Below are 72,089 nucleotides of genomic sequence, written 5' to 3'. Positions count from 1 at the left end.
CCAATAGATGAAATGTCATGAAATTTTTACTGGAAGTCAATAAAGGATAGCAGATTCTAACGCACTAGTCGACATATAGATGGCTCCACTAGAGTTTACTTTGTTACTTGTTTACTGTTTACTTTCGAACGCACCTTGTATATATTAATCAGTTTTGTGTTTGCTTACTTGTATTAACAATGGAGTGGCGAGCTACAGAAAAAGCGAAGTGAAATTTATGAGCTTCTAAAAAAACTTAATATTTCGAGAATATTTGTTTACCGCACTATTGATCGGTTTTCACAAAGGTCTACTATTAATGGCAGAAAGAGAAGTTGTCGTTCTCGCGTGACTTCAATCATCGCAGAATTATCTTAAGAAAACAAAAATTATGTCAAGGGAAATCAATATATCGACCAGACTCTAGTTTTAGAGGCTTTTTCAAGATCTGAAGGTGATCTGAAGATATACTTATGGATATAATTTCAGATGAATGGGAAAGCTTTCAGGTCTGTAAGATTCAACCAGTTTGTGATGTTAAACAATAATCTTTCTAACAATAAAAATCTCCTTAATTTGTGCGTGAATTGAGTTCAGGGGAATTCTCCTCGTGATCGGTCCTTAGATCATATAATATTTTGTATAGTTTTTGATTTGTGTTCGAATTTTTTTCATAATAAGGTATTGTAATGTCAAATTCATCGCCTTCGATTTGTAGTTCTGGATTATTTTGTTTGTCATATGCTCCGGTTATATTTTTCTACAGCTTGAGAAAAAGTTATCACCACAATTAAGAATATCTGAATGTCAAGCGTGGTTTTGATACCTGCTGTAAGTCCCCTCCTCTTTTGAGTTTATTTTCAGAAATTCTATCAGTTTAGCTACCTTTCGCTTAGTTTCTCCTTCTATACAATGTTTAGTTTAAGGTCTTTCCATTTTTTTTTTTTTTACGTAATATTTTACAATAATTGAGGGTAGTTTATTATATTATTCTGGCTCAATTGTTTGTTACTTGGCTATATTAAAGAGGGAGATTGATCGTTTATCTGATCACAAATTCGATCCGCGCTGTGAAAAAAACAATATTTTTGTATTTTCGCCCATTCGCTAAATTGTTGATCAGTTTCGACGTCATAATCATAAACCCGTAATGATGCGTTTAATGACTGTTGGGGCCTCAGCTATGTTGTCAAGCATCTTTTTTGCGACCTCTACTAACTAAAAGATTCAATCCCTTTGGTACAAGTCTAGCATTGACACGTTTCATATCTAAAAAATTAACCAAAATGTGCTGAGTCGATCTGCAAGAGAGGTGAGATCCTTTGCTATATCTCTGTTGCCAAAAACATTGATTTTCAAGCACTGTCTCCTTAACTTTTTCGGTATATTCCGTCATTAAAAGAGTTGGTTGGACGACTCGCATGAGACCCGTTTTTGATGACTTCATGACCTTCACATGCTTTGTGCCACTCAAATACTTATGTTTGTGATAAAGTAGGCTACTCGAACAGTTCGGCAAAATTTTCAGCGATACCGTTGCCATAAGTCGTCAAGCAAACTTGATACGTTTTTTCCATGTCACTTCCCCAGACAAACTTCTCGCTTCATAAACAAACAGCTTACAAGCACACTATTACATGAAATATTAATTTAACAATATCGAGTCAGATTTGATCAAATGCTCAAATTTGTAAGATGTATGCCATTGGCAATGTTTTAATTCGATCGTCTGCAGTAAAATACCTCACTACTCTCCATTTCCGGAATTCTATTAATGTTCTTAAAATATATCTAACCCCTTGTGTGGCAAGAGAAATGGAAAATTATCGTGAGATCTTAAAATTAAATTAAAAAGTCATACAAGCTCTTATTGCCGTATCCTGAAAGCACGAGTGAATAACTTGGGAGGTTAAAGATACACTTTATTTGCACATAGAAATTGAATTCTAACAATATTTCTAAGGAGTCTTCAAAATTGGAAGCTCGACAAACTTGCAATTAGAAACCATATTTTTAAAACTCTACAACAACATTTTGACACGAAGAAGGTCCAAAAAAGGTTTCGTGATGAACCGATTACAATATGCCGTATTCTACTACAGCTGAAACTCATCTCTCAGTAGGCGAAAAGCTTTTTTTGTTGTAGTTTTTAAAAGAAAAAAATTGTTATTTTAAAACCACAGTCTGAAAAGAGTTGCAAACTCCTCCTCTGGGAGTAATTTTAAAAACAAGGTGCAGCAGGAACATGAACAAATCGTGTTTATGTGCATATCTTTTGCTCACTTTTTGCACACAAAATCTTTCAATATATAATATTTTGAAGATAATATGTAAGAACATCTCATTAGCCACATTCACTTGAAATTCCGACGTTAATTAAATATATATGTATGTACATACATATGAATATGTATATTTGTAACTGAATAACAATTATCCACACTTTCCAAACAAATACTCTCAAAGTGTTGGAGCCACACCCACAGCCACAAATAAACACACACTTTAATAAATTATTGTGTTGTAATTTATTTGTTTGCAGAGTCTTTTCTTTGGTGTAAATGTCAGTCTGAAAATTTGTCAAGTGATATGAGTATGTATTGTCGTTCGTGCAACAAACGGTAAATTAAATTGTTGTTTAATTGACAGGACGCGCGTGTATTAAATTACCGGCACTTTGACCAAGCATGCGTTGACATTGTCAAAATTCATAAAGAACATAAAGTTATGTTACATTAACACACACATACAAATTCATATGCATGTATGTGTATAGTCGTGCTGGTGCTGTACTGGAGTTGCATGCGTGTGGCTTGAATGTAATTTTGATTTGACAAATTAATTGATTTTGAATGAAGTTTTTGATTAACCCGAGGTTGTTGGAGTTAATTAAAATTTCATTGCAACGGACGCACCTTGATTTTACTCATCGCTACAAAAGTATGCATATGTAGGTGTATACGACATTTTTCTTACATTTTAAATATAGAAGATCTTTTAGGAAGAAAACCTTGCTGTCGCAAAATGTTGAGGATAATTTGAAAGTTAAGAAAAACTAAACTGATATGTGGTATATATAATATATATATATATGTGTGATTTTGCGGAAATTAAGTTTAATATTCTATGATGCAAGAATTTTTATGTTTACTAAATGATGAGTGAGCAGTTATGAGCTGCTGTCAGACAATTGATTCTTAAAATCTTGCATTTTGAGTACTTCAAGTGGATTGATGAGTATAATACTAGTTCTGCATCTAACGAATGAACGGTTTGTAATTGGAAATTGAAAACGATGTACACAGTAGATGTCCACTACAACTGTACCGAAGCTTTAATACCCTTCACGGGTGCATTTCTGATGGCAATTATATGCATAACTAAATCTGTAAATATAAACGCTGTGCGATTTAGGATATTTAGTTTTTTAAACCTTAAAATAATATAGTTTCAAGTTAGGTTACCAATCATATTGTAGTTATTGAAAATGTGAAATAAGAAGATGCCATGCGATAAAACTGCCAAGATGTTATAGCAATATATGCTTCTCCAAAACACTCCAAAAAAAGTAAAGTAGTGAAAGTGTCGTAATTGCCAATTTAAACGTTATTAATATTTCGAAATTTCAATTGGCTATTTGATCCGTTTATCATCGATTCAAATTCCGCACGAAGAAAAATATTTTTTTAATTCAACTTGCGGTCATACTACATCACATAATATCATACCTTGTATATCTGACAACAATCTGCATTTTGTAAAATCGATTTGAAACTTTAAGCATATTTTATCTGCCGCAAAAACTAAGATGTATACAACAAAAAGCAGAAGTAGCATGACAAAATATTAAAGATGGTATACCCACAAATAGATTCACTAATGAAAATCTTCGTCTCACCTCTCCGCGTTTCTACTTCATTTCGCAGCTACCTTAATTAGCGCTGCCGCCGCTCCACTGTCGTTAATAATTTAATTATTTTATTAAAATGCTTTTGCACAAATTTTATTAAAAATTAATTAACAAATGCAAATTGCACGACTCAAGCCTGAACCCCCAGAATATTAGATACAAATCAATGTCCGCATAAAACGCTCAAATACACAAACAACAATGGAACATATCCACGCGGTCCGAATAAAAATATTGGTAAACACATCATTTTCGCATTATTAATGTAAATTTCTCAGCCGATAAATCAATTTAAAACATAAAATATGCTAAAAACATAAATATGAAGTTAAGTGTTTCGCGCGAGTGTGGCGAAAGTGTGAGCAGGCTAATTTGCATATAAAACAGTTGAGTTCTTCAAAATTCATAAATTCACGCACACACACATGCGCACATACACATTGACACAGTAGCACATTGACGCGTATTTACGCATAACAACTCAATATTGTGGAAATATTGAAATTTAGTCACAACAAAATAATCCCCTGTAAAATCTGACACGGCGCCAGGGTCAGGGTCTGATTGACACCGAAGCCGAAAAAACACCACCAGCATTAACAATAATGTTGCTGATTCGTACTTGAACAGTGGGTTGGTGGTGGAATATAATCAGTTTTGTTTCAATGTACAATTTTTTTGTTTACTTTACTAATATACAAGTCAGGTTTGGTAAAAAGAAATGTCTTAGGTATTTTGTATCTTATGTTGTATAATTGCGATTGCGAGATCTAGATTAGAAAGATTAGATCTAGCACTGAAAAAACTTCTCAGACAGTTTTGTGATACCTTGACTCAATACTGTTTGAGCGCGCTTCAAAGGTAGACGAAACACGGGTGAACTGTAATTGTGATATCGATAAAGTAACGGAAGCCGCCGAGTCTGGCCGTCATGTAAGCGCCGTTTCGATTGCTCAGGAGCTAAACATTGCATAAAAAATATTTTGGAGCTGTTTAAATAGGGCTGGATACAAAAAGTAGCCCGATTAGTGGGTGCCACATGAGTTAGCGTAAAGTGAACAGGGTCATGGTCGACTTGCGATGAGCCGCGTAAACGGGATAATCGGTCAGGAAGGTCTTTGTATGTTTTTGATGGAATTGGCAAAGAATCGTCTTCTATGAGCTGCTCCCCTATGGCCAAATTCTAAGTTCAGACCTAGTGTGTTAACGATTGAACCGTCTGATGGAGGTAATCGCTCCGAAACAGTCAGCTTTGATCAATAGGAGAGGAATTGTGTTTCGTCAGGACACCGCTAGTTCACACACATTGACAATGGCTTGTCAGAACCTCGTCCTCAATAGCTATATTCATAACTTAATAAAGCTCAAATAAATATTTCTATGGGACAACGTGAGTGTCCTAAAATTTAATCTTGTGCACGTATTTCGATCTAACAATGTCAGTGAACTTAATATTTCTGGAATTCGTATGATTTATTTTTCTAAATACTTATTTTCAAAAGTTAGTAAGTAATTACTACTTGAAGACCGCAAATTTTTCTTCTATGGCTTTTTGCAATCAGAAGTCTATTCAATTATGACGAAGAGGAAGATTGCCTTACTCGAACACAGATTTTAATGAGTCCATTTAGATGACTGAACTTAAAGTGCAGTTCTTAGCCTCATTTTGGTGAACCTTAAGGAGAACTGAATTTTTCCTAAATTGTTCATTAAATCAAATGTAAATTCAACTTTTCATGGCATATTTTGTCTGAATAAAATAAAATTATGATCTTTAATAACCACTGTACATCATATAAGAAACACACATACATCCTCTCCATATACTTGGTATATCCGCCACTTGTTGTTGCAACTGTTTCTTTAGCTCGCTGTTTAGCTGAAAAAGTCAAGTGGCAGAAGAAATTCTATAAAACTTGTTATAAATTGCTTCTGCATATAAATTGGCGTTAATGTTGTTGGAATCTACTCTAAGTAAGTAGGCAGTGATCGTTTTCTAAATAGCCATGTAAATGTAAAAATAAACAGTGTATACTTTCATATCTACACATACATATATCTACTTAGGGAAACACAAGGTACACTTAGCTGAGCTTAGCATTTTAACTATGCAAACAGCCTAAATATATGCAATGAGTTTTAACTTTCGCTTTAAACTGAAGAACTAAATTAAGGAATATCCTTGTATATAATACACACACATAAAATATAACGTAATAAATTCCGATTTCAACCAGCAATAACTGTAATTACATAGTTTTGGAGCGATAAAGTTCAAAAGATAACCTTGATCGAGTGCTAATCACTGAACAGTATATATTAAGATTTCCACGAAATTGTTTAGATCGTATCACGATCGGAATTAAGTGCTTGTATGAAAAACTCTTTCAGTTGACGAGGAATCTTCACGAGATTTGGCATGTATTATTATTTAAGGCTATAGTGCTATCTCCAAGAAATTATTCAGATCGGATGACTATAGCATATAGCTGCCATACAAACTGAACGATCGGAATGAAGTGTTTGTATGGAAGACTTTTTTATTTGACGAGGCATCTTCACGAAATTAGATCGGAATCAAGTTATTGCAAGGAACCTTTGTGTCTGTGAAGGGTATTATAGCTTGGGTGTAACCGAATTTAACGTTTTTTTTTTGTTTTTTTTTTGATAAAGTAAACTATTATGTTTTGGCGATCCAACTGATTATCAAGCAGATTAAAGAACAAAGCATCATTAGAATGTGCTGGCGTGTGCTTTGACTCACTCGGAGATTACTCTGGTACATACATACTATATATACTTAAATTATACCTCGAAATATTAAATTGCCAGCACAGCATAACTGCTAAATGCTTAGCTTTAAGTTTAGCATCTAGAATTTAAGTCCTAGGATAATTGGTTTTCTTAAAATCAATACTCAAAAAATTTTAACACTCTTTTCAACCGCCTGCAACAAGGATTTTAATATGTAGTTAGTAGGCTGGTTAAAAGGAAAATATTAATCAAATGCGTGATCGCAAGCGATCGGCTTGTTGGGCCATTTAGAAATCCAAAAAAACACTACATATTTATTACTTTGTTTCTTAATTTTTCTTAATTTGGTCTTGAACAACTTTTAGTTTTAGATACGTCAATACTCATACTCAATCATCATCAATAATTAAGATATTATGCTGAAGATGAAACTAAACGCTATACGGCATATACGTTGATTTTTCCATGTCCGTCGAACGAGTCCCTCAATTTTGGGAATATCGATCTGAATTTTATACACGTTCTTTCCTCCCCAATAAGCTGCTCATTCATCGGCATATGGCTGATGTACAAGCTGATCGATCAAAATCAAGTCCTTGTATGGAAAAGTTTTTTATTTGTATTATCTCAGTACAAATTGTTTAGATAGAATCACTATTGGATATATCTGCCATTCAAATTGACCGCTTAAAATCAAAATAAAAACCTTTATAAAAGATTTTTCATCCTTATTAAGTAATCTTAATTCAACTTAAACGTTATTTATATCAAACATAGTGGCTAGAAAGAACTAAAAAAACGTTTTTCATTGGAAATCAATGAGCCGTTTGCGTTTTTAGATTTATATTTATATAATTTTGCTATAAAAATGTACCTGTGAAGGATATAATAATTATCTAATATATATGTATATATATAAAACAAAGTCGGGTTTGTTACAATACTTATAACTCGAGATCGGCTAGACCAATTTTCATGGTTTTTGGTTCGTTGGGTTCGAAATTTTCATCAAATTTGGAATGTGTTTGAAATGTGGAAAAAATTAAAAAATATAGGGATTTGTATTTATTTTGTATAACCTGTTTACAAGAAAAAACTCGAACAATTTCGAAGTCAGTTCGTGTAAGAAAATGAGAAGATCTTTTATAATAGAGAATAACCGTTACATAGTTTTTTAAATGCAATTTCTTTTTAATTTATTGAATAATAATAAAAATACATATCACAGGTCATGACTATTACCAAAGCCGGCCAAGAAAATATCGAAAGTTATTGTAAAGGTTCCTTTTAAAAACGGTGTAATCTCGGCAGCAAGTGTAAAATATATTTTTGCATAAAACCTAACGGCACTCGGTTAAGCTGATGTTGATCAACCAATGTCTAAAATTACTCACTAAGTTTTTACCATATATATATATTTTTTTTTTGGTCTCAACTCTTCCCCAAATACTCAAATTCCGTTGGACAGAAGAGACTTTCGATCAAGTGTTACTGTCTGGACTGAAAGTCCATGCCACCATTACTTCTTTTTCAACTAAAACGAAGTAGACGATGCAATTAATTCGTAATCGAAAGATGTTGGCTTATTTGTCAAGCCGTAAATGTTATAATAAGGCCGGGATAGTAACAGTTTTCAACAAGTTGACTCCACCCGCGATGCTAGCAAAATTTTAAAATAGAGAAATATGGAGGGAGAATACATTTTTTATGCAAGGAGGTATTTATTGTATGAAAGTTACAAAAATGGGTTTATGACTCATATCAGCAGTACTTTGAATATTGGAAAAAGCGCTGACCAAATTCCATACAATTTTGTGAGAGACATTTAAATTTATTTCGATGGATAAATGAACAAACTTATGGAGGACAGAAAGTCGTTGTCTCTTTTGAAGCAACTAATAGTTTCTATTGATCCACAATAAATTATATTTAAGAAATTTATAAACATCTAAAGTATATACACTTCATTGATTTGTATTCTATTCCATTTATTATCTCTTATTTAATCGGCTCAACAGAAATTAATTCTCAGTAATCCGAACAAATATACTAAGTCAAATTATAAACAAAGAAAAATATTGCATCAAATAAATAATAAATCAACAAACAACTAGAAATACTGTGCTATGGGATATATACTGTGTATATATGTTATTTGGCTACAAGTTGCTTAATTAAATGAGAGAAATAGGCAAACTTGTATGGGGAAAGCAAAGTCATACACAACTTAAGATGCATTTACCTGCTAATTTGACATTTGTCTGACAGACAGCTTTCAAATAACCGTTAGGCTAACGTATATGTATGTGTATTGAACTGCAAATAACATCCCTCTTAACAGTTGTAGTGAAAGTGTAGCAGGTGTGTTCACGGGCCGCTGTAACAGCTTAATTAAATGATGCAGAAAATTACCTTCAGCGCCGATAGGTGAAGGGGTCCGTAAGGATAAGAAAGCGCTTAAACGCAACGAAAAGTGTAGCTAATTAGGCTAAGCGCTCGTATAAATACAATTACGAATAAATATTACATAAAAAAATGCTGTGCAAAGAGTATGCGGATATTTTTGAGTTCTTATGTGCAAGAAGCACACTTCTGTTTAAATTGGCACAAAGGTACTCAAGTATTTTGATATATCACTTGGTAGCTTGCGTAAAAGTTTATCCGAAAATTCTAAAACTTACGAATCAGGTTTCAGATGAACTTTTATAATCGTATTGGAGAGAAAGCTTCGTGTTTGTTTTCGATTTGGTGATTTTTCCAGGGATTTTTAAATATACAATAATTAAATTGAAGATATCAGTACACTTGTATATCTTTCCAAAATAAGTAAGCTAAACTAAGACTTTCATATGTTTTCTGACAATTTGCTCCTTTTCTTATTGAACTTATTATATATATAATATACTTGTTTGTATGTATATTTTTCAATGCAATCTCAAATTTACACCTGTATGCGTGTATAGTGTTTATTAAGGAAAGTTTTGCTCTTAATCGTATCGTCCATTTTCTTATTTTTCACACCTTTTAAGTCGTAAAATTCACACCTTTTCGCAAGTAAATTATTTGTAATTGTAGTTTTAAACGAACTGAATTTCCTTTAGTGGCGAAATTTTTAAGTGGACACATACAGCGTGTTATTTATTTGATGACCACTAATGATAGGGTTGACAAGCTTTCTGAATGACTTTAAAAATATTGGACCTCAGGGTATAATGGGAAGCTCTATTAAAACTAACGTCGACATATTTTTATATATTGAAAATAATGGTTACTGCAAATGGGTGAATAAATTTGTGCTTTAAGGCCATGTTGTTTTAAAAATGTATTATTATTACTAAATCAATTCAATTCAAGGTATTATACTTAAAATTGACAAAGTCTTACATCCGCCGTGATTTAGTGGTTAAAAGTATAAATTACCACGCCGTAAGCTCAACGTATTTTATTGGTTTCTTTTTCCATATAAATACAATAATTTTCCGTTCTCTAATAAACAAAGAAATACTTCTGTTTGCAAGGAAGATTTTCTTTCATTTCTTTATTCCAAAAATTTGCGTTCAACTAACTTCACAGGTATCCTCTAAACGTGTATGGATACAAGAGGAAAAAGCCATAGAAATGTAGAAAAAAGTTGAAGTATGGAGCTTCTAAAGCAACTGAGACGACAACTATATCTTAGAAATATATATTAAAAGAGTATTCCAGTATACATTTGGAATATGTAAAACACTCAAATAAATTATACACTATATTAAATAAGATAAATCAATAATAAATTTGCTCTTAAATGACCTTAAGTGAATTATATTCTGTCTCATTGGGTCTGCTGTAAAAATGGTTACAACCGGAAATGTTATCTAATAGAGAAAAAATATATTTTTAACTTTCTATATACCATGCGTTTTTAGCTATAGCACCCCTTAAACAATCAATTCGTTTTGACGGGTTTGGATACAGTAAAGGATGTGCGATTATGGGATTGGAAGCTCCTGTAAAATTTGGAAAAACCGGAGTTTATTTCGCCACAATGTGCATTAAAATTTTCACAAATATCAATTGAACTAAGTTTACATGTATTTCTTTTTTTCTTGAGTTAATAAATTTTCGGCTTCTATGAGCTCGGAATTACATCTTACCAGAATGGAACCGGAGCTGGTTATGTCTACATGCCTCTAACTAAATTCGATATAACGACCCGATTGCGTCGAATTTTCTGTGTAATGTTTATATGCACTATGTATATACAATATATTATATATATACATACTTGTATATATGTACATGTAGGTAGGTCACCAAATTGTTTTCATTCTACTAAACTCTTAACAATTCTCACCACTTGAAAACTAACGAGGACACTAATTATAGAAACCGCAACAAATATTGCGTCTTAAGAGCTTTCTTTCGCAACAACCAAATGCGAGCTAAACTAACGTTATTCGTTCGTGTGTTCTCTTTACATCGGTATTGCATAAAAAAGGAAAGAAAAATGCAATTTGGGATTATTGACTAATATTTGCACACATATACACACACACATACATGAAAGTATAGGGTGATCAAATTAATTTCCATGCATATGCATGTTTTGCGCTCGTGTGTGTACTTAAGTAAATGCAGGTTAATGCAAACTATGACCTGCATATGGCTTCGGCCATGTGCCTCACAGACCACACCCACTTACATAAGTATATCTGAAAATTAGCGATGTTCCTCTGGGGAAATGCATTTTAATGAAACTGTTGTTTTCCTTATTTTGACTGTTGTTGTTTTTGTATTTGGCATTTGTGGCTAATAAAGCGGCAACTTAAGTTAAAAACACGAAGATAATCACTATAATCGGACAGTGGCCTCACGGCGAGGCAGCATAACGCAGTCTTCCGAACACACCCACACACATCCCTTGCTACAAAAGTAAATCACCTTTCGATAATATGCGATACATGCAACTTGTTGATGAAAGACAATCCGCTTAGGTACACAGTGACACACCGACGCCATGCTGAGTACTCAGCACTCAGTACTCGATACTTCCAGTGCAGTCTTTCTTTATTTATGCTCGCATGTAATATTTGTGGAAATGAGTGGCAATACAATTTGGGAGTTTCCAAATGCGGGACGAGCAGACGCACACCCCCTTTTTCCTCCCCTTTGTCTGAAGTCGTTAAGGATCCTGCAGGGTTTCGTGTTGGCTATTGTCATATGCGAGTCTGATTGTGCTCTAATTGAGGTTATGTGAATTTATTTATTTTTGTATGGTTGCATGCAACATGCCATTTTTATTTTGGTTTCGCTGATTTATTTATTAAATTATTAAACATTCTGTTTGGATGTATTAAAAAGTTAACTATTTTTTATACTCTTGCAACATGTTGCTCCAGAGCATAATAGTTTTGTTCCCCTTACGGTTGTTTGTATCACCTAGAAATAATCCATATAGATATAGAGTAATATATGTATATAAATGATCAGGATAACAAGACAAGTTGAATTCCGAGTGACCGTCTGTCCGTCCTGTATGTAAACGATGTAACTTTAGTGAAAATTGAGATATCGTATACTTTGTACACACCCACAAAATACTTGTATAATATCTATAATCAAAAACCTATTAAATGCTATAACTAAGCACTAAATTAAGATATAAACCTGTTATTTGGTACAGGGGCTTGCCCTCTTTTCAATAGTCGTCTTTTTTGACAGATCACGCCTACCGAGCGTACTATTCGAAAGGTGAAAGGCCAAGTCCAGCACGCAGTGAAGAAAATATAGCCGTCGTAGCTGAGAGTGTAAGCGACATGGCTTCGCTCTATGGCTCTTGAAAAGTTCCAAGAAGATCCGATGTTTTCGACGTACGTTTTTTTAACGATGAGGTCCATTTCTGGCTCAATGAGTATGTAAACAAGAAAATTGTCGCATTTGGAACGAAGAGCAGTCTCCTCTAGGAAAAGCAACGGATTGGTGTGGTATGTGGGCTTACAGCCGCCCATCGGTCTTTATTCATGATGCCGGTGAGAACGTAACCGTCAATGGCAACCGTTATCGTGCCATGATAACCGATTATTTCCCACTTCCCACATATCGCATCAATCAATGAATTTATTGAGAGCACACTTCAGTGAGCAGATACTTTCACGTTTTGGGCCGGTCGATTGCCTACCAAGATTTTGTGATATCCCAACGTTAGACTTTTTTCTGTGGCGATATGTAAAGTCTAAAGACTATGCGGACAATCGTGCTTCGATTCAGACCTTGGAGCAAAGCGTGTCATTCGCCAATTACCAAGCTAAACGGTCGAACGAGTCATCTGAAATTGGACTCAACGGGTGGATCATCTGAGACGTAACCGCCGCCAACATTTGAAAAAATAATCTTCAAAAGATAAATGAAAAAGAATGTTCTTTCGAATGATAATAAATATTCCCCACTAAATTTGAACGTTATGTGAACCTCGAAATGGATCATCCTTTATAATAATCAAATTCGCTTAGGACAAATCCTAAGACCAACAGAGTGAAAATGGATAAAGCTGGATTAGAACCACGCCCTCTCCTCATATATAGGTTTTGTTAAAAACTACTTCAAGCGCGATAAATCAATAACCAAATGCGCCAGAGACATTACATTTTACACCCAGGATGATACAAAAACGCTTTATAGGAGTCGGGGTCAAAATTGGACGATGGGCGTGGCACCGCTCACATTTAGGCGAAATCACACATTTCCGGACCTACTGGACCAATTTCAACCAAATCCGGTACACATATATGGTTTAAAAAAGTCAGATCGGATCACTACAGCAAATAGCTGCCATACAAGCGGCCGATCGAAATTAATATAAAGAGGATTTTTTAATATTTTATGCCATAGGAAATGCACCTGTGAAAACGTTTAACTAAAAAATATTTTAATTGAAAACGATAGTTCAATATTATTGTATTAAGTTCAATACGTATACATTTTTTATGAGCATAGCTATATGTATATATGCATGTATATACACAAATTTAAACATATTGACTATAGTTTCTCTTGCAAATGAGGAATTAAAGCACTGTATTTATTAACCTAAGTTACATCACGTTACCGCTAATGAAATGCGTCGACGACACCACAAATTGATAGGCCACTGAAAGTGCTCAGAAACACACACGAATATGTATCGGCGTGGAGCCTCGGCGCACGAGTGTTTCGCATAATTTACGTCTGATTGAATCGCTGCAGGCTGAACAAATGACCTTTAATAAGTGCCTACACAGCTCAACAATTAAGCAATGCAGCGCCGTTAGTCTCGTAGTGCTCACCTCCATGAACGCACGCACACATACACACACACACCCATATATATATATATATATAATCTATAGTTACTGTGTGAATGCTGTCGCCTGTAAGTATGCCTTGCAGCGCAGTGCGTGTAATTAAGGCAAAATGCAGCTCTGACATATGAAAGTAGTGATTTCTATGCAAATCTTGCTTAATTACAAAACTGCGAAAATGCAAGCGTCAACTTGTATAACGGCCTAATGGCTAAATAATATTGAAAAAAGCGGCTTACTCTTTATGCTTTTTAATTGTTTTATTCCGGAGGTTGGTTGTACCGATCCGAGCAGTCACTCTCATGGTTGCTAGTAAAAAATAAAAGGCGCTTGAAGGTAAAATTTAATTATAGTTGAAATACTGGCATGACACAAATAATATTTAATACTTTTATGCGAGCTCAAATAGTTTTGTAGGAAAAATGCGTAAAATAATTTTGCAAACGGGAGCACTAAGAATGTTGTTTGGTTTAGAAATTTAAACAAAAGAAATAATGGTTTGAACTAATACACGACATTTGATAGTCCGTGTTAAATAGTGTGAAGAAAAGGAAATTTCAAATCAAGGAGTCAGTTTTAAGTTTTTATTATTCGTATTTTTTGGCTTTTTTTTTGAAAAAGTAGTTTATTGGTTTTTAGGGTTATATGTTGTTGTTGGATTGTATAGTTAACATTTGTATGAAGTCGATAATACCTTAAAGCTTTATCTTATAAGCAACCAAGGATCGAAATTCTGAAATAGTTTGTTTACTTAGTGGAACTGGTCGCCCCTATTCATTGTACTTCCAGAATAATTTTTACGTCACAAAATTAATCGGAATACTGCTTCTTTATATTCGCGACATGGGGGCAGCATTGAAAAATATAGTAAAAAATAAGAAAAAATTTTAACTTTACTTACAAAAACTAAATGTTCCATACAAAAACTTGATTTTGATCGTCAAATAAAAAAGCTTTTCCTACAAAATATTGGTTTGATGGTTCAGTCTGCTTGGCTGTTATATGATATAGTGGTCCGATCTGAATCAATTCGTTTGAAGAATGCGCCGTTGCTTTGAAAAATATTTCATTAAAGCAGCAAAGCGTCAGTAAGAAAAAAACTTTGTACGACGCACAAAGATCTACATAAACTTTTGACAATTTCTCTCATGCTTAATTTCTCTCATGCTTAATTTGTCTCAAGCAGAAATTTGTCCTTATTCATAGCTAGAGAGCTACTTATCATGACCCATTTCCTCTTTTTAATACTCAAAATTTAAATACAAAAGCTTTCTGTATCGAAACTAACGACGTGCGCACTGATCAATAGCTTTTTAAATACTGATTATCATTTTGTCGCAAATTGTGCTCTTATTTAAATAAACTCGACTTTTTGGTAAATCTAACGGTATCTTCCCAAAGCGGGTTTTTTCACTCTCATGACCTCATTATTTTGTCGCGCACCTTATGCTAAAACAAGTAAGGAAGGGCTAAGTTCGGGTGTAGCGGAATTTTATACTCTTGTAACGTGCAAGAATCAAAGACCGGAAAAATCTTTCAGATGTTGGTAAAACTTTGTATTAAACAAGAAAAAATGTTAACTTCGGTTGAACCGAAGCTTTAATACCCTTCACAAATACAAAGGTTCCTTACAAGAATTTGATTCCAATCGTTCAATTGGTATGGAAGCCATATGATGTAGTGATCTGATCTAAACAATTTCTCCGAATATTACATTGTTGTCTAATACGGACAAACAGAGAAACAGAGGGATATGGCTAAATCAAGTCAGCTCATCATGCTGATCATTTATGTACTTATATTTTAAAGGGTCTCCGACGTTTCCTTTTGGGTGTTACAAACTTCGTGGCAAACTTAATATACCCTGTTCAGGGAATAAAAATGTTGCCAAAGGATATAGTATCCATTATTCGATGAAATCGTGAGTAAATTATACTGCTGTTAAATTTAATATATTGAGAAGACAGAGACAGAGAATCGGAATTCATTATATTACGGTTATGAAGTTTAGACCAAGGTATAGATCAATTCCTTTCTAGTTCAGCGCTAAACCACATAATTTTTAAGAAAACGTATCCATTTAACTTCATTTAAATATCAGTTGACTAACCTGAATGGTTTAAATACAGCTGGAAAGACGGAAATGATTGTATGGGGTATATTCAGAATAGGAGGAGGGACGGGCTGATTGCATTAATTTTGACATTGCTTAGGTTTACTCAAGAACATGTTTTGAAGCAATTTTATATATGTATAAATAATACTCACTTATTAGAATAACGAAAGCCATTGTAAGTAGTATATGGTAGTTGGGGATAGTATTGACTCCATTTTATCAAATTTTTGCCAATATCACATACTACAATACTAACATGCCACAAAATAATAAAATGATCCAACGATTTTATGAACGTACCTCACATACACCAATACTCCATATGATAGCTGGTTGTTCAAAAACCCTGATATTAGTTATATGAGGACTATGTCAAGTTTTCACTCAATTTTATCAATTTTAAGCACAAAGATACATTGTTATGAGCAAAATATGCTCTCTCATTTTCATTAGCCGATATAAAGTCATGCGGAAGTTCAAAAGTCTTTATATTAGGTATATGGGGGCAGGCGAAGTACCCGATTCAACCAATTTTTGACATACAGAAATACTATTATCAGGAAATGATCCTCTCTAAATTTTGATTGTATAACTTACACATTGACCGATATTTTCGGTAAAAATACAACTATATGATTTGGAGAATTTTCGCTCATAGGTGGTACACTTTAATTTTATTTGCATACTAACATAGAAAGTGAGAGAATCAGATGGAGTTTAAAATTGTGGTAAATGAGAAGTAGGCGTGGTTGTTGTCCGATTTTGCCCATTTTCATAATGTAACTTAAAAATTTCAATATAATGTTACCTGCCGAGTTTGGTTAAAATCGGTCGAGCAGGTCCCAAGATATGGGTTTTCCCATAAAGGTGGGTGGTGTCACGTTCATTGTCCAATTTTTGATTTAGCTCCGAAAGCTTAATTGTATGAATTCAACTTCTCTGACTTGTTTATTTAATGAGTTAGCGCTCTTTTAGTAATTTCAATTAAAACCGTTATATAAGGAGTGGGCGGGGTTGTTACTCGATTTTACCCATTTTTATACTGCCAAAAATATTTGTCCTGAGTGAATTTGGTTATTACAGCTTTAGCAGCTTAGGAGATATGCACATTAAACCTATTAGAGGACGAGACCACGCCCACTTTTCAAAACAGTCTTAAACTGCAGATGCCCCAACCTAATGTGATTCGTTAAACCAAATAATCTTATTGTGGAGTTTAGTTATGGCATTTTTTTTTGTTTTTGTTTTTAAAATTCTCACGACCTAGGAAAAGCTTACGTAATTCACTATTTATGGCAACCTTGTTTTAATACGTTTTTTCTATGTAAATCCAAAAGTATTTGATTTTAAAGAATCTGTCTGTTAATAAATAATAATGTTTACTAAATACTTGTATCAATGTTTCTTTCTTCATATTCTTCAACTTCCCACTACTACTACTACTACTACTACTACTAAAAAAGCTCGCAGTGTGTGAACGAAATTGAATTTGTCGACTTTATGTGCGCTGCGACTTTCGAAATCGATTTTGATTGATTCAATTTTGCATGTGATAATATGCTGTACAACGAATGCCAGAAATTGAGTGAGAAGACGGCATCAAAGAAGGTAATGTAGATGCACCACATATACACAAGCAGGCGCTTTGATGGTGATGTGTTGTTGTTGCTGTTGTTAACTACGCACACCCAAGTCGTACCCGAAGATGGTAAGTGGATAAAGTGCCAGCACTACTTATGCCCGAGTGCAAATGAAAAGCGAAGTGGCAGAAATTGAAAAGAAATACTCCTGTGGATATAAATAGAAAGAAGCAAGAAATTTTATAGCAAAGAAAGTAAAGCAGTTATTGGCGCTAATAGAAATTTTTGCAGATAAAAAGGCGACAAATTGAATTTGCAAAGGTCACACATAAGTGACACTTGATACACTTGACGCTCGGCGTAAATTAACATCCACATACACACACACTTGCATTGGGGAAATGCAATTCCATAAGATTTGCGTGAAAAAAAATTGTGGAGCTGTAGATCCTTCGACAGGAGACACGTCAATTGGACCTCAGTGATTGAGCTTGGCATTTGGTTTACTTTCAAATTATTTCCACAAAGCTCCTTGAAACCTAAATGACCCTTCTGTGGGAATCGTGAGCTTTCTCCTCACTTCATCTTTTCCTGGATTTATTATTTCAAAATCCAATTTGCGAAAATTTTATTGTGCGTGTAAAAATGAATATTCAATGTGTTGGTGAATTTGTGCGAGTGTGTGTGTATGTGCTGAAATGCGGTTGCAGCAACTTGTCAGGTGGTAGGCTTTTGTGCTCGGAGTCACCCTTCCGCCTCATTTCAAATTTTATAACAACAAATGTATTTTGTACCGTAATTAGTTGGAAAGAGGTTAATATCCATTATAGTATCGAATTTCAAATGTTAAAACACCGTAAAATGCAAAATCACAGTAACAAATGTTTATTTATGTTATGTAAGATACTAATGGACAACTTTTGGCTCTTCCAGGTGTTTTTGCAAATGAGAGTCGAGAGTAGTGTTGGAGTGAGATTACAATGAAGTATATTGCTGATGACGTCCAAATATTTTAAAAATTGTTCTCAAAATAAAACTGACCTCCTAAACTAAAAAAGAGATTTCATCTACTATAAAGCGGAACTTATTGCTCTCATATAGATATATATACGATTTCATAAGAATACATTGTATTTCAGTTATAATTTTAAGAAAGAATATCAAAAAAAAAACGTTAACCTCGACTTCGCCGAAGCTATAATATCCTTCACTGGTGCATTTTTTATAGCAAAAATTATATAAAAATATCTGTATCTTGATTTTTATCGGCCAGTTTGTATGGCAGCTATATGCTATAGTGGCTCGATATGGGCGGTTACATCAAATCAGTAGCATGGCAAAATGGACTCACCTCATCATGCTGATCATTTATATACTTATATAAACCTTATAGGATCTCCAATGTTGTTGAAAACTTCGTGGTAAATTGAATATTCTCTGCTCACTCTATAAAGATGCAATGAGATGTTGAAACATTGCGAACAGGCGAACTAAAATCATAGTTCATAAGCTCATCTCCTCTAGTGCTTGTGTATGAAGCAGAAACCCAAATAGTTTACGAAAACAAAAAAAAAAGAAAGAAATAATAGAATATGAAGACAATAATGACTTCGAAACAACAAAGCAACGATAAACAGCAGCGAAGATGTTAAACATAAGGGAGAGTTCTACAAGTATGCAGAAGATAGCACTTGGCTGAATTTACATAAGCGTCTGATCCGGTCATAAAGTTTTGATTGTGGCAGATATGAGCCCTCAATATATACACCAACAGCTTCGTATATGAATAGGATAAGTCTTTGTTAGAGGACACGCAAGTAGTTGTCGAATACATAGCATACCTTATGGGATTCAGTGTTTAGCGATGGCTTCATGGTAATTTTTTTAACGTCACATAAATAGTAAAGTTAGATTTTTTGATTTAGTCTGAGAAGTATATTAGTAAAATAACTCGAAGCCGGATATTCCACATGAAGTATTCCGGCCACTTGAATATAAATGTCCAATTTAAGCACTCCTAAGATCGTTAAATGATTGAAATAAACCTTGGTTTCTATTACGGCTAGAGACTACCAGCAATTAGTTTGAAAACAAGTTTCGCAATCTAGATTCGTCAGATATTAGATCCAAATAATGACGAGTTTCCTATTAATTGTTAAAATCGTGTAGTCACATGATGGCGTTATGTGCATAAAGCCTTTTCCCATAAGTGAATATATGACTCAGTACTGAAGGCATAGGATCAAAATAATATATTTTATTCAAGAGTGATGCTATTTCACGGAAATATCTTTGCTGGCATTCTCCCATTCTTTTACCGATTTTAACCGAGAGTAAAATAAACCTATGAAATTCACGCTTTGACTGTAAAGGTTTGTTGTTCTGAGCCAACAAACGTATTCGTCATTTGGTTGGTTAGTCGGTGAAAAAGGCAGTCGTACCCGAAGATGGTAAGTGGCAGTGCAAGATAACCAGATTGCAGGCGGCCGCACGTAGGCCCATTGTGATCCCGAGTGGTAACCAAATTAAGTTTTATCCAGAGGATTTGGTAAAGCACATACTTCTTTTCCACCCACAGAAAGATGCGCATTCGTTTATATACATTAGGGTGCTTATTTTTAATTTTTAATATTTTTTTCTTCGGTCCTATCATGCAATTTTGTAGGAAATACCCCAAAAAAAAGTCCCTTAAAATTTTGATTTCTTAATATTAATTTTAATTAGTTAGGAGTTCGAGATTTGGCTCTAAAGACTATTTTTATTTCAATTACATTTTTTCATAACTTTTGTCATTCACAAAATAAATGCAAAAAAAACCAAAATTTTATGGAAAAATCAGGTTTAGTGGCCGTACTACCTCGCCCGTTAGAGTTATAACTTGGCCTCAATGGGCACTTTTGTAGAGCGTTCAATTCTGAAAAAATCCAAATTGGCCAAAATGATGCCTTGCAATGCCGCTAAGCTATAAAGATATAATTATAAAAAAATCTGAGTTTTCGTGTATTTTCAATGGGAAATCTTAAAAGGGCTCAAACTTTCTACGATTTTATTTTGGGGTATTTCCATTAAAACTTCATGATGGGACTGAAAAAAAAAAGTTAAAAAAACACCATACTATGTACATACATACATGATGTGTATTGCACAGATAATGTTCCAGCGTCTGACCATCCTCTACGTATGCTCTGAATTCCGCCGAATCCACTTTTCCAACTTTTTGAAAGTGGGATCTTAAGGTTAGGTGCCCTACACCTTTACAATATTACCCTTTTGAGACAATGAGACTTAGTATTGGCGCTACGGATGGCCCTAATTACCGCTTGGCTATCCACTAGAAAGTTTATGGACTTGCTGATTAGAGCAGAAGCTCACTTGTCACCACTTATTATGCTAACAATTTCGGTCTGAACACTGAATTGTAGTCATTTAGTTTGAAGCTACCTTCTGCGTATGGATTACTAAAGAAGAACTTCGGTCCTGTTCCGATTTGATTCTTTGATCTGTCAGTGAATATATAGATTCCACCGTTGGAATTGTCGTTCACTTAACCATTGGTCCTTTCTTCTCAACTAGGGAGTGAAAACATTTTGTTTAATTTTTCAGGGATCTTATTTTGTCGGTCACATTGCTAATTTAGCCCGAGTTCGTTAACAAGACCGAGTATAATACCATGCCCGCAGTGGCACCGCGTCTGGTTTCAATGGCCTAAAACCATGAGCCGGCTAGCCGTAAGCATTGTATCATACGTCATTTATAAATTTTACAGATGTTGGACGATAAGTTCGGGAGATACATGAGCCAAATACCGCACAGGTTAAGTGAGCACCGAAGACGATAAACAGTTATATTGAATAAACCCTTTAAAGATATTAAAGTTACGCGTTGGATATAATATATTTTGGTATGCGAAAACTCTGAGCAAAGTGGGTACCAACACAATTCGTATATGATAAGCTTGCTTCCGCATCCACTATACTCTCCGGACCCGTTCCCAAGTGTTCGATAATTTCCGAGCCTATGCCAATATTTCGAAACAAAATGCAAAACTTCCAAAAATGGTATTGAGAAGTTGGAAAATTCTTTCTATCGGTATATCGTCCTCGGTGGTAACTGAAAATGTCAAATTTTCCAAAAAATTTTATTTTTTGAGGTAATAAGTACGTTTCAAACTGACTGGTATGCATTACATTTTACATAAATTTATTATTTGCTACATAATTTTTAAAATTTAGTTAGTGAAGTTATTTAAACATTTAAACTTGAAAACAATAATAACTCAAGCATTGTTAATTAAATTTGCAAAGAAATGCATATATATATATATGTGTATATATACATATAATATAAATATACAACTCAACTGCACTCTAGAGTATCGCGGAAGACCGAACAGACGCACCAATCTCGCAACTATGCACACTTGCACACTCGTTCCCACACACGTTCCCACACACATATTTACCAACCGAGAGTTATTGCCAGCATTCGCTGCTCTGCGTTGATTGGCGCTGCAATACAATCATGGCTAATAAACGGGAATGTAATTATGAACTTTTGTGCAACATAACTAAATTAAGTGGTGAATGTTGGTTGCATGCAACAACACGCGGCGGACAGCAAGAGTCAGCCGAGAATGATGCATAGGAGTAATTCAGCAGTTCGCATACACAATGAGGCTGGAGTAAAGAGTAGCTGCCATATTTATATTGCATACTTATGAGCGAATGTTCAACGCCTTAAAGTATGCTATAATATTGTGTATGAACTATATTTTCTTAGCTGCTGGCTTGCAGTTTTATCTTAAAGTTTCATAAGTAGAAACATTTTTCTGCAGCACTTGTATATATTTAAAAATTTCTGCTGATATTTTTTTTTAATTTTTGCTCGGCATTCCTGCCTTTACGCGCGACATTAACGCATTTTTTGCACCATAAACTTCATTAAACGGTGCATACCTGCTGTGTTTGGAGCTGCAATTCAGCTTATTCATCCGCACCTGTAATTTGTTGCGTTTTCATATTCTTTTTCTTTTTTCAAAGCGCGTTCAACAAAGACGCTACAAAGTCTTTGTTGAACGCGCAGCCGTGCTATGTCGAAGCTCGTGACACCGTGGACGTTAGCTTGTTACAAACAGGTCAAAGGTGAAAAATGTTGCTAATTGGCGTTGCTACGCTGCAAACTTTTAATATTCGTCAATTTCCAAGCCCACCCACATACGCCCCATATTTCATATCCGTTACAGTTTGGGCGCTTTGCAAGGGAGTGCAGTTTTGAAGTCGCTCCCGGTTGTCTGTTGGTATCCGTTGCGGTTAACTCACGCCGTCAATACTTCAGCACACTTTATGTTATGTTGTACTGACTGCGTGTTGTTGCTGTTATTGTCACCTGCTGTTAATAGGCAGGCAATCAGCATACCGTCAGCGTGTTGTTAATTAAACAGAAAACAGGTATTTTCATTTCACTGATATTTTAAAAAAGTAATTTAATACTCGTAGTGTTTATGACACTTGTCAGATTCGAAAATATTTTGAAATAGTATTTAGTAAAGCATAATAAAATATAGCATAGCATAACCTAACATAGCACAGCACAGCGGAACATATTAGTTATAAATAGCACGGTATAGCATAATAAAACATGAACACAACATAACATAGCATAACAAAAAATAGAATAGTAAATCATAGCACATAACATAGTTAAACATAACATAGAAAAGCATATCACCACATAGCATAGCACATCAAAACAAAACATACATTAAAATAAAAATATAAAAAAATTAAAATATTAAAACATAGCATGACATAGCATAGAAAAAATACCACAACCTAACATGGCATTACACAGCAAAACAAAGAGTGGTAAAACATAGCACGGCATAGCATAGTAAAATATAACATAGAAAAGCACAACACAACAGAGCATAGCATATCACAAAAAACATTGAATAGTAAAACATACCACAAGTTAAACATAACATAGAAAATTATATTAAAACATAGCATATCATAGCACAGTAAAACATAGATTATTAAAACAAAGCACGATATAGCACAGGAAAAATTTACACAACCTAACATGGCATTGCACAGCAAAACATGAGTGGTAAAACATAGCATAGTAAAATATAACATAGAAAAGCATAACGCAATATAGAACAGCAAAAGATATAATAGTAAAACATAGCACATCATAACATAGTAAAAGATAGTACTGTACAGCAGAAATAGCATTATAAAACATAGCATAGTAATTCATAACATAGCACAGCAAAACAGTTAAACAGAGAGCAACAGATCGAGGCATTGCATCGAAAAGCATGACATATTATTCTAAAGTGTAACATAACATATCACAACGTACATAGCATATAACATTTATACATACTATATATGTATATCCAAAACAGAAGCCTGTTGGCTCAAGTGTCAAATTACTTAACTTCTATTTGATTTCCGTATCATTTAAAAATCCATCAACGCATCATTTCACAATACACGAGGCACTCGTATCGTGCGCGAAACCGTGTCACCCCTCTATTTTATTTACGGTAGCACACGCTTGCTTGCGGTTCGCCAGCCACAGGCATTATCGTGGTGAGATTTGACGTTCCACTCTCTTGAGGGTAGACAATGTGAAATCGCTACTTTATCCATAATTAGACTGATATTTGGATGAGTACTAATATAACGGTAAGCGCTAATGTAAGCTTACTAATTTGACTCGAGGGTGATATTTTGCGGTTAGTGCAGTGTACATGTGATCACATATGTTGCGTAATTGAATACTGATATTGGTTTTACGATAAAATGTTTAAGATGAATTAGTAAGATAATGTTTGCAGTTGTGTGGTGGAAAAATAGGATATTGAACCCACAACATGAAACAATGCTGTTGCACTTGTGATTTCCCGAGTATTTAGAGGGCTTGCAATGCAGAAAAAGATTTTGATGTATTTGGAGTTATTGTGAGATAATGGATATTACATAATGATATCGGCGATCTCTGATGTTTTATAGGTTTTTTCATATTTGCCTAGGGAAAAAGTAAATTATATCCTTTGTGGATTAGAATAAAACTTTAGATTATTATATTATATGGATTCGCTATATTTCAAATAAATTTCTCGGGCTTTCTAAATAAAAGCGCTAAGCCTGAGTAAGATATCGTTTTCCAGCAGGACGATGTCAACCGCAAATAACACTAGTTTACAAAATTAAATAAAGTCAGATCCTTTCAAACAATTCCATATCGTTTTATTTCGTAGTAATAAGTAAACGCAAATATATGTTTGTTTCATTTCTATCACGTTTTGGAGTTAAGTTATTATCACATCTTACTGTCAAACTACCTTCCCTTCTTCCTTGGTTTTGATGTAGTGTATAGTTCAGTTAAATAAATATCTGTAAAATGTCAAAAAGGTTTTGTAAAAGACATCCTATAACAAAATCAATGAGATGCGTATAATATGATTATTTCAAAATTCCGGTATTTTAACAGGACAAAATGTTTTGATCTTATTCACATTTTGTTTTTGTGAAAGATGTAAAAAAATTCAAAGTTCATGGACTGTAGGAAGCAAAGGATTTTTTAATTTTAATATGTCAGTGTTATGAGGAACCATTTTACTACGAAAATTATCGTTACTACAATAATATCTTGGAAACATTACGTGTTCGATTTTTTATAATTATTCTGAAACTCAATACACCTCACTCGTTATAAAACAAAAATGTATTTAAAGGACAAAACTTTGTAAAATAGTGTAGTCGACAAATCTTTTGGTTCAGATCCATAAATAGCATCAATACCTTTATCAATTTAATTGTTAGTAGATTCAATAAATTGGTTTATAATGTTGGTAGAAAAAGGTTACTCACTTTATTTAAGTATTCATTTATTTTAAAACCAGAATAATTAACCACTCATACATACATATTCGGTTGGTTGAAATTTATTTTACTCAACAAAAAATCTACATCTCAGTGCTTCAGAATAGGAGAATTACTGGCATATGTTAACGGGCGTAAACGGAACGTAAAACGAACAAAGTTCTAATTGCGCTTAATACGGATTTTATGGCATTCATAGTAAGACTTCCAGAAAAAATCTTCATATTAAGCTAAGGTCAATAACTTTCATATCAGATATCTTATAAATAATGTTTAATCGAGAAGTCCATATATAATATAATGCAGAAATTGATAATTGAGATTTGGGAAAAGAAATCTGAAAACACTTCTTAATTTTTAATACTAGAAGCGTTTAAGATTTCAAGAAACATTGCCGTAGGACTGAGTAATAAAAGAATTAAGAGCAAAACCACTTTTCTGAAGTTTCGGCAGGCGATTCTGTCGCATCGTTTTAATACAAGGGAACTTTTTTGTATTACCAATAGAGAAAATGGAGGTTTTTCACCTTTACGGAGGCATAAATATATATAAGCAATCTAACAGAATCCCTTTACGATTCAGCACCAATTAAATGTAAAATTTGTTAATTTTTTCCAGAAAACCTCTTACAAAGTGACACCATATGCGGTAGCTTCTTCGAGCTAAGTTTGGGCTTAACCTTAGACATCTAAAATTTTAAGCCAAGATCGACAATTTAATGGCGTCTTTTATGCCATTTAAGCATTTTTGATTAAACTACAAAGTTTTTTTTGCGTCAGCTAAATATACTATTAAAACCCTCATGACACCACCTTCACACACGAAGCGCCAGTACAGACGTATTCAAGAGAAAACTAATCGCGCAGGTATTCGTTCTTAATGCACTTAGATCATTTTTCTTTCTTCACTGTGATTTCCACCATTTTGAATTTCACTCCATCTCAGTGCCAGCAACGGGAACACCCTCTTTTTTTTTGGACTAATGCCACACACTCAAAAACCACAAATAACGCTGCAACTTCCACTATCAGCCTCAGATCACAACAACATAACACTGAAAGTTACAACGTGGGCAGAGACCAATAACAATGCATCCTTTGAAAGAACGTATCCAGAATATTTTGTAACGAGAGCTACCTCACCAAAGCCGGACTGCATGAAAATGTAATTCAATTTGAATACTTTTCTTTTTTTTCACTTTGAACACGAGCAACAATAACGTTGTCAGTCGGCCACGAGCCAACACTAAGCCCACTACGGCTCCCCTTCAGTAAACTGACTTGCGCCACAAAGTGAAACTATGCACAGCAAAAGCAAGCAAAACCGGAGCGAGCAAATCGAAAGGGGCGTGCCAGCACTCCCTCCAACCGAGCCGTCACTACAAGGCTGCATTCCAACGCCGACTTGTTGCTTTTATGTTTTAATCCCGAATTCAATGGATTTCGGGGCCGTCTGCAAGTCCAGTCGGAATGTCTGGTGGAGAGCTTACCTCTGTTGAGGGCGGTGCCGGGCATGCGCAAAGCGAACGACTCAAGGCGCTGCAATGTGTGGGTGACCAGCATCGCTGATGAGGGGGTGGTTGAGTGATTTATGCTCACAATGCGGCGGGGGATGATGTACAGGAATGCTTTGACGGCAGGCGATTGCTTGCTTGGTAAATCAACGCTCCAATCATCCCTTTCGTATGAGAAGGGGTGTTACGGATTGCTCGGCATGCCTTCACTGACGCATCGAAAGCGTGCGAGCGAGATGGCGCGTTTGAGTGCCGATACGCGCATATCACGCTCGTATGTTTGGGTGTAAGTCGATTGGTTTTATGCGTGTCCTTGGAGTTTGTAGCTTGTAGTGGGAGCGTCTGTTGGTTGGCTATTTGGCTCGCTCGCTGGCTGGCTGCCTTTCTATGTTGGCCTTTGTTGTTCTCAAACTCAATTTGACATATTGCGACAGGTGACCCAAGCGTACGCAATATTGGTGGCAATCAGTTTACTTTGACGGGCGCTCGCATGCGGTACAACTACTCTAACGACGCGATAAAGCAGTGTAAAAGTTTCTTCTGTAGTAAAATGTGAAAAGTTTTTTGTATCTGAAACTAAATACTGATTTATATTGTAATTGTTTGCTGAGTAAATTTTGAAAATCACCAAGAATTCGTGGAGTAATGACGTTCATTGTGATTTCCGTGTGAAAATATCCTGCATTTAAAAAAGTATGTTAATAAAATATGTTGAGATGAAAAGTGCTTCTGTTTATGAGAAATATGGTGAAGTTATAAAATTAAAGATGAAAATATAGTTTACAAAAAAAAACTGAAACCAATTAGTTGTTGAGTTTGGTTGTACCTCATGACAGAGAATTAAAATGATTTTATAGCAGTGCATAGACTTGCTCTTACTCTTAATTAAAGAGTTGAGAAAAAAAAATTAAGGATAAATGACAAAAATATTTGTTTGAAAATTTTTATTGATTAAGTCAGGATTCATAAGTCTATCTTTATATTATATAGCTATATATTAACCCGAGAAGAGAGAAATTATATCAAAATTGTTACAGTTCCATAATCAGTGTTACGCGAGGATGATTTTTGAAACTGAAATCAGTCGTTAAAGAAAAAATATGTATAAAATACAATGACTTCCTCATTTTTATGAAAGAAGTACTGACACATTATTACTTTCATTATGTGTCTATCATTTTTCACATATGAAAACTTCTCTTGGGTAAAATTGCACCCCAATTAATTATAAGAATCACTTTTTATCACATTTGTATGTCTTTTTTGCTAATAATCTATTAATCTGGTGCACAAATTTCGAAGTAATTCGTACAATTTCACTTATCTACTATGCTGTGGTTTAAATTATTACTGCTCTAGATTCTAACGACAGGAATATATGGGTGTCTTCACTATAACTCGAGATATTTTAACGAAAATCATTACTTATGTTCCAAAAGTTTGTATGACAGCAATTTCTTTGGATATTGCACCATTGCCTTAAACAATAATCCACACAAAATTTCGAAAATATATATCTTCAAAAGAAAGAGCTTTCCATACAAGCACTTGATTCCGATCGTTCAGTTTTTATAGCAGCTATAGTGATCCAGAGTTTTAGAGAGTCTTCGATGCTTCCTTCTGGGTGTTACAAACTTCGTGGAAAACTTAGTGTATCCTGTTAGGTCGAGTGGAGCGAAAAAAAATTTTTTTTTTGCTTAGCCTGAGGGTAAAATTTGTAGATTATAAAAAAAAAATTCTAACTCAGTTTTAAAGGCAATTTTCGAGTTAAAAAAAATTTTCGTTAAAAATGTTTGATAAGTGTTCTAGAAGCTGTGGAGAGTCCTCTTTCAGGTCAATTCAAAGTTATCAATTTAAAAAAAAATTTTGTGGTCATTATTGGAGTTTTAAAAAAAAGTCTTAAACGACCACATGCTTTCCTTAAGCGTTAAAATAAATTTGGAGTGAAAAACCATCACATTCGGTAGTTTTTATATACATGTAAAGATTTAAACCAAAAATAATTTTTTCTTGTCCAAAAAAATTTTCAACACGAAATTTTCTTTAAAACTGAGTTGGCCGCTTCTAGATGTTAAAAATTTTTTATTTTGTCCAAAAAAAATTTTTTTTTTATAGTCTACAGATCTACTTGTATAACCTACCCTCACAATAAGCAAAAGAAAAATTTTTTTTTATTGCTCCACCCTACTGTTTAGGGTATAATATAATTGTGTTGTAGGGGTCATACGATAATAAAGGAATAGGAAGATATTACCCTCCACTATATATAAAACGTATATATCATTTTGCGGAAAGAACTCTATATTTCATTGAAATTCGGTTCAACTACACATCTGTGTTGAGAGGTTATGTCGAGTGTAAGCCATCACTTGAGATATTGCTAACGACTGCTGAAAAAAATATGTCGCTTTAACTAATATTCTTCAGTTTAACCAATGTTCAGGATTTCTAAAACTATTATATGGTTTATTATTTTCCATATACCGCTCTCAAAATTTTTAAACCATAAATAATTTTATAAATAATTAATTAGACGAAAGAATGAGGGGAGAAGGTAATATCGTTTCAAGATAGTTAAAATTTCTTTCTTTTACCAACCTAGTTATAATCTTCTCTAACTAATTCTTAAACATTTTCCTCTTACTAGATCTGTGAGAAAAAATTGGGAAATGAGATATCATAGATAGCTTTTACGCAGGTTAAACTCGATATTCCAGAATTTCCTTTATATCATTCAGATAGATTCAGAGATCAGCTAGTATTCCTAGTGCTATTTAGATCTTTTTCCTTGGTTTTTCTCCTACTGTTTAATACTTGATTCCCCCTAACAGACCAAAGAGCTTATAGTCTGCTACTTTCATATTATAGATCAACTTTCGTCGTCCGAATTTTTACTCTTTTAATTCCAGCGCTCAGCAAGATCTTCTAAGAACTCGGCCCCTCATAATTTATCCATTTATAACACTACTCAGATTAATATAAATTGCTATATGATTTTCAAAGTAATTGATTGAGACGATTACGAAACTCTTCCAAGTTTTTCCTGAACAGAATTTTAAAGTTTTTTTTAGGTTTGTGTCATATACTTCTAAAAAAATTTATACGAACAACCTTTTAATTATTCGTGGAATCTACCTCATACAAATAATGAACTCTTATTTGTAAACTGGACAGTTCCCGAATGGTGCTGTAGTTTATTTTTTTTAAATTCAACCAGATGTTTTCTTATAATGACTGATGGTTCGCAAAAAATATAAATTAATCCGTTACACATTAAAAAGAAGCGAATTTAATAAGGCTATCTGGTTTATGTAGCTTCTTGCATTTGGATACAAATACCTTCGGATCATAGTTTCAAAACCAACTTCTTTTTAATCTCTCCCTCCACGTAGCTGAGCAAAGAAAAACAAAAAATGTTGAACGAACAATATACGGATTGCAAAGTTCTGCCCAACATCAATGAAACATTTCCACAATTCGGTCGATCAATTGCTACACTGCTCTCGCCACTTGACTTATCGCTGCGCGCCACCAATCTAATACCGATTACGCCACCCTCAACACCCTCACCGCCACGAAAGCGTCAAAGATTAATGTCAGACGAGAATTATCTTTGGCGACCGCACGCCATGGGAGCAAATCAACAAACACCGTTAACACCGTTGCTACCAGCAACTGGCAGACCCTCATCTACACACACAGCAAAGGAAGTTAGTGCTGGTAGCAATTACCTATCTCAACTACCGTTAGCGTACGACTGTCGCCACGACGAATATCCGATGCAGCACACAACGTCGTCTAGCGGATATAAAAACAGTTTACACGATGTGCGGAGCAGCTTTAAAGAAATTCCAGAAAGTCAAGCAACCGCAATGCCAATGCCAACCATACCGCACGAAGCAAGATTACAGCAACAACCGGATGAAATGCAACGGTCGCCACAACAAAGCCCATTGCCCATTATTTGCGTGGACGATGAAACGATTGTCTTGACTGAGGATGAGGAGGACACACTTGTCAGTTCACACGATTACAACGAGGAAATCGACGACGAAGACGATGACGAAGATGAAGAAGCTGCGGCGGTACTGGCGAACAGGATGACTGATTTCAGACCAACAACAACAATGTACGTAGATGCCAGCAGTAATGAAAGTCAGAACAGATGCGCGAGGGAAAGCATTGATAATGAAGAGATGGAGACGGCAGATGAGGAAGAGGAGTATGTCGATATACTGGGCAACGACGACGATGACTTAAATCCGCTCAATAGCGCCAATTTCACACAGCGTCTGCAGTGTCAGGAATTGGAGGAGGAGATCGCAAAGTCCGGCAAAGCTTTGACACGCAACAAACTCATCTACGACAATGAGGAGTTACATCATCGCGCAATCAACGGTTTGGCGAAATTATTCGAAAAAGACTTTCTAGTACCTCATGTGGAGAAGAGGCAAGATAATAATTTACTGACTAGAAAACAAACAAATACCGTATTGACATCAATAAATGAGGCAGACTTGAGTGAACACATTAGAGCGGCACATGTAGAGAAGCCACCAGCGAAAGCTAATAGTTTTGGACGAACACATCAGCAACGTTCGCATAAATCGGAGCGAAAACGCATGAAGCTGCGTAAGCATCATCAGACGATCGATGAGGAGACCATCAGCCCTGTCTCGGGCACCATTATACGAAAGCTACGCGACGACGAAGAGTTGGTAGTGCGCAAAGGTGACATTGATCCGGCTTTCAATGTGGTCGAAATCACCGAAGAGGCTAAGGCGATTTTGGCCAGTATCGACAACAAAATCGGCGATTACTTATGCCAGCTGTGCCGTACTCTATACGATGACGCGTTCCAACTAGCGCAACACCGTTGTCCGCGCATCGTGCACATCGAGTATAAGTGTTCGGAGTGCGAAAAGGTTGCTGGAGCGAACTTCAGGCAGTTTTTAGACAATCAATTTATTTATTTTTTTTTTTGCTTAGGTCTTCAATTGTCCCGCTAATTTGGCTTCACATCGCCGTTGGCATAAGCCAAAGTCCGAGTTAATGGCGAGCAGCGGACAGAGCAAGAAGCGACACTTGAACGAACAAACAGGAGCAGTGGCTGGTATGCGGCATGAGAAGGTGAATCTCGTCGACGACGGGGCGGAGGGTGTCTATCCTTGCACGCAGTGTGGCAAACATTTCCGACGGTAAGTAAAACTCAAGTTTAAGTTTGGACTATGCTTGATTAAAATTATGGGTTTAAAAATATGACTACCTTAAGCAAACATAAATTCGTACCAAAAATCAGTGAGACCGGGCCTAAACCTTATCGAATATGCAAATTTCCGTGCATTGTGCTTTCCATAATGTATGTCTGGCATCATAAGAAAGAGCCTGAAGAAAATTGTAAGAGAAATTGATCGTTAATATGGAGAGCAACGGGAACAAAAATCGCTATCAAACCACTTCATATCGCGAAAGAATATAAATATTTCGGATATTAAGATTTTAAATTTATAGATTTCCCGTTGTATGGTTGACGCTCTAAGGGATAATTTATTCGTCAAAATAAAAGCTCTCCCGAAATATTCCAAAAATTTTATGTATACACAATTTACAAAAATTTCTGTTACATCATTATGCCCAAAAATCAACCCACACTTACATCGTTCAACTCCTTTTTATTATCTTACAGCCATGCCTACCTGAAAAAACATCAAGCTTCCCATCAGATTTTGGAGAATCTCAAATCTTTGGAAATCTTCAAAAACTCCAACTCAATTGCAAATCCAGCGTTCACCCATCCAATGCAACAGTCTAAAAGTCAGTTCCCCTTCACCAACGCAACGGCTACAGTACCAGTGCCACGCGCACCACATACACAGGCATCGCAGCATTTTGGCGTCGCCCATCCGCACACGATCAAGCCGTATCCGCAGCGTTTCAATCCGTTTCCCTTCCCAGCCTTTGATCAGCGACGCTTTTACTCACTGGGCGAATTGTATCTATCCCAGCACTTGGATCACTCTTCCGCCTTCCAATATGTGCAGGCGAACCATTTGCGAAACTTAACAGCCGCTGCGACAGCCTTTTCACCACGCCCACCACATGTACCGCCGCCCACCGCCTTAATTGCAAAATGACCCAACATTGTGCGTCCGGTGCCGCGCATCGCACTCGGTACCACTGTAACGACAACAACAACTCTAAGCAGAGAATTGTCACAGTTGCCGACGGCAGCGGCCGGACCACCGCCGAATGGTTTGAATGCAGTCAATGCTGCTGCTGCGGTTCCACGACATTTCAGTTGGTTACCGGCCGCAACAACAACACGAGAAACGAGAACAACAGATACGGCAGCTGTAGCGGTACCCTTAACGGCATACAGTGGAAATATTTAGAGGTGTTGCGTAAGTGTTAAATGATATGGAGAGGTTGTAGATAGTTTTGAATTTTAGATTTTTTCCTTAGCTAAATAAAATATATACACAAAAACATATGTACTTAAACGAGTATTTATTGTAATAATTATTGGTTTTAATTAATAAAATGTAATTAATAAAACTGCAAATATAACCATTTATCTATGCCTTTTTTCGATATCGGAATTTGGCTTGAAATGACCCATTTGTAATGCATAAGATAAGACATACGACATATAAGTTTCCTCGTGAACGCCATGTAGTAGGTAAGACCGTGGTCCTATAACGGAGACAAGAATATTATAACTACATAATTTAGGAAAGGGGTTATTGCTCAGACTATTTTTAGACGCGAACAATGCATAATTGATATTTAACTAGCAATGAGATGGATCCCGTAATAGGTGTATTACTACATTTTTCACTCCTCAAAACTGTAAAGATATATATATAAAACTTGAGTTGAAATGCTCTATTCGGAAAGCCCCTCACTCAATTTTAGGACTTGATTTTAACTGATGTTTTTTAAAAAGAGCTGACATGTTTCCATGATTTCAATTATCGACGGAGTTCAAAAGACACGATTTGTCTGTATGCTCAATAATAAAATAAAGGCTTTTATATGCAGCTAAGATTTATAGCAGAACATCTCATTTCGTAACGAGCGAAGAGAGCTGACGATTTGATCAAGGCCAGACCATATCTTGATCAATCCTCAGTGTATTTACTCGAAACCAGCAGGAAAGAACTCGTCTTTCACTTCAACCAGATATGTACAACTGGCGCGAACTCGGAAAGGATAGATGCAAATGCTAAAGTTTTGTGTATCTATTATAATGCCAAAGAAGAATAAGAATATTTTATATGAAGAATAAGCACATATTAGATTCTAACACTGATTTAATTTTGAAATCAGAGGGCATAATCCTAAGTAATATTAATGGTAAGGTGACACAAATCATTTTACAGGTTTCTTTTAAATGCTTAGTCTATATTCTAGTTTCTTTTTTCCATTAAAAAATATCTTGATTTCTTCAACTTTATCTTCTTTGCAGTACTTTTAAATAATCGTTCGTTGTTTCAGTCGAAATTAAATTTTTGAAATTGAAGTACCATCATAATCAAGTGAGTTGAATAAGTTATAGGAACGAATGAAGGTTTGAATAGTGGTCGGCAGTCTAAAAGAAAAACGTTTTCTCATAACTTTATATCGGTCTTAAGATACAACTTAGGTCAAAAGTCTTGGAATATAATAAACTGTCCGAAAATCTTAACAAACTTCTTCACGTGATGAAGATAATAATATTAGCATCGCATGTGTTCCATGTCATACCTTTTGCATAAACTACAGCTTCCGTGGCCATATCGAATAAACGCCTGTCTATAGATGTGTTTCCTTCACTCCCAAAGTCAACCACGTTAGCTGTAACATCTGTTTCAGCACTACTTTCGACTGCATTACGTACATACTTGCCATTGGTGAAAAGCACCAAAACCAGCGTTCCACTTTCACTAACAAATTTAAAAATAATAAAAAGCAAATAAAGAACTTCAACTAATTTTTCACCTTTTCTTCAGAGTCTGCTCCACTACGTCATTTAATTGCAATAGAGTACCCATTTGCTTATCTACACTTGCTGTGGACTCGACGCCACTCTCCACAACCAACAGATATCTCTTGTTTTTACGCTTTAACACTTTTAAGCTTTTCGCTATCATTTCGGACAATTGTGGAACGCGGCGCCTACGCGCATCCACATCATTTGTGTGATGCAAATTGTTGTTAGCGAAAATACCCATGACATAGTCGACGTTAGTACCATTCAACTCGCGTAAGTCGTCCCTATTCAGCAACACGGCGAAGTTGCGCTTGAGCTTCACATTCATCAACTGCCAATCGCTGATGATATTACGACTGTCCTGCGAATTGCAAGTTGTTTCGTCGACGGGATCCCAAACCGTGTTGGGCACATTCGAGACGAGCGTCTGTCGCCCGCCACCCATGATCACATTCACATTACGACCAGTCTTACTTTTGATCAGTTGCTGCGCCACGTCAACGCAACCGGCAGCGGTAGCTGCTACCGGCAATGCAGCATCACATTCCCAAGCTGTGTTCGGTGTACGTGCGTACAACGCCGCCATGCTTGCACCGGTAACACGTAGGGTAGTCACAAATCCGGTACGTAGTCCAGTCTCCTGTGCTTGCTCTACTAAGCTCTTCACATGATGACTAACATTTGCCGCAGCAGCGCAATCGCGAAACAACACACCAGAATCGAGTCCACCGACACGAAAGTTGGAGCGCACACCATTAAAAATGGCGCTGGCTACAGTGAATGGATCACAGAGATCCGTGCTGCTGCAACTATTCTAAAAATGTATATGTTTCTCTTTACTAGTAACACAAAAAAAAAAATAATAATCTGCCACACAACCTTCAATCTGCCGAGATGTGGAAATCGCTCCCAGCTCAACACTGTCTGTGGTTTGGTTCGGTTCGCTAGCAATGCACGCGCTGCGGCCATTGTCTCCGTATCAATGCCGCTCGTCAGGAAGATGATCGCATTATCCGCCAGCTGCTTATGCAAGTCTCTTTTCAACGCCAACTGTAGCTCTTCAATTGCTTCATCGTACCATAACTGTTGCTCCGGCGGCAGTTTGTCCTTCCAATAGGGTATGTCCTCTATGCTGGATACCTCAGTGGCCACCTCATAACTCATTAGAAATCCGATACACATCACCGTAATTATCATTGTGAGCAGTAAGGCACTGGCTAAGCTAAAGATACGCACAGTGTTGACTCTTAAGGGGCTAACTTTTGTTGGCTCCATTTTAGTATTTGTTTCCATAATTCGATACGTTGGTCTGAACTCATTCGGGGTAGAAGACACTATGTTATTTTAAATTTGTTCGGAGTGAAGCGCCGCGGTCTGCTACATCGTGGTTTTATGACTTTTCGCTATCTTATTTCGCCAAATCAGTGAGAGATAAACTTAATGATATGCTAATTACTTGTATACTTATTGTTCTTATTGCTTGGTTAAGAGTTAGTGTTGTGGAATCATCACTAAAAGGTTAACTGTGCTATAACAAAATTCTTTAATAAAACTAATTCATTCATCACATTGCACCACCCTAACAACAAGATTTGAAATATAATAGTGTATTGAAAACCCTGGATCAAATGTAAAATTTGGCTCGATTTTAAAATGAACCTCATTAAATATATTTCAGTGTTAACTAAAAATCAATGCAAATTTTTAGAATAATAAAGAGGGTATTTAGTTTTAGTCTCGGAATTTTGTTTAGGCTATCAAGATTCCGTAACGTCCTCTCTGAACCTTGTGACATTCTGTTCACAGTAGTTACTGACTTTTAGAGCACTTATATACATAAATATTATGTCTTTAATGAATTGCATCAATAAGGATTATTTACTTAATGCCAAGAGCGTTCGAACGATGGACCTTATGTATGCATCAGTATTATTGATAAACAATAAATCTTAATTTCGCTGTCTGACGTATACTACATCGAAACATATTAGGTTCTTGAGAATAAAACATGGGTTGCTTTCATAGCAAAGTAGATCATATATAGTATATATATCTTACATACACTCATATATAATTTCAATGTTTTTTATCTAAATGAATAGATAACCGTCAACTAATAGACCTTTGTATACGTCGAAGTAAGTTTATTATGTTTGAGCGATATAACTCGATTGCTGTTAATCACTGCAGCAACGCAAAGTATTTAAGATAACATTTAAAAAAAAAGTAAACATTTTGAATCAATAAGAAAGAACAGTTTTAAGATCCCTGGTTTGGAATTGATATGTTTCCATTCTTAATTATTAAACGAATTAAGTATTTAGGTATAAATCATATGTCAATAATATGGTTGTAAGCATCTCACCTTATATCTAATTGGGTATGAAGTTCATTGTGGCATAAGTAAAATAATTCGTTAGTTAGTTAGGTGGATCTGAATGAATATACTAATTTTGGCGATTAAAGAAAATACAAGAACTATTTCAGATGAATGAATGAAGATTTTTATCTACATTCTTTAAGAAAACGTCCAATTTGTCGGGGATTCAACGTGAACAGAATTTTTTACAGTTAAATGATGCCTATAGTTGTCTTAATCTCACGCTGATCTTGCAATATCAGTTTACGCACAGCATCAATAGTTTCCGGACCAACAACTGATTTTGGACGACCTTCACGAAATTCGTCTAGGATTGATCTATGACGTCGATTGAATTCACCATAGCATCAATAAACACTACCCCTTAATGATGAAGTTTCATCGCCAAAAATTGAATTAAGTTCATCGATGCGCTGTTGCTGAATTAATCCACGTCAAAAACTTTCACGATTTTATTCCATGTTTTGGCCGGATATGATCATGAATATTTGAAGTTACTGTAAACAACACAAATACACTCATATGTCAAAACGTTCTGAGTATGTCAAAAATGTCAAACTTTACGATAAAGTTGTGAATTGCCAGCTTGTAACACTAGGGTTGGGTCGGGTGAGGTAGGCTTGCCAAATCACGAAATATAAAAGGCAACCTACGTATGCAGTTTTTCTTTCTCTAATCAAACAGTTTTGATTATAATACTCTAACCGCTAGTGTCATATGAATTTCATGAGAATGTTTAGATGACAACAATTTTATTTGTTAAAGAGACAAAATTAATCTCGATCTTCTACTTAGTAAGAGATATGTTTTTAGAAATTGTTTTCGAAAGAAGAAATGGTTGTGTGTTAAGAAAGCAGAGCATTTGGGTGAATTAGTAAAAGGTAATATAGACCTATACACAGCTTTTAAATGACTATAGTCAGTCTCAATCGCCTTCAATATTTAAAATATAACATTTTAAATTTGAATCTTAAAATCTTAAAGTGCGAATATTATCTCACTTCCCGTGAGAATACAACTAGAAAGTCTAGTGCATTAGTGCACAACGCAGTAATGTTTATCACCCCATCGCCATCTACTCCCTTCCAATGCTTTTTTTGCTTGTTTTGTGACGGTGTCTATGGCATCCACGGTGCTTCGTCCTTTCCGAAATCAAACTGCATTGGGTCCAATCTACAGTCTTCTTCAGTGTATTTCTCCAGGACTTATTATATACACTATTAAATTGTTTCCAGGACTTTTCCTGCCGTATTGAGCATGCAGAGAGGGTGATACGATGAGGATTCTTCCGGAGGTTTGTCACCCTTTGGGAGAAGAACGAGCCGTTGTATCGTTGCTCAAACAACTTGTATACGCTTGACGAAACAGTTAGGGTTTTCTTTTTGTGACGTGCTTGATAACGAAATTGGGTATTCCGTCCAGGCCAGGTGCTTTTCCGATCTTTATCCTTATCACAGCATGATTCAGTTCCTCATGGGACACTTCTGAGATTTGATCCATATTTATTAGAAAAACTGGCACTCGCATGGGTTCATATCTTGGGAACAGGGCACTAACTATCTCGCGCAAGATAATGGGAGATATAGGGGGTCTTTTTGATTTTCCCATCATTATCTGATAAGCTTTTCCCCAAGGGTAATTTTCTACTTGTGACAAGAGCAGGTTGGAAGTGATTTTCTTTCTCTTTGCTATTCCTTTATGTAGCTATTTCCGCTTCTTCCGGAAGTTGACAAGGAGTTCCTCAAGATCGCGTCTTCTTCTAGCCCGTTGTTGCCTACGTCGAAACCTGAAGCATTCAGTTCTCAGCTGAGCGATTTCTTCGGACCACCAGTACGAGGGTGCTTTGTTTACCTTGTTGTTCCTTTGTGGCATTGCGGCATTGCAGACCATTGTAAGTGATTTCGTTATGATTTTCGTTTGGCTTTGGGCATCACCTTGTGTGTCTTCATTGATTTGCCCAATGGCATATTCAAGCATTTCTAGGTCGCTGGGTTTTACCATTGTTTTGTCATATTTTTGAGCATCGTACTGCTGATACTGTCGCGGATTTATATCGAACGTTATGGCTTGGTGGTCACTATGAGTATATATTTCGGAGACTTGCCATGATGTCTGTGAAACCATCGATGAACTTACAAAGGTGAGTTCAATATAAGACGATGCCCTGCCTTTAATAAAAGTTGGTTTGCGTCCGTTGTTAAGAAGTACTAAGTCGAGATTTGCGAATGATGATAGTAGGGATGTACCCCGCGCATTTGTAATTGTACTTCCCCATTCGACCACCTATGCATTAAATCGCCAGCTACCACTAGCGGTACCTTTCCTTTGAGTGCGTTGTGAGCTTGAAGAGCATGTCGTGAAATTGCGTAAGAGATAGGCTGGGGGCAGCGTAGCAACTATAGAAATGTATGCCTTTTATCTTTGCATATACAAAGCCATTATATTGACTTTTTGGAGATTCTTCAAATGGTAGATTGCTAAAAGTCCATATCGCGAAATTTAATCTTTTGTCTTCAGTCCAGTCACTGTCACTACTTGGGGTTTTGTACTGTTCGCTGAGTAGTAGTACGTCTGTGTTGAGGTCTGATGCGGGTTTTGCAAGTAGTGCTTGGGCTGCTGAGCAGTGGTTCAGGTTCAGTTGGAGGCACCTAATCCAATGCGTCGCTTACCTTTGAAATCACCAAAGCTTCAGAGCGTTTCGCCTTCCGCTTTGGGGTCTTTGGTTCTGTATTCTTAGGTTCAGCCTTACTTTTCTTAGGCTTACTTTTGTTGCTGACCAGTACCCATTCAGGTTCTTGTGGGGGAGCGATATCTTTAGTTTCGCAGGTTGTTCGGTTGTTAGGCGTTTGTGCCATTGGTTTTTTGACAACATTGGGCCATCTCTTGCTGTTCGAGGTTTCTTTGTCATTCTCGAGTTTTCTCTTGACCTGCATCGCAATTATGAACCATGGCGAGGTTTGCGACATGTTTTACCTCAGTTCACATTCCATCCTCAAGCATGGCTACAAGATTTTTTACTTGTTCCCCAAGTTGGTAGAAGACTGCTATTTCCTCCAATATCGTCCCTTCTGACTAAAGGTGTCGCATTCACCAAAGTATCTTGCTCGACGCTTACTGGGATACTGTTTTCGCGTCTAGTATGTAGTGGAAGCGTCCTCATTATTGCTGAGCTTCTGCTAAACGCCGTCTGCTCGTAGTTCCGTTGTGGTATCAATGCGTTTTGGTTCTGTTTAATTATTCATGTTTATGTGATTGGGTCCCCCTCAGGGCCGCTGTCGCCGCTCGCTATGTGCAATTGCTGTGTTGATCCCGTGATTATCTTTGCATTGCAGAGAGGTCACGTAATGGTTGACGTAGGCCCTTATGGGTGCCTAAGTTCAGTGCCAGCTCAGCGTTAATTGGGAGCATGCTCAACCGAAAATTGCAGCACCAACTCAATGGCGGCGGGGAATTATCAGATTGATTTTACCCATTTGTGAAACAAGGGCACATAATTATTGTAAAAAGTTTTCTCTGAATTTTAATAATTAATCTCACAAATTGACAGGTATTTTCGGAAAAAAGTCAGTCATAGGCATTGAGTTCCACATATACGGTATTTGGGGGCTTGGGAAATTATGATCGATTTCAACAATTTTTAAACGTGAGACTGCATATACCAAAGGCGCTTTTTGTGCAATGTTGCGATGTATTTATGGGCACTTGATTTTTATACTGTGAAGTTATAGAATCATATGTGTTCATATTTAAAATTCTGATTTATGCAAAGCAGGCGTGGTTTTGGTCCGATTTTACATGTCACATTGAACGCATTGGTGTGATGACACCCTCCCAGCAAGTATGGTCAATCGTTGGCTGAACAAAACTATTTGCTATGAGAAACATGTTGCGAGAGTTTAAAAATAATAAATTATTGAAAGGACATAAATTCTTCAAACTCTAGTTTTTTAAAATTCTTCAAAAATAATACCAGTACAAGTATGTATATGCATTTATAGTGTCATTTTGCTGTCTCCTCAATGGCCACATTCCCCATACATTGAAAGAACGGTAATTTGCGGTCAAGTTAGTAACCGTGGGGGTGTCTCAAATTGCCGTAAAATTCATTTGATTGAATTTGTCATAATAAATAAATTGGCGTGACAATTTTACTTTTGTATTTATGAACATACATTTATATATTTAAATACTCTACCCAGTATGAAGTTAAGGAAAAACTAAACAACTAAGATTCGATGAAAATAGAGAGACATTGAGAAATGTTAAGAACTGGTATTGAATTTAACCAAAATCATGTATTTTTATAAAAAATTATATATGTATAATTAATACATATTTAATAATTTACTTTCTTTTCCCATTGAAAAGGGAAGATTAGAATAAAAACTTTGCTGTACGAGGTGTGTTCAAAAATTAACGAGAATGTTGTCGCCTTTAAAATATTTCCCATTCGCACTTCTCCCCAATTATGCACTTCTGCCAGCGCTATTTCCAGTCGTCGCAACACTAATCAACTCGATTTTTGGGATAGCCTTTAGCTCTTTCAGCGATGTGATTTTAATGACATCTATGCTTTTAAAACGATGGCCTTTTAAGCTTCTCATTATTTTTGGAAATAGGAAAAAGTCACACGGAGCCATATCTGGCGAATATGAAGGCTGGGCAAGAATTCACAAACAAATTCTTTGATACATTTCCTTTAACAAACGAAAATCGCCAAGCTCATAAAAACACGTCTCGCCTTAGCGGCTGCTGCAGACAAATTAAGATATGAATACAGCTGAAATTTTTATCCTATTACTTCGGGAGCATGTTCAAATATCAACAAAGATAATAAAAAAAAATTTTTGACAATTGGACTTTCAAAATCCGCGAAAATTTTGTTTAAAGATTCTTGTTATCTTTTGAACACACCTCGTTTAAAAATTATGTTTGAAATGTACTTACATACCCATGTCAATTTCATTCCACTGTTGAAATGTATAAACCGATATCTTTAATTTTTATATTATATCATTTTATTATAATAGGATCATAAATGCTAAGGAGTTATTAAGAATATACCATAAAAGTGATAGTAGAATAAATAGACATTTCGAAATTTATAGAGATATCTCACATTTTCATATACTCGTATAGTATACAATATGTATACATCAACCAGAAGGTATATTAGGGGTTTAATTTAATTCGATTAAAAAATGTCACATATTAATCGATATAACAGAAGGGCGTATATTTAGCTAAGAATACAGTTTGGAAGCATAATACATGCATGCAATACCTTACTTCTCAAACTGTTGGATATTAGTGGCAAATGCGATCGCTTAAAAGTATACACCATAGAAGATAAGAAGTGTCAAATTGTACAATAACAAAATTAGAAAACTAGCGAACGCTGCTTCGAATGCAGGGCAGGTGACTTCGAACTTTTCTACATTCTTGTATTCAAATATTTATTAATTTTTACATTTAACTTACCATTTGATGGAAGCAAGGAAGACCTATACCTAAAACTGAAATATTTTAATTATAACCGATTTCACATTAAATTACAACAACCTTTTTGCACAACACTTTTCTAGGCAAGCCAATGAATAACACCTATTATTAGTTTGTTGTTTAGAAAAATTACAATTTTTACAGTTTATCCCACACGCGTATCGGAAACTAATGTGCGGAAGCTTATTAAAGCAATTAGAAAAACAGAGTTGCCAGTATCTTGCAAAATGTGCTGTCCGGTGTGTACAAGTTTTAGGTAATAGACTTTGAAATTTTAGAAATTTAAAAAAGAAATTTGATTTAGGGGCTTTAAAATTTTTTAGATCCAAAGTTGCAAAAGTTTAGAAAAAACTTAATAATAAATGAAGAGGATTTTAGCAACATTTATTACTTACTATATGTGTGCCACGAGCTCAATTATAAATTGAATTGGAGATACTGAGTAATAAATAGACCAAATAATATTACAAAAATGTAAAAGTTTAATAGATTTTCAATTCAATTCAAAAGGAATATATAATATAAAAAGCAAAAAGTTGAATTGAGTTTTCATATTAATCGTGATTCTTGATTTGGTAGCACTTATTACTAGTATTCCCTTTTAGCCTTTTCCGGGATATTTCCTTGCTTAATACTACAAAGCTTCTTAATGTTTGTTCTGCACATTTTGAAGCCAACTACAAAAGCAAAGAAGCGGTGATTGCTGACTGGCTTCTCTGCTGGGATTTTGTTTCTAGAACTTTACTAAAGGAAATCTTTACCATTTTAAAGAAAACTCACATTTTTGTACCTTGCCTTGTAACTCAAATAGCAAAACAATAATTTTCACTAAAACCACTTAATATTTTCATATATTTAAACTGAAAACTCTTACAGAAACTTTTCTCTCTGGCTGCCCAGAATACTCACCTACTCTACACAACCTCTTGGGCATTTCATTTGATGAAATACCAAAAACACTCACTGCACAGTATTTACCACAAAACACTGTAATTATATAGATTTTTTAAGTATAAACCATAGTTTTCATAAGTTTTTACGAACATAACGAAACTCTGCACGAAAATTGAAATGACGACGGAAACTGGTAAAAAGCATAGAGTTGTATTTGCATTGTCAAATAATTAGTTGTGGTATTCTCTATAAGAATCCTTGTGGACTGAAAAACCACCAGAAAAAGGACAAAAAACATAAAATTAAAAATAGTTATAATAAATAATTTTTCAATTTTCGAATTGGTGTGATATATTATATAAAATATATAATTAGTGAAAATTATTTTGAATAAAAAATTTTTAAATTGTTATGGCGAACAATTTAATCAGGATATTTCTTACATGTTTTGGAAAATATACAATAGCAATAATGTTTTAATATATAACTCCTTCGTTTTTTCTTTTAAACATATATTAGATATCTATCTACTGTTAAAAAGGGAATGACAAATTAGAATAATTTTAATACACATACGATAATTTTATATTATCTATTATTATACTATATTATATTTATATGCAATCTATATCATAGTATTTGTTTGTATATTTTACTCCACTAATTAATTATTTATTATATAATTCTCATGAATTCTACAATTTTAGTGAAATTATCATCTCATGTGCATATTGATTGCATTTCCAAAATTAAATCTTGTAATAAGCGCACAATATCCTAGAAAAGTGGAAAAAGAATAATAATAATGAGTAACGCCACATCGGATGGAATTTTAATACTTAAAAGAAATACAAATCAGATGAAAATTAAATTATACTAAAATTATTAGTTCCAATGGTCTTGATTATGTATGCATTTCAATTTTTATATTAACTTTTTACTAATTTCGAAGAAAACAGAAAATTTAATAATTACAGTTTAAATAAAATATTTATCACATTCCACATTGCTTACAAATTTATGTAATCTACTACACTGAATAATAAGTTTGGCTTGAGATCGTGCTATTGCAATTAATAAGTTTGGCTCTATAGTATATTCAAGATTGAAAAATATCTATATACATTATTACATTATTGGCGACATCCTTAAAAAATTTATTTTCGAAAAAAAAATAAGAGGAAAAAATATTTTTGACACCACTCTAAAGAATTTTTCACTTTAACTAAATAAATATTGACTTCTAAAACTAAAATTCTTTAAAAAATCCACATTCTATTACTCATATATAGTACAAAATATAAACTAGGCTTTTTTAACATACTGGCAACACTGTTTGTCTAACCGTCACCAAGTTCAAACGTCGCGCATTAGTTTCCGATACCCGCGTGAGAAGAACTGTAAAAATTTTAGTTTTGCTTTGAAAATCCAAAAATTAATGATTTAAATACAAATAATACAATAACGATTCATTTTAGTTCAATATAAGGCTAGTGTTCATAGACCACATGAGTTTCCTATTAAATAAGTATAATGTATAAGCCTAATGTGAATTCGGTCAAAGTTAAAATATTTCAGTTCTAGATCTGGAATTATATTTCGTCCATCAAATGGTATGTATTATTACAAAAAATATATAAGAAGAGTCCCAAATCACCTGCTCGGCAACAACAAGCAGCAAATTAGCATTACCACTCGCTAGAATTTGTGATTTGTTTTTGTTCATCAAAGCACAAATTATAGCAGCTTTTTTATGACTCTAAGTTACTTTCATACTTTCTATAAATGCAGTATGTGCAGCTCACTTTTAGGCGACTGCTTTTTTTGCAATTACTAAGTAACAGTTTGTGAGGTTAGGTATAATATGTATTTTTTTTTGTGTTTCCAAACAGTATTGCTATTTCAGGTGTAAAGTCATTATGAGTTAAGATATACCTTTTTATTTATTTATTAATTATTATTTTTTACTTATTGACTTAAATAATATATTCTTATTGATCAAAAGAATGAATCAAAATTATTTAAAAAAAAAACGAAATATTTTTACTTAGAATTTCGAAGAGCAATTTTAATTTATTTTGAATACATTCGGAGTAACTCTAGTTTGATTTCTTTTTCCGAAAGTTCTTGAAGTAAGCTGTGTTTAAGGATTAGTTAAATATGTTCTACAGAATTCTTCAGTAATTTTATAGTTTATAGTCAAAGCTATTTATGCTGATGAGAAAAGTTATTCTTTCAAAGACTTTCGTTGTAGTTTTTTCTGTGCTTCTAACGACACTCATCAAATATTTTTGTAGTATCTTGACAGACCTACACTCAATAGATATGTCCTTTCCAAAGTTGTTTGTTTGAACAAAAAAAATTTCATTGAAACTTCGAAAAAAATTGTTCTGCAATATTTTCTTTTTTCTTTTAGTTTCGAATTGACAATTCTTCCGTACATTTTTACGTAAATTGTTACAACGAATTTCACTTCCATGTTTCGAACCATGTTTCCAAGTTTCGTCCGTTATATTTACTGCCGAGTTTAAATAAAGTACGTGATACACATGTTTATAATCGCTTATATGTATATGAATGACGAAATTGCACTTCAAAGGGTCATTTAGCCACCTGCGATGTCAAAGCTGTCTCGCTAAAGTGTCAGGGTAGTGTTTTCTATTTGTTTTAAATGTCACCAACTTGATTTGAAAAAACTGGGGGTACACTAGTATAAATGGCAGAAGTAAAAACATAACAAGCAAAGCACTTTCAGTTGGGGCAAGAAAGCTACTAATTACGTGCTTTTATGCCCTATAAATATACACCTAAAGGTATGTAATGAAAATTTATAAATATTTTTTCACAATTTACAGATAAAGACTTTTGTGATATTATAAATTCTATGATTCCGGGCCACTTTTATCTATGAAACTATATTTTTCTAATGTATAATTTTTTCTTGGCATCATATTATTCAAAATCAATAGCTATAAATTCCTCACTACATTTTTCTGGTTTTCCTTTACTTATAGGGTATAAGGAATTGCTTCACGGTAAGCAGTGCAATTGTTACAATAGTTTCGAAACTATTTGTGGTAATTGAAATTGACAGGTGCATGGAGCCGTCACACTTTAAACATGCAGACATACTTATAAAAGTACATATATTTGTACACAACACAAAAAGTTCATAACAATTACGATTGGCTCCCACAGTTTTATTAAATATTGATATAGAGTCGGGAATTATGCCCATGATTACCCACGCAATAAGTTTCTCATGCTTAAATAAATATTCTGAGCTTCCCGAAAAAAGAGCTAATGAAAGAAGTATTCAAGAAAAGATTGAATATGGATGAAGAACAGATTCAGAGGAAGAGGATACTTAATTCACTAACTAAGATAATATTTATAATTTCTCGTGTGTTGTATTTATGGGGCTATGCCATTAGTCGATTGATTTTGTATCCGTGGAATCAAATTTGAACACACGACCGACTATTCTCGGTGCCCCGAATAAGAGAAAATTTGATAGCAATTTGACATTGAGTGTTAGAAACATTAAAAGGAGGAGGTTACGAGCGGTTATGGGAAAGAAAACTATAGGAAATAAATATGCATGCTTTGTGCCCTACTTTAACTTCAAGTAATTCAGATCAGGTAAATATCCTTTGGGTCTTGTGACTATCGGAAAATGCATCTCTCTTATCAAGCGAAGCATTAAATATCTTCGACTAATCGAACTCAAATATGCTATATAATAGTCTCCCTACTATTCTTAAAATATTATAATAGCAAAGGATTAATTTTGGAAATACAGTTACTAAGAAAATTTTGCAGGAAGGTTTACGATATACGCATATATATCAACATAACAAAAAATTGACAATTGGGTTTCCAAGCTCGCGAAATTTTAAATTTGAAAATTCTCGTTATATTGTAAACACACCTCGTATTTATATCTACTACTAATACCTAATTTATGGGTTAAAATGAACATATATTATATATAGAATTTCAAGTTTTATTTGATTATAGTTTTTTTGGTAATTTTGAACGTTTTTAATCAAAATAGCACTAAAACTGCATATTTTGATTTTCTTTCACTTCTCAAAGCTTTTAAAAATAAGAATTTTCTTTCACTTTACAAGTATCCGCATTGTAAACAATTTTATTCTAAACGGTTTAAAAATTATAGTATTTTTAGTGTGTTATATAAAAGGAAAACTTTGAACGCTTAAAATGAAGCTGGAAAATTTTTCTTGCAGGAATATTTTTTTTCTGTATATTGGTTCATTATAATTCATCAATTCGATATTATTATTTTTCTAGGCACACCCTTATACATGCATAGGGTATAGTTGAATAAAACTTTTTTTAAAACTAAAAATTACAATAGAATTGTATAAATAGCTTTATAGACAGTAAAATATTTCTTTGCGTATAGAAATATGTATATGTAAGTATGTGTATGCTTTTCGACTATTAAGCATTTGCAAGTACTCCAATCAATTGTATTTGAAATAGAATTGTTAATTACAGCTCACAACATGATACTAAATAATTATCCTCCTAACTTCTACAGTGCACTTTGAACTCTCCATACTTGAATTGTCCTGTTATTTGTCATAAAATTACACTTCAAGTTAAAAGCACATATATACATATATGTATATATATACTAGGGTCGAGCGAAATTTTTGTTTTTTTACATAGCCTGAGTGCAAAATTTGTAGATTATAAAAATAATCGCAAAAATTTTTTTATTAATGTTCTAGAAGCTATGGAGAGTCCCCTTTCAGGTCAATCCAAAGTTATCAATTTAAAAAAAAAAATTATGGTCATTATTGGAGTTTTAAAAAAAAGTCTTAAACGACAACATGCTTTCCTTAAGCGTTAAAATAAATTTGGAGTCCGAAACCGTCACATTCGGTAATTTTTATATAAATGTAAAGAGTTTAAACCAAAAATAATTTTTTCTTGTCCAAAACAATTTTAACTCGAAATTTACTTGAAAACTGAGTGGGCCGGGCCGCCGCTAGATATTAAAAAAAAGTTTGATTTTGTACAAAAATTTTCTTTTTTTTATAATCTACAGATTTTACCCTCAAGCTAAGCAAAAAAAAAATTTTTTTTTCGCCCTAATATATACATACATAGAGGTGAGTAAGTGGTGGAAATTAGTAGTTCATGTCAATTATGTCTATTTCACAGTTGCAAAATTAACAAATCAATTATTTAGCATTTGTCTGTTAATTGGAATATTTAACCTCAAACAAATACAAACATATATGCCAACTTGGCTTACACACATTTCTACAAATGCATTTGTATTTGCAAGTATTTGGATGCAAAGCTGTGTCACATGCGTACCTTATATGCAGCAGAATATTAAATCCAGTTAATAATTCACATACATATGCACATATACGCATGTTCATATATACAGACGTACATAGTTGAAAATCACAACTGTTAATAGCGGTTGCCATTCTAATATATTAATTACTATACAAAAATACGGGAAATGCGTGACAACTGCGCATATAAGGATAAGTCACCTAGAAGTGCGCCTCAGATTGTTCTAGTGTAAGCTTTTTCAACGGATTGTTTGCCATTATTTATGCAATAGAATATTTAACTTTTAACTATTGGAATCGCTTTTGAATGAAATTGTTTTTATACTCCTAAGAAAGTACTTTTGATACTGAGCAACTTGCGGGCATCGTGATATCGGGGAAGAAGGGAAAGTAAAGAATATTTATCAACAATATATATATAATGAGTTCGTGTGTTATTCCAATCCATAGAACAAAAAATAGAATTTAAAAAATTTTAAACTGTATTAACATTTTGCAGGGTTTCTTAAACTTCTTCACCTTTGTTTTTGTAAGTAATTAATATAATATGTACATATTTTAAATCTGTAATCTGTAACTATTATTTGTGATTGATATTTAATTTATTATTCTTTCGTTTCTTTCAGTGCTGCAAAAAATGCATTAAAAATGTAATTGAATTAACATTTAATAGAAATTTTTATTATTTTTTAAATCTGAAAATATTAATTAAAAATAATTTAAAATTTCTAATCCCAAATACTGTATTGGAATATCAAAAATAAATTTTTAATGCTAAATATCAGATTAAGAATAAAAGAAAAGAGAGATTTAATTCGAAATACTAGATTAAAAAATTAAAAATATTAATCCCAAATTAATTAATAAAAATTAAAAACAAATTTTGTTTTTCATTTTTAAATCAAAATATTTTTTTTCAACTTCCAATTTTCAATTCCGTTTTTACAATTAAGTATTTTTTAATGAAAAAAGTCCCAAGACCAAAATGTGTATCCATATTTAGATTCAGTAGTTTATATATTCTTAACCAGCAACTGTAATTTTTCAAGAACAATATTCTTCGGGGATAATGTTGAGCTCGTACATTTCACATCAATTTTGAAGCATAATTTTTCATGTCTATTATCTCCACTTGGCGAGTTTAATTGAGAGAAATGTTCGTAGCAGAAAACTCCACATTCAACTCAACAAACCACGAAGAAGTGCAGTTAACTCTTTTTTCACGCCTAAAAGTCATAGCTCTCAGAAATTATCATTATTAAGCTTAAAACCAAATTTGGTGTCCTCTAGAGGTACCAACTAATTCCAGTGATTCTGCCTTTTTATCACTTATTTACTAGATATATAATATTTTGTAGCATAAATACTTGCTATAGATAAGATATTGACATATTGAAAAATAGATCCTCTAACGGTTTTATCAAAATTCAAAAGCTTCTCATGAAATCCATAAGCCTTTCATATGCGTCTAAAAATTTTGAAAACTATTCTTTGCCTGACAAACAAAATAAATGAAAAGCTTGGCTTCGTATCTGTCTTATCGTTGACAAAAATGTTGGTGATGACTTAACAAGTAGGAGTTGGCGGTAAGAGTTCATCTCCATCAATCTGGCGAAACATTAGAGTCTGGCATACTAAATAGGAATGTCGTTATACAAGAAGAGAATCTTTTAGTACTGTAAAAGAAGAAATTAATAATTTCTGTATTTATGTTCTTAAAATAGTACATTTAATATCTGATTGAAAGATTTCCATAATTTTTGGCGTGTTTCACAGTATATACAAGAATATCTAATCCACTATAACATTTAGAGATAACTAAATTCAAATAATAATTATAGTCATGTACTCAGCCCATTCCACTAATAAAAATAAAAGCTCTTTACGTAAACTTTTGTATGGAAGCTTTCGCAGGTGTAAAACTAAGCTGCACAATTGTGTAGAGATGTTAATTTATAAACGATTTTAGCAAATTTTCAAACCACAACTTGAAAGTGTAGCAATATTAAAGTTCCGGTTTATAATTCGTCGTCAAATAGAAGAATTATTAATATATCAAGCGCAGTGACGTGAAAAATCAATTCATATTCAAAAGAGTCTAAGTTTGACATGATTTACTCACCTATTTTTTCTAAGTTTTTAAATAATATTACTTTATGTTATGAAAGTCTGGAAAGCTTATTTGTATATCTAAAGCTAATTATAAAGCCATACAAAGTTTAAATATTTGATCATTTGAAAATAATCGTCATCGTTTATATTTTAATTTGCTATGTATATAAAAAAACTCTTCATAGATATTTGCACAAACAAGAGAGTAATATATAATATGGTTCGAAGGTCAGACCAATCTATTGAACACTATTGAGACTGGTAATATTTGCCCAGCTTCTCAAATGCCTGATGAACTTGCATTAAAAGCTTTTTAAAGCCGCGATTAAGAGATATATTATCTGGCTACTGGAAAAAAAGGTTTCTATAGAATTGAATGTAGCTTGATCGGTCTCAGGTAATTCGTCTGAGCATATTCCTGACAAGAAAAAAATCATCGAATGCATCTGCCGTTGTGTAACTGATTTTCGTAATTCTTCTGAGTATATTTTTGACGAAACAAAAACTTGCCTTCTTGGAAATGGCTTAAAATCGTAAATTCCGTCACAGAAGTATAAAACTTGCAAATTTAATACCTTAGCCATTATGACGCGGCCTATAATTTATGAATCCCGTCGGAAAACAATAACATTACATCATTTCTCTAGCTCTTAGAAACCTGAACCACCATATTAGGGATTAAAGCACTTTATGATCTCGAGGGTTATATTCATGTCCATATTCCCCAAATTAGTGATGTATTACTAGATAATTATCTACTTAAAATATTGTTAATAATAATAATGAATATAAGATTATTTTTATTAGAAAAAAATTTCAAGTCCATACTTCAAAGATAAGGAAATTTAAATGAGCTCTATCGAAGAATCTTAAATTCTTTAAAGATAAGTTAATAAGAAAATCTAACATCTCGAACCAGCTCCGTATATTAATGTAACATGAGGCTTTCAATAACACAATCCCTCCCGGATAGCGGATACCGATTGCAATAGTAATGCTCAAAGAGAGCAGCAGCATCGGCCGAACCGAGTAGAAAGCTTTAGAGAGCGAAACAACTGAGCGTAATACTAGCTTTATGCAACTGGTGAGAAAGTTTAAATTAAGGGTTGTACAAACATACACACATATGTATGTATAAAAAAATCAGCTTTGCACCGCGCTGCAACGCGAGGCAAACACACGCAGCCCCACACAGCCGCACGTATGAAGCTACGAGACGCGCTCACTGGCATTCGCATTATCGGCAACGAACAGTGCGCTTTTGGTTAAGAAAAATCCGCACCAATTGAAATGCACTCGAATGCACACCAAGGCAAAGTAGGCGTGCAATTCGACTTATATACCAAAACTGCATATACACAATACAAAAATTCACACACACACACAGTCTCAACCATTTTTGGTGTGAGCGTTAGAGTTCTAGTCCGGGTAACGCTGAACTTACGACAATTGACTCACCATTTGGCTGACTGACGTATTGACCCACTGAATAAACAAGCAGCACATACATACACACACATACAACGCTATGGTTCGGCTGCTGGTAAAGTTGCCCGTGACCTTGGCCTCTAAAATTTCGAATTCTGGTTTGAGTACAGGGATGCAATTTTATTTGCTTCCTTTTAATTTTCGATTGCCTGTGGTTGTGATTTTTGTTGCTATTGTTGTTGCGTTTTAATGCATTATTTCCGCGTTTATAATTTATCAACTTCTTTAACTGGCTACAAGTCTATAATAAATGATCGTATTAAATTTTATGCGAGAATGAGAAATACAAATATATGCCGTTTAATGCTTACGGAATTTTAAATAAAAAATTTCTGGTAAATTATTTAATTTTTTAACAAATAATTTAATAATAATAAAATATATTTGAATTTTAAAGGTTTTAGTGAAGTAAGAGTTTACTTTAAAACTGTTTCTTATTCGTTTAACCTTAACCTAAAAGGCTGAATTCAATATATTGAGTTGACGTACAAAACGTGAACCAGAAGATCGGAATTGATGATATTACGGATATGAGATTAAGACCAAGGTCTAGACCAACTCTGTTCATGCTCAGTGATTTGTTAGAATAACGGAAATGAGCCGGTAGTTTGATAATATTTTATTAAGTATATGGGAGATAGGTGTAGTATTGATCGAATTTTATCAATTTCACTAAGCAACCTCACATACCATCAACTAAGTATAAGAAGTAAAGGCAAGGGTAATTCCGTAATTTTCACCCTATTTGGCCCGTTTTAGGCACTGAGATGCAACGTTTGGAGGAAAACACGCTTATTTATTTTAATCGAGATAACTAACATGTTGATCGATATCGTACAAAGTCAGCTGAAAGTTTCCAAGATTTTAATTAGTTATATGATATAGTCAAGAAAGAATTCGCTCCTAATTTCAATTTTGTATCTCACACATTAACCGATCTTTTCGGTAAAAAGTCAGCCATAGGCTCTAGGGCCCACTTTTCCGTTATCTGGAGGCTTGAATAATTATTATCCGATTTGGACAACTTTAAGTCGAAATATGTGTGTTAACCTAAATGTGGGCGGCTCCACGACTATCGTCCAGTTTTGACACCTGTTCCTATGAAGCCGTCTTGTGTCATCCTGTATATAGAATTTTATGTCTCTGATGGCTTTAGTTAGTGAATTAGCGCACTTTTTGTCGTTAACAAAACTGTTATATGGGGAATGGGCGTGGTTATCACCCGATTTTACCTATTTTAAGGCTGTCGTAAGAGGTGTTTTTTGGGCGATCTAAACTAAATGGTTTGGGAGATATGTAAATACATTAAACCTATTAGGGGCAGGGGCCACGCCCACTTTCTTTAAATATTTTCGAACGAAGAGCACGTTATTACGATTCGTTATAAAAATTAATGTTTGTATCTTAATTTGCGGCGTAGTTATGGCAATTTATAGGTTTGCGATTGTCGACGTGGCAGTGGTCCGATTACGCCCATCTACGAACTCGTCCTTCCTCTTTTTTCGCAAAGAAACACGTGTATCAAGTTTCGATATATCAATTTAAATTACGGAAAAAGTTCTAAACCGATTCCCGCGATAATTGAGACTTTTCGAAAAAGGCCCCCTGTTTTTTTAACTTTCATTTTCATGTTTAGTGTGGAATGCGATTATGGACCGTGTTAGTTTTTCCACGTATACAGGGTCTTGTATAAGAGCTAAATGTATCTTATTATGATTAATCTATTGTTATATCGTTACAAACTATATAAACTCAATCTTTAAACAGCTTAGAAAATTTCGCTTTGATGAGAGTTATGACAAGATACATAACTAGACATTGCTGAAAACTATTATTGCTACCAACACCTTATTTGTCCAATTTATATGACCGCTATTGTAAACTTTTATACGGCAAAATTTTATATTTTTTTGCTATCGGCAGAAACCGAACCGATCGCCTTGGAAACGAAAATCGTTTTCCCGACTTCCAAAAATTTAAGCCCATTTTTCTCGAAACACTGTTTTTAGAGTCGGTAAGAAAGTGTCCGATCAACTTGAAAATTTCACAAGACCTTCTTAGATATTTTTATATATAAGACTTCTGATAGTAATTTTTCAAGTCACTCTGAAGTTTAAAATTTTTCACAAAAAACGAATTTTTTGGTGAAGCAATCATTTTGGCAAAAATCAAAATTTTGACTATAGTATTAATACACTTTTGGGTTTTTTAATTTGAGATAATTTTAAGCAAAAACTTTTTTCTCAACGCCAGACACCATTTTTATACCCTGAACAGGATATATTAAGTTTTCCACGATATTTGTAATACCGAGAAAGAAACGTCGGAGACCCTATAAAATATATATATTATATAAATCATCAGCGTGATGAGCTGAGTTTATTTAGCCATGTCCGCCGTCTGTATATATGCAAACTAGTCCCTCAGTTTTTAAGCTGTCGACCTGAAATTTTCTACCTGTCCTTGTCTCACTAAGAGGCTGCTTGTACTGCCATACAAAATGAACGATAGGAATCAAGTGCTTGTATTGAAAACTCTTTGATTTGACGAGGTATCTTCACGAAATTTGGCATAGATTATTATTTAAGGCTAAAGTGCAATTTCCAAAGAAATTATTCAGATCGGATGACTATAGCATATAGCTGCCATACAAACTGAACAAACGGAATGAAGTGTTTGTATGGAAAACTTTTTTATTAGACGAGGTATATTCACGAAGTTAGATCGGAATCAAGTTATTGTAAGGAACCACTGTATCTGTGAAGGGTATTATAGCTTCGATGCAACCGAAGTTAACGTTTTTTCTTGTTTGGTGTCATTGTGGTGATCGGCAAGAGTATCAAAAATTTTTCAAAGTGAATCCCCGATTATTATAGCATATTAAATTCTGTTAATGTATATTCTTTTTTAGTGACTTTTAAAAAAAGAAATTACGAAAAACGAGTTTTCCTAATTTCCAAGTTAACCGATTATTTTTCCTTTGATGTATATATTCCCCCCTAATGCGTTGAAAGTTGTAGTAGTCAAAGAAGGTAAGTTAGTTATTGTTGTGTTGAAAGACTTTTGCTCTTTGGCTAATATAAATTTAAGCTTGCTTTGCTTTAATTTACCGAACTGTTGTTGGAACTAACTCACATACGACGGTTTTTTGTATTTTGTACTGTAGCTGTTTTTGACTCGATTGATATTCAAAATCAACGTAAGCTATCGAAACTTTAAACCTAATATAATGGCGTAGTTCTACTACAACTCTCTTCCTCTCTTTTTGTCGCAATCCACTTTGATTTGTGAACAAATATAGTTAGCGTATTTATTATTTTAATTAAATGTTTTATTCTCCCACTTAATAGTTAAAGAATCCAGTCATTGATCAACTGCTAATCAGTTACATGTAAACACCATTAAATACATTATTGACGAACTTTAAAACTGTCATAATTTACATGCAACACTCGCATGAACTTGGGAAATATCTTTGTGTGGGTGTAAATCACGAAGGACGCTCCAAACTGCAATAGGAGCTGCTACAAGATGTACATACACACACATACATAAATATATTTGTGGGTACATGCGAAATTATCGATTTCGTGGATCGAAAGGGACTTGACAACTTTGCTCGCCGAGCAGCGTTAAAACTGTGCAGAAATACAACAACAACAAATATATACGGGCACCAAAGCTAAACTATGGCATCAAACTAAAAAACTATATTATATACGAGTATGTATACAAATATGTACATATTTATGTGTGTATGTGTGTAGTTATGTTATTTGCAGCCAAGTCATGGCAGTTACTCAACGATTAGCCAATATAAATATGGGCGTGTATCTGCAAATTAAACTTTGTTTGCTTGTATGGTGTGTTCTGTGTGTGTTTGTGTGCGCGAACGTACATTAAAAATATGGAAGTAGGAGGAAGGGGAAGTGAGCGCAGTGTGAGATGCACAAATTTTTGTTATACATACATACTTACCATATATGTATACTATACAAAAACAACTGCATGGCTGGGTATAAAAATATATCTGAGCTTCGTATGTATGCGTGTATATACACATGTACATATCTGTTTGCTTGTGCAGTTTAATGGTGGCCTTGAACATGAACTGCAATTTTGCAATTTTCTCTACAACCGAACGAAACTTTTTGCTGCCTGAACTACAACAAATTTCACTGCCCCATACCCCGCTGCACTAGCAAGCTAAGCTACTCTCTTTTTTTCCTCTACTCTCTCTCACTCTCTCAAATCAACTCTCTCTAGGGCGTGCGCCCTTCGTGAGGAAGCAACAAAAGTGCACAAAGCAAAAATACGACTGAAAGTCATGATTGGAAAACCACACAATCGCATCAGGGAACTTGTAGGATTGCCAAATGTCCTAATTTATTTCCAATTTGCGAAAGTAATTTCTAAAATAATTTGTAGTTTTGTAATCTTAAAAAAAAATTAGGGATTATATAGTTTAATCATGCCTGTTTATATATCTTTTAATAATGAGGTAGTCAATTATAATATTTCTAAGAGCCCAAAAATCAAAAACTGTAAATGAGAAAATTATAGAAATCTTTTCATAAAAATACAATAGTTACTAACAATTTATCACTAAAACATAGTTTCTAAATACATAAATTTATTATTATTATTCAGTAATTAATTGTTATTTTTGTTTAACTTATAAAATTTTGTTTAATTAAAATTTTTTTCTTTAAATTATTAAACAGATTTATTAAAGGTAAGATCAAAGCAAACGTTTTTTGGAAATCACGCAGTCTAGCAAATGATAAAACTTCAAATCTTTTTAATCATTGAACAGATTTGAAACCAAACTGGGTTCGTTGTTTGAAAGACACAGGCATAGCACTTACGTCATATTTAGGCTCCCAAATTGTAAAAAATTAAGCGCTGTTCAGTAACTCTGTGGATTTGACCAAATGTATGATCTTTTTCTACATTAATTGTGCTATATCTTTTAGGTTGGAACATTGGAAGCCATGAAATATATCCCGTCTTAACCAACTGGAGACTGGGCATTCAAAAAGTTAATTTTCTAGCGTCTTAATAGCATTCGCTCATGCTCTGCCTTCTGCCGACTCGCCTTTAGCATGTTTCTTGAGGGGGAATCCTAAAGGTAGATGCCACTTTATAACCCCTACAATGCTTGTTTAGAACAGTCTAAAAAATATCCGGCCTCCTTGTCATCAATGCATACTTTAGTCACCACTATGGATATATCACCTATTTAGCGACAATTAGATTCTCATCCAGTATATTCACTGCAATTTAGACCACTGTGATGTTGTTTCAATTGCATTTAATAAAATACTCCTTATTGGCAATTGGAGTACTTTCAGAACACGTATATAAAAAATTAGATTTGGGTAAATGGTCGCATTTTGAGCGAAACACAAATATTGTTGTTGTTGTAATATTAATGTTATAAATATATAAATATATATATATAGACGCTTCGAAAATTATAATTATATTGTCATAATCATTAAGTAGAAACTTGTTGAATTGATGAATTACTTTCCTTGAAGCGGCAACTCTGGCAGCTTGTCATAATGAAAAATGAAAAATACCTCTACAAAAATATACATACAGTTGCGTGTAAAAGTGTATGCACATAAACATATGCATCCCTATTACATTCCCCTTACACAAAAAAATACTCGTTTCCGGCACTGCGACCGTCGGGACTAAACTTTTACAGGCATACGAATACATATGTATATGTGCTCTCAGTTGCTTTATGTATTATACATGCATATACATACATATGTATGTATCTCACTGACCACTTTGCAGCGAATTGCATGGCGTATACTGCAGTACAGCTACATCCCAACCACATTAACCGAGCGACCAATACCAACGTATGCACCGAACTACCCGATACCCGTAATCATTTAGCACCCGCTTCCACCTCAACACACACATACGCACAAACACAGAAGTCGGTTTGAAGGCCAATAAAAATTAATACAACAAAAACGCTGACAAAAATCGAATATGCCTGTATATGGTGGTTTTTGTTTTTGTTATTCTTTTTTCTCTTTTTTTTAGTATTTTGCCTCACTGGGGCAGTAGGTGGCATGCAGGCAGTTAATTAAATTTCACACGCTGCTACATACGAAAAGTACATAAATACTGCTCGTATGAATATTTTAAAATGTACATATATGTGTGTGTGTATTTTTGTTTAATCGAAAGTTCTTTTACTGCTCGCTTTTACCCCGGAGCACTGCAGAGTTTTCAATTAAATGTTCGTGGATCTCTTCGAAAAATACTTTTGAGTCTATAAAAGAGCTGGCACGTACGAAGTTAACTAGATTAAATTTTTATAATAATTGGTTTCGTTGATGTATACATATAATATCAATACATTAGAGTTTTAATTGGCCTAAAAATAGTTTCACAAATAAGAGCTGGTGATCGATTATTAATAGGAACTAACTACATAAGGGACGCTATTATTAAGTACGAAAATATCGATTTTTTCCAGAAGATTTAAAAATCTTTATAAGGTAGTAATACAAATATCAGCCAATAAAGAATCAGAGCCATCATCATTGAATTGAAACAAAATGTAACACAGAATGTATAACAGAGGAAGAGAGAAAACAAGAAAAAATGTTAGCTTCGGCTGCACCCAAGCTATAATACCCTTCATACGTGCATTTCTTATTTATCTTGATTTTGATCGGTCAGTTTGTATAATAGCTATATGGTACAGTGGGCCGATCTAAACAATATATTCGAAGATTGTAGAGATGCTTTTGAGAAAAATATATGCCAACTTGATTTTGATTGTTTAGTTTTATATAGCAGCTATATGCTAACATATAGTGCTACTGTATAAAATATTTATTCGGAGATTGTATGATTGTCTTGGACAATAATTTGTGCCAAATTTCGTGAAGATATATTGTCAAATGAAAAAATTTTCCAAACAAGAATTTGATTTTGATAGTTCAGTTTGTATGGTAGCTTTTTGCTACAGTTCCAACAAATGAAAATTTTTCTATGGAAGAAACGACGTGTGTAAAATTTCAAATCGATATCTCAAAAGCTGAGGGACTAGTTCGCTTCTATTGTATAATGACGGATAGATGTGGCTAAATCGACTCAGCTCGTCAAACTGATCATTTATATATTTATTTTATAAGATCTCCGACGTTTCCTTTTGGGTGCAACAAACTTTGTGGCAAACTTTATATACCTTGTTCAAACTATAAAAAGGTTTCCTCAGAGCTTTTCCTCAACCTATTCCTAAAACTCTATTTAAGGGTTAGGGAACAACTATTTAAGGGTTCGGGAACAACAAATTATTATTATGAAATCGCTTTCCAAATATGCTTTTAAATTAGCTGTTCTTTCTAATGCTTTACAAAATTACTTATAAATAATAAGAAATACATTGAATATCTTATGTATGTGGTATATAGATACATGACTGGTTTTAAAGGAAAAGCGTACATTCTGCTACAGTGGCTTAAGTTTTTTACATCGACATCATTAATAGAGGTCATATTTCGCTGTTGAAGTGTTTTTTTCTATTAATAGTTGAACGTATACGTTATTAGGGCAGAGGTACCTAAAGTTCTTTTAGTTTTTCGCTTCTGGCCAAAGAAATCACAGCAAAACTATAATTTATCTGTCCTCATCTCTCTAATGTATGTGCTCCGATGACCACTTGTTGATTTCATCTCTGAGGTCGTCATAATTCCTCCTAAAATCTAATTTATGAACGGAGCCATACCTACACCTTAGTTCACCGTTCAAAAAAATATTGCTAGATCTCAAAATATACAACGCAGTATAATCTAGCGGCAACAAAGAACTGGAAATCCTTCCTCAAAGTTGGACTGATCAATAAATTAAACCAAACATTAACCGTTTCTATGAGTTAACCGATACTCAAAACCTTTGCAAAACCCTTTTAAAATCTTTATACCGGGCCTTTTTTGTAAAGACCTATCTCTACCACTGAAACTTTGAAAAGCTTATTGTTCCAGTTATCTTAACAACACGGTCTCCTTTTATGGGAAACATCAAAACACACACCTCATATTAGTAGCGAACAGCAGCCAAGATTAAAGCACCATATTTTTATTAACATGCTATTTCGATTATCAAAGTTTATGGCTCTGACTCTCATCCCCGATTGCCCCAACTCGAAATGAAAATTTCGCTAAAAAACAAAAAAAAAGCTGTTGACTATATGGTATAAATGTGTTTAAAGAGAATCCGAAACCTAAATTTCTGGCATGAAATGCTATAAAAACATTGTGATCAAATGACAAACGTGACTGCCGAGCCAAGACAGACGGAATTTCAAGCCACAGCGCTGTCAAATTGGCTTTTATGATATTTTCACTAAACACAAACGGAGACTGTGTCCCTAAACGCCAACTTTCGTGGGAGGGACGGCGGAGCTGTTTGGAAATGGCTATTTGGCAAAGGGTGATAACGACAGGCGGGTGTAAGCTTCGATTGTAGAAAACAAGCAGCAGCTGACGGCCGTGAATCATGCCATCCAACGTAGCAGCGAGAAATTTGGAAGAGTACGGGAAATACAAACATACGCTGGCATATGCTTTTGAAAGTGTCGAAAGTGGAGTAACCATGAATGAGAGTGAGAGTACGCGCAGCAGGGCCCATTGAGAGATAAAAATAATCATTCGCATGTGCAAAATTATTTAGGTAAGTAGGTAGACATATTTTATATTTCTTAAGTACACATATTTATGTAGAGGTGCAAATAGTTGTTGTTTTGTGTGGTTGATAAAGTACGAAATGTGGAAACAAACTATAAAATAATAAAGAAGAAGCGAAAAGCAAAAATAGAACAAAGTATAAGAAGCTAAAGAGAAGGGGAGCCGCTGTGGGCAAAAAATATGTGTGTACGTGTGTAAGAGAGTGCTCTGACGCAAGGCCTGTTATAGGGCTGAGGTGTGCTCTAAGCGATCAGCTGTTGTTGGAATGGGAATAGCGTCGCAACAAACGAAAATGTATTGTACTAAACTCCATTATATTATATTAAATATTGTACATATACATATATACAAGTAGTTCATTCGGTAAAGTAAGAGTGTCTGACGAAGTTAGGCGAAATAATCATAGCGCTGTTAGAGTGTATGAGTATCATTTCATGTGTCTGCCGGCAGCGCCAAATTACTCAGTGAACTGGTTAGCCTGTTGGTTTTTGAGCTGCGCCCCAAATGCACCGCACGTCGTTGTCTCCTCCAAGTACCAAAAAATCGATAGAAAACCTGTTCGGTTGCAAAAAACGCATATCAGCATACACAAATATATACTCTCCTGTGCTCTCTCGGCACACCTGTGTGTTGCATTGGCGCGGTGTGAGTGAGCGCCGGCCAAAGTTTATTAGCTGTCCGTGCGCATGCTGATTTTACCCTTGCCGCACACGCAGATCCAGCAGCTAACCGCTAACCGCCAACACCAACAACGCTGCCGACGCCGCACGACATATGAAAGCACGAAATTTGACTCACATGTTTGTACCAGCTACGCTACGCTGCTATTGCTGCTGCTGCTGAGCGTGTGCATTTACTCAGTACAACTCAGCAAAGCGTGTCGAAAATCCTTGTCGTTAATTTTCAAGTTCATTGTCAAGGTCGCCCTCTCTCGTCGGCTCTGCTAATTGCTCACGCCGCTCGGCGCTAACACTCTCGCAGCCACACCGGCAGTGCCGCCGCTCAACACCACCACCACCATCACCATATAGCGACGCAACAATAACAACAAACATTGCGAGCAAGCTGTGCTGGTTCGTAGCGTTTGCAAAGCCAGCTGCAGCAGCGACAAGTTTTACTTTTCACTTTAATTCTTTCGCATTCATATTCGGTTTTTTTACGCTGTCGTTTTATGCTTACTTTTTTTTCAGTTGCATCGCTTTTAAGGCTTTGTTGACAAACATTTCTACCTACATGTGCGAATCTAAGTACATATATAATTGCAATGCACTATTCTAATACATATATATGTTCATATTGTATATTTGTGCAATTACGTACGGCTTATTTTCTTATATGGTGTGCAACGCCTATTGGCTTACTTTTGTAATCTTCGCAGCTGCGTTTTAGCGCATGCAATTTTTAGCATCTCATTAGACGCCTAAAGCCTGAGACTAATTTTACACGAGCGCACCATGTTGAGTAAGGATATTAAAAATTTCTTAACTCAGCAGCTGTTTGCAGTTGCTTGTGGGATAAAAAGTTAGGCTTTGTGTAGGAAATTTATGATTTTGTATAATCTCTATTCACCTCCAGTTAAAATCTTTTTCCAGTCTAGTCAGTAGTTTCGACCCTCTCAGTAAGGCCGAGACAATTTATTGCTCTCATTTCAACTACAACTCCCCCAATACCAACCTCACAGGTCTATATAGTTACATATGAGAACAGGAAGAGCTTCGTGAATACGATGGCTGTGAACTAATTGAATCGTTTTCTAATTTCTGGGAATTATCGATTATTTATACACTTAACACCCAAAAGGAAATATCGGAGACCCTACAAAATATATGTATACATATTTAACACATATTCGAGCTGAGCCGATTTAGCCATGCATGCCTTCTGTCTGTATATACGCGAACTAGTCTTTAAGTATTTAAGATATCAATCTAAAATTGTACACACCTAAAAAGCAGCTCATTTGTCGTAACTGCCGATATCGGACAACTATAGCAAATTGCTTCTATACAACTCGACCGATTAAAATCAAGCTCAAATCTTTTTTACACTCTTTTGCTATGCACCTGTGAAGAGTATTACAACTTCGGAGCGGCCGGTGTTATATTTTTTCTTGTTTTTTAATTGAAATAGTTCAAAAAAAGGACACAAATTTCTTCGTGAAAAAAAGCTTGAACATTCCCTCAGAGTTATTTAAATAGAGTGAGAGCCTACAAATTTCTTCGTATTCCTTTCTCCAAGTCTTGAGACCTACTTGTAGAAGCGTTTTGATCACCGCACGCTAATATTCGTCAGTATCATAGACCATTAAAATGTTCGCGAAAATAAAAAAAAAGTTTGCATAGGTCAAACTTATATGAGTGCAAGAAGAATAAGTTCTCAAAATATATGTTCTAATAAAATCCTCTTTCCATTATCGGAAAACATGTATACTCGGAAAAAAAATTCGAAGATTGAAAGTTTAGATATTTTACAATGAAGCCCATAATTGACGTTGAGTAGTTAGAATTATCCATGAAGGATCCTGAATGTTCTTTACTGAGAGCTTGTTATGGAACTGTAAATCAAATGTAAAGAAATATATTGGGCATCGATTCTGGGCGAGAATTCAAATTTTCTAAAAATAAACTAAAAATATTAAATCGGAAATAGATCACTTTCGCCTCTATACCGATGGTATTAATTTATAATCAAATAACCTTCAAAGAGCTATGACAGATATACCTACATGTATGTGTTGTATGTTTCAGAGTTTTTTGGCCAGTTCAGTTTAAAGTTCGGTGGCTCTCTTAGTTATTATTCCTTACTTGTTTTTTATTCACTTTTTCCACTTTGGTTTCCCTGGGTGTAACAATTGCGTAGTTAAAAATAAATGTGAGACACGATTCTAGTTTAATTCAGATTGAAAACTAATATGCCTGTATTTTCGACAAAAAATTAGTGTAAATACAAGCCGAGTCACAATTATAGCAAGTGTACGAGTTGTTCTAAATATACAGATGCGTTTTAATTTTCTATTCAGTATTGAGGTAAATTGGTGTCCTTAATATTAATATCTATATATTTTTGTTGGCTTTTAAAGCAACTCTTTCTACATAAAAATTACTGGATGGTATATAGTATATTTTTAACTTTTCGAATCGAGTCCAAATATTAAGGAAGCCTGTAATGAAGATGAGTTCTTTCCAAATCTGAAATATTTGATCGAAATTTAAAACACACACGCTATTTCAAAGCAAAGAAAAACCAAAGTAGTGGCGATCTTTTGGGTACTATCTAGAGCATTAACAATTTTTGGAAAGGTTAAAGGATCCGTGATTTGCATAAATCTTAACTTTACTTAAAAAAAACTGACTATTGAACGGGCGAAAAGTTTGGAAGTTACTAAATAAGGACAGTAGTTTAATTAGATCTGTTCATTTCTTAATTCATTTTTTTCACATTCAGACCTAAGAAGTTCCAGATAGTTAACTAGAGGAGTAAATTCGGCTAGTTGATACCTTAGAGAGCTTTCAAAGCTTTAAGCTCTTCACTATTCTTCTTTAGTTAAGAAGTTTCAGAGTATTCAGTTCTCCGCTAACCTTATTTAGTCACCCGAGTAAATGAATTCGAACTTTCAACTCTAAAAAAAAAAAACAACCAAAGAGGTAGAGCGGGCACTCTTATCGTTAATATAATACATATAATGTTATTCTGCAAGAGTAAAAGTCATCGAAAAAAGTTTACTTTGTTCCTTGTTTAACATAATTTTGAAAGGCAATTTCGTAAAACAAAATGTCTGTGCACCTTACGGGTAGCTCTTTAATATAATTTTCTTATAACACCGGCAATTACAACAAGACCTCAATAAATTGATGTATGTTGCATTGATGTTTTCCTCTCGAGCATACGATTTTGTTTCTTAAGGCTCAAGTACTCCCTTTGTGATATTTGTCAGAAAAAAAATTATTTATGCGTATGTTGCTAAAACTTGATTGGTCGAATTTTGGTGTTAATTCTTGATCGTTTGGCGTATATAACTATTGGATCTATTAGGTATATATTGGTAAAATAAGAAGTAATAGTAAATAACTAATTCGACGAAGTGAAAGATCACCTATATTTTAGGAAATATTTTTGTACCGCACGTATATATTCCTTTCTTTTAGAACCTTCTCATTGGAAACATTAGATGACTCGATGTGTCTTGAAATTTGTAAGGCGCTTCAAGAACAACAAAAATACCTGGGCTGAACATCTAGTAAAGGTTTCAGCGTTATATGGCTATAAGCCTACATCGTAATATATATACATATATATATACATATATATGTATGTATGTATTATGGCAACACAATAATAAGTGAGCAAGAGAACTTACTTATGTATATGGGGAAAACAATAGAGAAAGGCATATAGGCTCGTTCTAAGAGTACGCTCAGTATGAATACTAACACATAGCATAGATGACATACGAATATTTATTTATAAAGTACATAATTCTTCTTCTTCGTTGTAACGCTGAACAAGTTTTGCTGACATCATCAACATTATTTCCTGACCAACCTTACGGAAAATCGAAACAATTGTGTTGCATGCATTTACGTACATACGAATGAATAAATATGGATACATATATGTATGTATGTATGTGCGATATAAGTGATTTTGTTGTTTTAGAATATCACATGCACGACAGGCAACCAGCTTTTGTGAAATTGGAGAAAATAATTAGATTGCTTTACGTAACGAGCACAGTGGGTGAACCGGGGGAAAAGGAATAGTGTATAGAATATACATATGCATATGTAATATATGCTATTCACTAAAAAACTATAAAATATGGATGAGCATGGTTGTAGTTCAAATATTTTTATTTGTTTTTTGTTTTCAATATGTGTGTAAAAAATCAGCGGAGCACTTTGAAGTGGAATAGAAAAAAAAAGTATATTTGGTTCAGTGCATTATACAACCAGCAATGATTCACAAGCGTAACACTCTGCCCACTTCGCTGAGCTCATAATGCATTGTATGTAGGTATATGTCCATACATATATGACTGCATCTATTTTCTTTTTGAATTTTTTTTTTTTACTTTTTGTATGCAAATTTTATTTTTTTCGCTTATATAAACAAATTGAATGTCATCTAGGAGACAAATTGTCGTCGCATGTATTTATTTTTGTTGAGGTGCGTATATATGCACATATGTATGTGTGAGTAAATAAACAGATTAAAATAGCCTATTTGTATTAAATATACCTATATATGTATATATTAAAGATATTATGAATATATATTTTTTATTATATAAATACATATATAATTATATTTATAGCTTTTTAAGGTTCTCCTTTGATTGAATAGGGTATATTAAGTTTGCTAAGGAGTTTGTAACACACAGAAGGAAGGTCGGAAACCCTATAAAATATGTATTATAAATGATCATCATGACGAGCTGAGTAGATTTAGCCATGTTCTGTATGTCCGTCCGTCCGTTCGTCTGTCCGTCTGTCTGTACATAAGCTAACTCGGTTTTTGAGACATCTAACTGAAATTTTGCACACGTTCTCTTTTCTTTGCTAATTTGTCGGAGCCGCCCATATCGGACTACTAGTATAGCATATAGCAGCCATACAAACTGAACGCACAGCATCAAGTGCTTGCATGAAAAACTTTTTTATTTGATGAGATATCTTCACGAAATTTGGCTTGGATTATTGTCTAATATAATAATCCATCCTGCAAAAAAATGGTTAAGATCGGATCGTTATAGCATATAGCTGCCATGCAAACTGACCTATCAATATCAAGTTCTTATAAAGAATATTTTGTATTTGTTAAGGGTATTATTGCTTCGGTGCCACCGAAATTAATGTTTTTGTTGCTATTTTAATATATAATAAATATCGTTTGAATATTTGCACTTTCTGGCAGATTTTCCTTATTTTAAAGCATTTCGCTTAGTTTAATTTTATTTCTATTTAAAATTGCACAACACTAAATTGATGACAGCTGGCAGCGTAAAAGATAAGCTGCATATTGCTTTGTTTTTTTCTAATTGCTTTGTAGTTGCACACCTGCAGCCATTGTAGGCGCTCAAGGGTACAATTAGCAGCAGTTTTGCCAAAAATCGTATTTCGAGAAACTTTTGAATATTTGGTAATGCTCCGAAAAAGTTTTGAATTTAATTTTAAATTTGACATAAATATTATTTACCTTTAAACAATAGCTTTTCGAAAAATTGAATTAAAATTTTCTGACATATTTTTCTTGAATTCTTCTGACTTGGCGTTGTTCCACTGCAATTTCATATTTTACACTTTGTTAGTTGTGAAATTATCCGGCTATATTTTTTTATAGACTGTTAAGAGATGAATTGTTTTCATTGAGATATATAAATGTATATAGTATAGTTTTGATGAAAAATAAATGATTAATTGACTGCAAAAAGTATTAAAACTAATAAGGAAGTTCCAAGATTAAATGCCATTCACTACTGTATAGGGTGCTTTTCGAAGCATATACTAACTTAATGAATGGCTGTAAAACCAGCTTTAGCAAATTAACATACCAAGATTGATTTAGAGTTTTACCTCAAAAAAGTTCCTGCCGAACCTGCGATCTCTGCAGCATTCTTCCATTTTAATTTGTCAAGTCCCCTACGGTGTAAAACCTTCAGTCCAATCGTCAAGATTTTAACTTCTGCTGAAACACTAAATACAATAATTTATACAAAAAGCGCCATAAAAAGATAAAATATTGATGCTTTTATTATTTAAAATAAAAGTTCTTTAAATATAAATTTTCATATAAGTATTAGGGAAAGTATTCTGGGAATACCTATTAAGGATTTGAGCTAATATCGAGTCATTCCTGAGATGGGACTTTAAAGCCTCTCCAAAACCTTGAAAACTGGAATAACATAAAAATCTACTACTGTTCTTGTATTATCCGAGGAATAGAATAAATCAATGATGTACAAAAAATTTGTTTTCTTTGAACTTCTGTAGAGCTATAGTGTTAAATTTATAGGTGGTTCAATGCCACACTGAAGAACTTCATGAAACTTTCCAAATAGCTGGGTCTATATTTTAAAAACGACAAAATTTGTTCTAATCATATATAAAACTTCCAGAGAAGTCGCAAAATTCCTTGTCAGCATTATTTTCGTCTTCCCGACATTAAAAACAATTCTGGAAACTACGCAAAATTAAAAATTTTGGTGTACATTCATAAGGTGGTAGCAATTTTATGTCGATATTAGAGCGGGTGCTTGATAGTGAACGCCAAAAACTTTTTTGTATAATAGTATTTTGGAACTAATATCGATCCGTTCCTGAGATGGGCTCATAAAACTTTTGCACGGTCTTGGAAAAAGGAAGAACAACAATAGTTATTACTTTGTTATTCAAGCAACACAAGTTAAATAGATCATGTTCCATAAGTAATTAAATTATTTGTTAGATTTTTGCTTTATGGTGTACTAAAAGCAGATTTTTATTGATTTTTTTTTTTTTTAACCACCTTTATATGGCAAGGGTGACGCAGCATCCCACTTGGACACCTGTGAAGGCTATTTCTTAGTTATACCATAAACTCTTCGATATGAATCACTAGATCATAATTGATCGACAAAGCGTTTTGAGCTTACGAACAAAATTTTAAGACGACTATTAATCCCAGCCACTTTTCTAGGTTCGCCGAAAGTGTGTCTACTGAGATGTTTAAATCTCAGTTTGGAAAAGGCTGTGACCCTATTGGATAGTGTTCAGTCAGAAAACCTACAATTACGACCGATAAACATTGCTAAGAACACAAAGCCTCTATATGGAAAGTTAGTTAAAGTTGAAACTTGGAAAGAACCATACATCCCAATTAAATACTCCAGTAAAGTTTAAAATATTATATTTTTGTTACCGAAAAACATCAGATATGCATATGTTCAGGTTTTTTCATGAATTGTTTTTTGTGAGGAGGAATTTATTTAATAGATAAAGAAAGTATATCCACTTACAGAATTTAGTGTACTTTGATAATCGGTGATTAATTTTGAAAAAATTTGGATTCCCTTGATCATATAGCCGATCACGCGGCGGACCTCCGAAAAAATGTCTTACGGTATGGACGATTTTACTGCTTTAAATTATCTCAAAAACCAAATACATGTATTATTTCATTAGATGAATGCAGGTAATGATCGAAGGACTAGTCAAAATTTGATTTTGGGCAAAATGGCCGCTTCACAAAAAAAGTGGTTTTTTGTGAAAAAATTCACACTCCAGAGTGGCTTAAAAAATCGAAGTTATTACACGCTCGATCATTATCTGACAAATATATCTAAATAAATCTAATATGTAAAACGGGCGTGTGAAAATTTCAAGTCAAGTGGTCCAGCCGTTTCGAAGAAATATTCCACAACGTCTTTGGAAATAGCGCGACAAGGAAAATATTTATAAAGTTTTGAGCGCCGATTACACTAAGTTAAAAAATTCTTACAAATACGCTCATATCTTCGAAACTATTTGCGGGATCAACTTCGAATTTTCGAAGAACATTTTCAAATGTATATTCATATATTTAATATGTATGCAGAAAAAAAATCGATTTTTTGAAATTCACAAGAGGTTAAGTTTTTTTCGAAAGATACTTTATGAATCCTACAATGAAATGGTTGGTGTATCATTGCTCTCAGTTCTTTTCTAAGGCAGGGTGAAAATCAGGACAATTCAAGTTCTGATTGGATAATTTTAAGACGTTCTCTCCCACACAAAACGAACAAACTATACTATAGATTTAGTCGGAAGTATTACATCCGTCCATATTGTATTTAAAATATTCATACACACATATAGATATAAATAAAGGCATAAACCTTGAAAGTTTATGCCAGCTGAATATTTGCTTAAAAATTTCCCGTAATATTTAATTTTAGATGCCAACAAAAACAAATGTTAGCAGCAGTTGCGGTAAATACATTATATAACACTTATCAATAAAAATGCAAATGTGCGCACACACCCACATGCAAATATCCCATGAATGCGAAATGTAATGCAATTGTGATGTGATGTGCGGCAATATCTAATTCAATTAAACAATTAAACTGCAATGTACAACGAAAATAGCAAAAGCAAAGAAAAGAAAAAAGAAAGAAATAAATTCAATTAACAACCAAATCGAAAAGCAGCAATTTGGAAAAATTGTGGGTCGGAGAGACGGCAAGAAATTGCATTTAAGCGCTGGCAGGCCAAATAAAATAGCAAGAAAATTGCAATATGTTAAACGAAAATTAATGGAAAATATACAAATATATGATCTACATGCGGTAGGAGGTTTAACAGTTGGGAGAAATTCTGACTATAAAATAATGCATTTTTTTGTACCCAGTTTTCGATTCAGAGACCGTCTTCAGCTACATATACATATATGGTAGCTCGATGTCTGATAGATTTCAAATCACGATATTTAAAATATAATCAACCTGCATACGTTGCGTTTTGAATATACCGAGCTTTAAAATTAAGATTAACTTTATTTTGATATCGAGATGTAGACGGGGCTTCGTTCCCTACAGCAAAAAGTATTTGATAATTTCTCGTTTACACAGATTACTATATATTAGGAAATCGCTTTTATATTTATAATACAAAGGAATGTTTGTTGGGAATGAACTGATTAAACTGAGCGGCTACACTTTTGAAGGCTGTAACTCAAAAACTAAAAAAATATTTCCATACAAGCACTTGATTCCGATCGTTCAGTTTGCATGACAACTATATGCTATGAGCATCCGATTTCAACAAGTTTTTTGGAGATTGCGCCGTGGTCTACCGTACACAATTTTTTGGAGATATCTCGTCAAATGAGTTTTCCATACAAGGACTTAATATTACATGTTCAGTTTGTATGGCAGCTATATGCTATAATGGTTCGATATTGGACTGTTCCGACAAATGCTCAGCGCTTTGGTAAAAAAGGACGTGTGCAAAATTTCAGATTGGTATCTCAAAAACCGAGGGACTAGTTCACGTATATACAAACAGACGGACATGGCTAAATCGACTTAGTTCGATACGCTGATCATTCAAATATATATTTTTTCAGGTTCTCCGACGTTTCCTTCGGGGTGTTACAAACTTCATGTCAAACTTAATATATAATATCTTGTTCAAGTTGATATTTGATTACGGGGTTTCTCTTAACCGTAACTCAAGCCATTGCATTTAGCACGAGGAGTGCTTAACTTGCTCTCAATAAGTCATAGGGGAAGTAAGCTTCGTGATTGACTAACACCTGTTGCAGTTGTTTACTAAAAAAATTAGCTAATCTTATTAGAACTGAAGTAGTCTGGAACTAGTTGCATTCATTGCAATCTACATATGTATATAGTCACACCCATTCATATGTAAATGAATATCAAACGGAAATTAAAATACTGAGAAGATAAAACTGCATAAGCAGGAAAGAAAATATATAACAATTAACATATACGTACATATATACATATATATATGTATGCATATGTGGAGCAAACACCTATGTACGGTACAGTGTGCAATATGCGAGTTTTGTCATTCTTGTAGCATATTTTCGTTCTCCACCAATCTATAAACTCACATATTTGTTTGAGG

At 34.2% G+C, this 72,089-nt stretch overlaps 2 protein-coding genes and 1 long non-coding RNA gene across 3 annotated transcripts; 2 read left to right on the top strand and 1 right to left on the bottom strand.

Moving 5' to 3' along the window:
- Nucleotides 1-27,608: 27,608 nt before the first annotated feature.
- Nucleotides 27,609-33,473, top strand: nerfin-2 (nervous fingers 2). The gene is made up of 4 exons (XM_014234367.3): nucleotides 27,609-27,759; nucleotides 30,459-31,991; nucleotides 32,056-32,264; nucleotides 32,753-33,473. The coding sequence occupies exons 2-4, from the start codon at nucleotides 30,480-30,482 to the stop codon at nucleotides 33,198-33,200; spliced, it is 2,169 nt and encodes a 722-aa protein (XP_014089842.2). The 5' UTR covers nucleotides 27,609-27,759; nucleotides 30,459-30,479; the 3' UTR covers nucleotides 33,201-33,473.
- Nucleotides 33,474-33,556: 83 nt separating this feature from the next.
- Alp13 (Alkaline phosphatase 13) lies at nucleotides 33,557-36,405 on the bottom strand. The gene is made up of 4 exons (XM_014234383.3): nucleotides 35,918-36,405; nucleotides 35,047-35,852; nucleotides 34,813-34,991; nucleotides 33,557-33,759 (listed from the first exon to the last, which is right to left on the bottom strand). Exons 1-4 carry the CDS (start codon nucleotides 36,329-36,331, stop codon nucleotides 33,638-33,640), a joined length of 1,521 nt encoding a protein of 506 aa, XP_014089858.2. The 5' UTR covers nucleotides 36,332-36,405; the 3' UTR covers nucleotides 33,557-33,637.
- A 24,580-nt stretch (nucleotides 36,406-60,985) lies between these two features.
- Nucleotides 60,986-70,981, top strand: LOC118681843 (uncharacterized). The gene is made up of 2 exons (XR_004977604.2): nucleotides 60,986-61,465; nucleotides 70,391-70,981. It is a non-coding gene; the product is annotated as an uncharacterized lncRNA (long non-coding RNA).
- Nucleotides 70,982-72,089: the final 1,108 nt, after the last annotated feature.

Source organism: Bactrocera oleae, chromosome 2, assembly GCF_042242935.1.
Source record: "Bactrocera oleae isolate idBacOlea1 chromosome 2, idBacOlea1, whole genome shotgun sequence".
In the NCBI taxonomy this organism is placed as follows: Eukaryota; Metazoa; Arthropoda; class Insecta; order Diptera; family Tephritidae; genus Bactrocera; species Bactrocera oleae.
The sequence above is the reverse complement of the archived record's forward strand: the minus strand, read 5'-3'. Positions and strand labels throughout refer to the sequence as shown.

What these genes read in the sequence shown, in the direction of transcription:
- nerfin-2 (XM_014234367.3), top strand. Translation starts at nt 30,480, where the DNA reads ATGTTGAACGAACAATATACGGATTGCAAAGTTCTGCCCAACATCAAT. An exon ending in AGTGTTCGGAGTGCGAAAAG is followed by an intron (nt 31,992 to 32,055) that starts GTTGCTGGAGCG and finishes TTTTTTGCTTAG; the next exon opens with GTCTTCAATTGTCCCGCTAA. An exon ending in TGTGGCAAACATTTCCGACG is followed by an intron (nt 32,265 to 32,752) that starts GTAAGTAAAACT and finishes ATTATCTTACAG; the next exon opens with CCATGCCTACCTGAAAAAAC.
- Alp13 (XM_014234383.3), bottom strand. Translation starts at nt 36,331, where the DNA reads ATGGAAACAAATACTAAAATGGAGCCAACAAAAGTTAGCCCCTTAAGA. An exon ending in CACATCTCGGCAGATTGAAG is followed by an intron (nt 35,853 to 35,917) that starts GTTGTGTGGCAG and finishes ATACATTTTTAG; the next exon opens with AATAGTTGCAGCAGCACGGA. An exon ending in GAGCAGACTCTGAAGAAAAG is followed by an intron (nt 34,992 to 35,046) that starts GTGAAAAATTAG and finishes TAAATTTGTTAG; the next exon opens with TGAAAGTGGAACGCTGGTTT.